Source organism: Lactuca virosa, chromosome 1 (genome assembly GCF_052849685.1).
Source record: "Lactuca virosa cultivar CGN04683 chromosome 1, Lactuca_virosa_CGN04683_v6, whole genome shotgun sequence".
Taxonomy (NCBI): Eukaryota; Viridiplantae; Streptophyta; class Magnoliopsida; order Asterales; family Asteraceae; genus Lactuca; species Lactuca virosa.
This window is the reverse complement of record NC_136426.1, coordinates 62574838-62646926: the sequence shown is the minus strand read 5'-3', so window position 1 is coordinate 62646926 and position 72089 is coordinate 62574838. Positions and strand designations below refer to the sequence as shown.

Sequence of the window (72089 nt, the reverse complement as noted above, 5' to 3'; positions counted from 1 at the left end):
AAACCCTATGAATATAAATAAACACTTTTATTTATCACCATACTGATTACTCCTATTCATTGTTTCGGTTTTATCAACTTTATACTTGAATTAAAAACACTAGTTGTCCCATGCTCCAAGCATGTACACTATGTTTTTCTTAAACAATAGCTTGCCATACACCAAGTATGCACTCTATGTTTGTCTATGATCCTTACTTTGTGAAATAAACCAATTGAACATAATTTCAATGATTCTAATTTCACACTCCCAAATCCTTATCGAAAAATGTGAGAATTTCAAATTCCTATCATTTATCGAAATCTATTTAGATTTTAAACTTATATGCACTGACCCTCCTGTAATGAATATGTACAAAGTCACAAAGACTTGTCAACAGTCATTATAAGGTATTCCAATGGAGATCAACTCCATGGAAACTAAGTCTCATATTCAAAGTACATTGCTTTGGACATGCTTCTTGCATTAAGTTTTCTAATCTTACACAGATAACTTCCACCTATGGAGACAACTCTATATTCTCATTTTGACTATCACTTCTGAATAAGAGATGCCTCTTTTCAGAATATGTCAATATGGTCCTTCCAAAATTAGCACTATACTTCCAACTGTCCCTGAGCAACCAATCTTTGGTAAACCTCAGATTGTCCTCGACAATTGCTTAATCATTTTAGTCATATCCAATTCTAGACCTTTTCCCTTCTTAATGCCTTTGGGCATTTGGAAAAATTTAGAAATGACAAATATTATAGCACATGCAATCGATCCTGTACCCAAAGCAAATGGTACATGTACTCAGAAATCAGTTGGACATCTAGAAATAAATACTTTATTGACTTTCTTACCAAAGTTCAGATTTCTGATACGAGATGCTTTGATAAAACTTTATCAAAATCATACACCTTTCCTTAGATAGGATGCATGTGTGTCTAAACAATTTCAGAACTATGAAAAGGGATGTCGTAATCATAGTCTCAATTGTTTAGACCTTTTGCCATCTGCTTCAAATCTACTTGGTGGAAGTGTTTCCTCACCATCATTTTCATGAATCGGAGAGAAACCTTATGACCCTTAGATTTTATGGTGTATGTGTTCTTATCCATGTGAATCGTCAAAACCATAGTCACAAGACAAGGATAATGACAAATCCAAACTCATATGGACTGAACTTATACAATCTTAACTTCTTGCCACCTGGCAGTACAGGGCCTGCCATTGCTTCCAAGTTGTTATGCAACCAATTGAGAACTTTCAGAACTCCTATGCAAAGCCAACTTTAACTGGAATGGGCACAGAATATGTCAACACGATAGGTTATAAACCTCAAGTCGTGTGCTAGTGAAGAACCTCAGGTTTTATTCTTGATTAGTTCTTAAAATTCTTTTTAGGATCTTTAAGACTCCCACTATCCTCTTGACATATAAGACTATCTTGCCAAATATTCAAGAGATAGTGCAGATTCTTTATCAAGACAAACACTTCACACAATTGGCCTTAGTTGGTCTTTGTTTTATCCAAAACATCACAACTTACCAATTTCAAATATACAAGAGTAGGACACTTTTACTCTTACATTTGACAAGTGTTTTAAACCTTTCTTTAAGATATATCACTCAAGTTACAATCTTGGAGTATGACTCTAAGAATTGTTTTGGAACGAAGTATGACTCATCTTCCTGATCTAACCATTTCAACAATTCATGACTCCTCTTCTTAGTCATAAGAATGCACTAAGATGACCTTTAGAGGACTAATTGTGATATGATTTCTAAATCATTAAGATGATCACAAACATGATACTAAAGTACTCTCCCATCTTTTCAGATTTGAGAAACTTTTATTTTTCTGCCTAATTTGATTCTTCCCATTCGTTCTGCCATACATTGAGACTTTTCCAATGTTTCAGAATTATACTTAAACTTGTAAGTATAACCATATTTACTAAACTTTAGTAAATCAAATAGTCTTAACGAGCTTTGTGGTGGACATGACCAGTGCACAAGAATGTGTACTCGATCCCTTTAGTCCTTCACTTGACTCACACATCCATGTGAACAAGTAATTAGTCTTGATTTTCCAATGCTAGAAAGTTATATTTCATCATACTATTCAACTTGCATGATTCCAAGTTTCGGTCCAATTGAAACTTGGGTGATGAGGAACTTTCCTGATTTGGTAAATTTAGACACTACCACAAATGAAAGAATCAAATCCATTTTCCAATATTGCTGTCAGTGGAATCATATAAGCAACAATTTTCCACAAATGCCATTGTAAGGATACTTCAAATAAATAAAATTAAACAATTTTCTTTTATTTTAAAACTTTGCGGAAAAACTTATCCGTACAATCCACATGGGAAATTGTTGTTATCTATTCCTTAGCAATATATCATAACTTCTTAAGCAACTGCTCAAAATTCTGATGCGATCGAAATCCACCTTAGCGATCAGAATCAGCATATACTTCCTTTAAGGTTTCTCTCTATTCTTTCATTCTTAAAACATTAACATGTGACCCAGTCACATCATGTAATGAGGATCTCAGAATAGAACTTAACAGAGTTAGATAATCGGCTCTACCTGATGTAGAGTCAAACTTATTGACTTTAACATCCTTAGGTAAATTTGGCAGCTTTGCAATCAACGCCCCTTCCTTTGGCAAAATAAACATATGGACCCTTTGGTAATGGGACTATCTCAGACTTAGCCTTTCTCTTTACCATTTGGTCAACCGGGTTGACTATGGTCAATCCCTTTCCATTGGGAAGAGAATGTTTTTTCTGGATTTCCAGTGTCACCATTGTCACTGTCCATAAAGTTTTTGGGAAGTTGATCTTCTAATCAAATTTGCTTTACTATCGTTCCAAATCATTGCTGATTCAGCAGCACCAAGCAAATAGATATGATCATTAAGGTTCATGTCATAGTCTGTTTCATAGTAGTCCCAAAGGAACTCAGTATGTGACTTAGAAAGTGATTGAACATCCAACTTTCTCAAGACTTTGACACCCAACTCTCCCGGCTTGTCAATATGTGACTTCATCTCTAAGATGTGATCACACATAAACCTTGCTTGCCATTAGGGCTTGAGTGACCTTGAACTTGTGGGTTAGGGAGAATAATTGGAGGAGGTGGAGGAAGAGAAGTATGACTTCCATGAGCCAAACTCGGGAAGTCATATTCATTAGGAAAGCTTGGTTTGGGAAGATCATTGTTGTCTAAACCAGACATCAACAATGGGAGAAATTCACGTAAAGTTGATTTAAGTCCTTAATATAACACCCAATATGATATATTAAGGCTAGGACCCAACAAACTATTTTATAACTTGGAAGAGGGATGTCGTAATCCAAGCTATAAAATATTTGAAGGTAGGTGAATGACGATTCACCAATTTCCACCAAGATAAACGAAATGTATTATTAGGTTTTAATTGGTTTTGAAACTCCTAGATTCTTTTGAGATTCATTGAACTTTTCAATGGCATGTTTCAATCTCGAGTGTGCCCTTCAGGTTTTGTGACTGGGATGCCGAGGATCACAAAACAAGGTGTGAAGTAACCATGCAAATATACTTGGTACCCTTAATATTTACCCCTCAATCGATGTGCCGGTTAACCACACACGCTCCAACGATACTATGATAAACATTAAGTTACCCTTTTTCTACCTTGTTAAGTCCATGTTAGTGTGCCGGTTAACCACACACGCTCCACTAACAACTTAAACAAAGTGCAAAGTGTAATTTCATGGATTAGCACCTTATTCACATTTTCCTAAGTAACTAAGATTGGGAATATATAAGTGTTTAGTTACTTAGTATTTATCATTATACTTATAATGAAGGGAGAATTATAGTCCTTGTCCTATCTGTTCGGCTAACGACCCTCCACCGGTCAAGGAAGCGGTGAGTGAGAGTGGACACCCATTAAACTGCCATTTTATAGGCAGTAACCTTATACCCCCCTTATAGACCGGCTTCGTGAATGAGGCCTACTAATGGTAAGACGACTTTCTCTTATACATATAATATATTAAACTTTTAATATTATAATAGTATAAGGGTGTATTTTAGACATTTAAAATACTTGGTGGTTTAATCTATTAATTAAACTAGACTTTTAATTTAATTAAACTCAAACCATATATTTATGGATTAATAATACTCTTTTAATTAAACGCTTTAATTAACTATTAATAAAGTCCATAAGAGTTAATTTGAACTATTCAACAAAACATCATAATTCCAATTATTAAACTCAAAATTAAAACCATTTAATTAATTGTTTAAGTTATGAACCCAAGAGTTTTAGAATTCAATTCTTTTTTCCATAAAAAACTTTTCTCAAATTCCAAAACTTGAGGGCAAGTTTTGTAATTCTTGAAAACCTTTGGATTCCATAACTTATGGAATTAATGGTGTTTTATGATGAAACTTTCCATGTTCCATAACTTAAGAACAAGTTATGGAATTCTTTAAAACATTAACACCAAATTTTGTAATTCCATAAAAACTTTGAATCAAATTTTTTTTTAAAAAAAAAACTTTCATATCCATAACTTATGGAAGTTTCAAAAACCCTTAAGATCACAACTTAAAAAAAAACTTTTGAGCTCCAAAATTTTATGACAAAATATGTAACTCCTTAAAACATTTAGATCAAACTTTTAAAACTAATAAAATAATCATATCATTTTATCTTTTACTAAATTTGACCGAATTCAACTCATATAACAAATGATTCAAATTTTACAAATAATTCGTTTTTCACAAAACAAGTAATTATCTTAAAATTTGACAAACGTCATGTTTTTTTTCCCTTTTTTTCAACTTGAAAATAAAACATTTGCATCAATATAACAGAAAACAACCCATGGCTCTGATACCACTGTTGGATTTTGAGCATTCTAACACTCCTATGGTGTACATGCAACCCTATAAACCTTGGATCTATGTTTTCTCTATTATACATGCAAATATTAATTCTTCAAAGGTTTCATCCTAACTAGCATATTATGAAGCACCTATAATACAAAGTTCTAGTTAGATGACATACCTTTTGATGTAGCTTGATGTCTTCAAGCTTTAAGAGCTTAGCCCCAATAGTGTGGAAGCCTCAAATGGAATCACAAATCACCAAAACACCTTGGAAGAACTTGAGAGAATATGTATGCACACTAAAATCGGCCCACTCTTATTTTCACACACTTGTGCCAATTTTGTGAGCCAAGGACCCCTTTATATATTATGGAGGATTAGGGTTACATCCATGTAAACCCTAATACCCATGACCTTTCATTTACATAGGATCCATAGGTTAAAAGCTCCATGGACCATCCATGAAAGCTTAGCCCAACCTAAATGAACTTGGCCCATTCCATATATATAAGAGTCCATATTTAATTAGTTCTTTTTGATCACTTAATTAATTCTAAATTAATTCTTGACCAATACTAATTAAATAATATGATTCCATATTAATATATTAGAACTTATAATATATTAATATAAATCATAAATATAATATTCTCAAAAGACTATCCATATAAATTGTGCCGGTGAAGTGCAACCCAAATGGACCATGCCGGGTCGGGTCAAGTACATACCAAATATAGTTATGGACTTAGACATTAATCCAACAAGTTCTTCATCGTATTCATCGACGATATACTTGTCTATTCCAGAAGCGAGGAAGATCACAAACAGCATTTGAGATTGGTGCTGGAAGCTCTGAGGACGGAGAAGCTTTACGCAAAGTTCTCCAAGTGCGAATTTTGGATTCGTAAAGTAACCTTCCTAGGTCACGTGGTAAGCGAGGAATGCATACACGTGGACCCTTCCAAAATCAAAGCAATAGAGAACTGGTCAGCACCGAAGACACCCACAAAAATCCGTCAATTCTTGGGTCTCGCTGGCTACTATTGCAGATTTATCCAGAATTTCTCCAGAATTGCCAAACCCTTAACCACTCTGACTCAGAAAGGCGTAACCTTCTGTTGGAGTGAGAAGCAAGACTCTGCGTTCCAGACTTTGAAACAGGCTCTATGCAGCGCACCTGTCCTATCTCTGCCCAAAGGGACGGAGGATTTCGTTGTTTACTGCGATGCATCCAATCAGGGTTTGGGCTGTGTGCTCATGCAACGAGGAAAAGTTATCGCTTATGCCTCGAGACAGCTGAAAGTACACGAAGTCAACTACACAACGCACGACCTGGAATTGGGAGCAATGGTCTTCGCATTGAAGATATGGAGACATTATCTCTATGGGACCAAATGCACTATCTTCACTGACCATAAAAGCCTACAGCACATCTTCGATCAGAAGGAGTTGAACATGCGACAACGGCGTTGGGTTGAGCTAATCAGCGATTACGAGTGCGAAATCCGCTACCATCCCGGCAAGGCCAATGTGGTGGCAGATGCCCTCAGCCGGAAAGAGTACTTCGGTCGTAGGGTGAAGGCACTAACTAGGACTATCCATTCCCACTTATCCGCGCAAATCAGAGTGGCTCAGCTGGAAGCCCTAAAACCAGAGAACGTCACGGATGAGGCATTGAGAGGAATGGATAAGAACCTAGAGATCAAGGGAGACGGAGTCTATTATTTCATGGACCGGATCTGGACCCCAAGGTTCGGTGGTTACAGAGAAGTCGTCATGAATGAAGCTCACAGGACCAGATACTCCGTTCATCCAGGTTCGGACAAGATGTACCTCGATCTCAAGAAGCTATATTGGTGGCCGAACATGAAAGCAGAGATCGCTACCTTCGTGGGCAAGTGCCTGACTTGCGCCAAGGTGAAGGTCGAATATCAGAAGCCCTCAGGTCTGCTCCAACAACCAGAAATTCCCGAATGGAAGTGGGAGAGGATTACCATGGACTTCATCACCAAATTACCCAAATCTCCGAGTGGGCACGACGACATCTGGGTGATAGTCGACCGGCTGACTAAATCCGCTCATTTCCTACTGATCAAGGAAACCTTCAAGATGGAAATACTTACACGAATCTACATCCAAGAGATAGTCCGACTGCACGGTGTGCCTGTGTCCATTATCTCCGATAGAGATAGCAGGTTCACTTCAAGATTCTGGCAGTCACTGCAGAAGGCTCTTGGAACTAAGCTGGACATGAGTACAGCTTATCATCCTCAGACAGACGGACAGAGTGAGAGAACTATCCATACCCTGGAAGACATGTTGAGAGCATGCGTTATCGATTTCGGAAAGTCGTGGGACACCCACTTGCCCTTGGTCGAGTTCTCCTACAACAACAGCTACCACACCAGTATTAAAGCTGCGCCATTTGAAGCCCTATATGGTCGAAAGTGCAGATCCCCTCTGTGCTGGGCTGAAGTAGGCGATACACAGCTTGCCAAAGGTGTTGGAGATAGTGTCTAAGTCCATAACTATATATGGTATGTACTTGACCCGACCCGGCATGGTCCATTTGGGTTGCACTTCACCCGAACAATTTACGGATAATCTTTTGAGAATAGTATAAGTTATGATTTATTAATATATTATAAGTTCTAATATATTAATATAAAATCATATTATTTAATTAGTGTTGATCTATAATTAATTTAGAATTAATTTAGAGATCAAAAGTATGACTAATTAAATATGGGCTCTTGTATTTATATAGTGTGGGCTAATGCTTATTTGGAATGGGCTAGGCTTGCATGGAAAGTCCATGGATACTCCATGGAGCTTTAACCCATGGATCTCATGGAAATGAAAATACATGGGTATTAGAGTTTACATGGATGTAACCCTAATCCACCACACTATATAAAGGAGGCTTTGGTTCTTGAAATCACACTAGTTATGGTGAGTAAAGTAAGAGGGCCGATTTCAAGAAAGGTGATTACTATTCTCTCAAGTTTCCAAGTTTGTGGTGATTTGTGACTTTCATTTGAGGCGTCCACATTATTGGTGCTAGGCTCTCAAACTCCAAGCAATCAACTACTACTACAAGGTAAGTAATTCTAGTAGTTTTATTTTATTCAAGTACCCCATGCCATGCTAGTTAGGATAAGAACCTTGGAAAAATAATTATTTGCATGTATCTTAGTCAAACATAGATCCAAGGTTTCTAGGGTTGCATGTACACCATAGGAGTGTTAGAATGCTCAAAACCTATCAGTGGTATCAAAGCCTGGTTTGTTTATTTGATACTTGATGCAAAAAAAAAAAAAAAAAAAAAAAAAAAAAAAAAACTTGAAGATTGAATTTTTGTTCAAAAGCTCGTATCAAAATTTCAAGTTTTGTATATGTACTTACGATTCTTGAAATTTTTGATATGAACATTTATAAACATATGAGTTTAGAAGATCATAGAAATTATGTGCTAATAATTGATTAGATTAATTCTTGATCTTTATGTGTTTTAATGGAGTCCATAACTAGTTCTTAAGTTATGGATAACCAAAAGTCACATTTATAAATAACCATTAAAAGAACACATAGGTTACAAAAAATGAAGAGTCTTCATTTTTAATAACCATTAACTCATAAGTTATGAGAAATGAAAAGTTTTGAAAGTTTACAAAACTTGCCCTCAAGTTTTGGAACATGTAAAGTCATATTAAAAACTTTAGTTCCAACCCCTAGAATTTTAAAAGTTAAAATTCAACCCTTATACTTTATAATATTATAAGTTTAATAATATTTATATATGTATAAGATCAAGTCGTCTTACCGCTAGTACGCCTCATTCACGAAGCCGGTCTATAAGGGGGGTATAAGGTTGTTGCCTATAAAATGGCAACTTAAGGGGTGTCCACTCTCACCCACCGCTTCCTTGATCGGTGGAGGGTCGTTAGCCGAACGGGTAGGACAAGGACTTATAAATTCTCATTAAAAGTATAATGATAATACTAAAGTAACTAAACTTTATTGAATTCCCAATCTTAGTTATTTTAGGAAAATGTGAATAAGGTGCTAATCCATGAAATTACACTTTACACTTTGTTTAAGTCGTTAGTGGAGCGTGTGTGGTTAACCGGCACACTAACTTGAAGTTAACAAGGTAGGTAAAGGGTGACTTAATGTTTATCATAGTATCGATGGAGCGTGTGTGGTTAACCGGCACATCGATTGAGGGGTAATACATTAAGGGTGTTGGATAAGATGTCTAAGTCCATAACTTATTTGGTATATACTTGACCCGACCCGGCATGGTCCATTTGGGTTGCACTTCACCCAAACTAGTTATGGATAATTTTATGAGAGTTGTATACTTACGATTTATTAATATATTAATATAAAGTCATGTTACTTAATTAGTTTTAATCTTGAATTAATTATGAATTAATTTAGTGATTAAAAGGAAGACTAATTAAATCATGGGCTATTATATTTATATAGTGTGGGCTAACACTCATTTGGGAATGGGATAAGCTTATATGGAAGTCCATGGATGATCCATGGAGCTTTTACCCATGGATCCTTGGAAGAGGAAAAGACATGGGTTATTAGGGTTTCATCCTAACCATGTACACTATATAAACAAGCTTATGTTGCATGATAAAACACTAATGTGTGTGTAAGTGTGGTGGCCAAAATCAAGAGTTAGTATACTCTCTCATACATTTTCCAAGTTTGTGGTGATTTGTGATTTCCATTTGAGGCATTCACATTATTGGTGCTTGGCTCTCAAACTCCAAGGAATCAACAATCAACAAAAGGTATGTAATTCATCTAGTTCTTTTATGGTTAAAAGTACCCCATGCCATGCTAGATAGGTTATAAACCTTGGAAAATAATATTTTGCATGTATCTTAGACAAACATAGATCCAAGGTTTAATAGGGTTGCATGTACACTTAGGAAGTGTTAGAATGCTCAAAACCCAACAGTGGTATCAGAGACTAGGCTTGTTTGTTTGATACTTGATGCAAAATAGTGATAAAAGGTCGATTTTTTGCTGTCTGACTGATGAACTCGCCAAGTCCATGGGGGGACTCGCCGAGTTCATGTGTAAACTCATCCTACTCGCCGAGTAGGTTCGTGCACTCGGCGAGTAGGAGCCTCAGAATGCAGATTTTCGACTTTTGCTGCTGGAAATGGACTAGAAACATTACCCTAAACTGTTTTGGTGTTTTAAAACTTGTTTTAGTTGGTGTAATGGTTGTTCTAATCCATTTACAATAGCTTATATCAAAATTTCATGCTTTGTATGTGTTCATATAATTCTTGAAACTTTGATGACTATGTTCATGTTCTTATGAATTTAGAAGATGATAGGAATTATTTGCTGAATTGTTTAGGATTAATTCTTGATCATTTATGTGTTTTAATGGAGTCCATAATTTGTCATCAAGTTATGGATATCCAAAGGTCACTTCTTTTAAACACACACTTAAAACACATAAGTTACATGGAAATGAAGAGTCTTCATTTTTATGAACCTTTAATTCATAAGTTATGAAATGAAAAGTTTTGAATAGTTTCAAAACTTGTCCTCAAGTTTTGGAATTTGTAAAGTTACACACACTTTAATATACTTTAATTCCAAACCCTTAGAGTTTTAAAAGTTAAAATTCAACCCTTATACTATTTATAACATTAATGGTTAATTATTATATATATGTATAAGATCAAAGTCGCCTTACCGCTAGTACGCCTCATTCACGAAGCCAGTATATAAGGTGGGTATAAGGTTGTTGCCTATAAAATGGCAACTTAATGGGTGTCCACTCTCACCCACCGCTTGCTTGACTGGTGGAGGGTCGTTAGCCGAACGGGTAGGACAAGGACTTATAAATTCTCATTAAAAGTATGATGAATATTATAAAGTAACTAAACCTTTTATAAATTCCTAATCTTAGTTACTTTAGGAAAATATGAATATGGTGCTAACCCATGAAATTCACACTTTGTACCTTACCAAGTCGTTGGTGGAGCGTGTGTGGTTAACCGGCACACTAACTTGGACTAGTAAGGATCACGAAGGGTGACTTAATGTTTATCATAGATCGGTGGAGCGTGTGTGGTTAACCGGAACATTGATTAGGTGATAATATTAAGGGTACCAAGTGAATTTGCATGGTTATTCACACCTTGTTTTGTGATCCTCGGCATCCCAGTCACAAAACTTGAAGGGCACAATCGAGATTGAAACATGCCATTGAAAAGTTCAATGAATCTCAAAGGAATCTAGGAATTTCAAAACCAATTAAACCTAATAATTCATTTCGTTTTCATGGTGGAAATTGGTGAATCGTCATTCACCTACCTTCAAATATATTATAGCTTAGATTACGGCATCCCTCTTCTAAGTTATAATATATTGTGTTGGATCCTAGCCTTAATATTACATTTGGGTGTATTATTAAGGATTCGATATATCTAATCTAAACTTGTTTTCTTCTTTTCAGATGTCTTCCAACAACAAAGCTTCGGGCTCTAACCCTACTGGCTCCTTTTCCCTCATGAACCTTTGTGGGAGGGTCATCTTTGATGGTTCAACTTCATGGATTGGATCCGGAACATCAGGATGGTTACTCGTTACGAGGACAAGGAATATGTCCTCGATAAGGAGCTAAAGGAGCTTGATGAGTCCACTGCTACTCCTGAGGAGGTCGCTGAGTATCAGGCACATGAAAGAGATGCCACCAAGGTGGCATGCATCATGATGGCCACCATGACAGCTGAACTCCAAAAGTCCTATGAAGACTATTACCCTTTTGAGATGCATCAGGATCTGATGGAAAGGTACCATTAGAGTGCTCGTCAAGAGCGGTATGAAATAATCTCCTCCATGATCACTACCCGTATGAAGGATAGCGAACCAATCACGAGCCACATGCAGAAAATGCAAAGGTATGTGGACCGTCTAATGAAACTGAATGTGAACTTCCCTGAGGAGTTGGCAATTGATATCATTTTGCACTCCTTGCCATCGTGTTATGATCAATTTCGTATGACATACCACATGAACAAGGAGGAAGTCACACTCAGTAAGCTTCAAGGACTTCTGAAGACTGCCGAAAGTGGTCTTAAAAGTAAGTCGGTTGCTACTCCTACTCCTACTACTACCCCTGTTTTGGCTATCGGGCAAGGCAAAGGGAAGAAGAGGAAGCACCCTTCGAAGGGTACCAAGGGAAAGTCCCTTGAAGGCTCCTCATCTGGAACCAAAGGTGGTTCTATCACTCCTTCTGCCATCCCTAAGGATGCTGAATGCTTCTACTGTCAAAATAAGGGGCACTGGAAGCGAAACTGCCCAAAGTACCTGCAGGATGTCAAGGATGGGAAAGTGAAACCATCCCATGCAGGTATTTACACTATATTGTCTAATAACTCACCATATTCTAATTCTTGGGTTCTTGATACAGGTTGTGGTATTCACATCTGTTGTGACTTGCAGGGCCTAAGAAGAAGTGAGGATGTGGAGCACGGAAAGATAAACTTAATCATGGGGAACAAGAAGGTTGCACCTGTTACCAAGATTGGAGTTTATATTTTGTTGCTAGATAGTGGGTTAAAGTTAGATTTGAATAAATGTGTGTACTCGTCTGAAATGGCGAGGAATATTATTTCCTTTCATGCTTTGTACAAACAAGGTTTTACCTTTTCTTTTGATAATGAAGTTGGTAGTATTAATGCTTTCTTTAATAATGTTCTTTATTTTAAAGCATTACCTTGTGATGGTGTGTATGAAGCTGTATCGGTTGTAGATAATTTAGGAAATAATGTATTATGTATTGATTCTTCTACTAGCTTGGATAAAGCATCTTTGTGGCATTGTCGTCTTGGACATGTAAGAAAGAAACGCATAGGCCAGCTCCAAAAGGATGGAGTCTTGGAGTCGTTCGACCTCAAGTCGGATGATAGTTGTGAGTCTTGTCTACTTGGAAAAATGACAAAATCACCCTTCACTGGTACTTGTGCAAGGGGTGAGGGTTTGTTGGACCTTATACATACTGATGTATGTGGACCATTCAAAACCGCCACAAGGGATGCTAATCGCTATTATGTGACTTTTATTGATGATTTTAGTAGATATGGTTATGTCTACTTAATCAAACATAAGTCAGAAACTTTTGAAAGGTTTAAAGAGTTTAAACAGGAAGTAGAAAATCAATTGGGCAGGAAAATTAAGATGCTTCGATCCGATCGAGGTGGTGAGTATCTTAGTACTGAGTTCCTCGACTATCTTAAGGAGTGTGGGATTGTCTCACAATCGACACCTCCCAGGACACCACAGCTGAATGGTGTAGCTGAGAGGCGCAATCGAACTTTGTTGGACATGGTTCGCTCTATGATGAGTCGAGCTTCGCTACCAATCTCTTTTTGGGGGTATGCCTTAGAGACTGCCACCCACATCCTTAATCTAGTCCCTACAAAGAAGGTTGCCAAAACACCTCATGAGATGTGGACTGGGAAAGTTCCCAATTTGGACCACATCAAGATTTGGGGTTGCGAGGCTTTCGTGAGGCGCGAGACTCATGACAAGCTCGAACCTCGAAGTGAAAGGTGTATTTTCATCGGCTACCCACAAAAATACTTTGGTTACCTCTTCTACAGACCCAGTGAGAATGTGGTCTTTGTGGCTAGGAGAGGGGTCTTTCGAGAGAGAGAATTTATAAGCCAAGGAGACAGTGGGAGGCAAATTGACCTTGAAGAAATTCAAGACTCGATTGGTGAAGGAACCTCAGGCACTAGCAATCAACTTGAGGAGGAAATTCCTGTTGATCCAGCTGACGAGTCTATACTTCCGAGGCGTTCCACAAGGGTTAGGAACACACCTGAGTTTTATTATGGATTTCATATTACTACGGAAGGTGATACATTTATCAGTGACAGTACACTGGTAAATCTGGATGAACCTAACAGTGTTAAGGAAGCCATGGCAGGCCTAGAGTCTGCTAAATGGAAGGAGGCTATGGACAGCGAGATACAGTCCATGTATGACAATCAAGTTTGGAACTTGGTTGACAATGTACCAGGCCGTAAGACAGTCGGGTGCAAATGGATCTTCAAGAAGAAGACCGACATGGATGGGAAGGTGCACACTTATAAGGCTCGACTGGTTGCGAAGGGGTTTACTCAGACTCAGGGAATTGATTATGATGAAACCTTTTCACCAGTAGCAAAGATTAAGTCTATTAGGGTTATGCTAGCCATTGATGCATTTCATGATTATGAAATATGGCAAATGGATGTCAAAACCGCTTTCCTTAACGGAAAGTTGGCTGAGGATGATTACATGAATCAGCCAGAAGGTTTTGTCAGTGCAGAGTACCCCAATAGAGTGTGCAAGCTTGAGAAATCCATTTATGGATTGAAACAAGCATCTCGAAGTTGGAATCTTTGTTTCGATGAGAAGGTCAAAGAGTTTGGTTTATCAAGAAGTGAAGATGAGTCATGCGTGTATGTCAGAGCTAGTGGGAGTATGGTTAGTTTTTTTGGTACTGTATGTGGATGACATAATACTCATAGGAAATGACATCCCAACCTTGCAGGAGGTTAAGTCCTGGCTTGGGAAGTGCTTTGCTATGAAGGACCTTGGAGAAGCTACCTATATCCTAGGGATAAGGATATTAAGAGAAAGGAGTAAAAGACTAATTGGACTTAGTCAGAGTATCTACTTGGATAAGGTGTTGAAAAGGTTCAACATGCAGAATTCCAAGAAAGGAGAATTACCGATCCAAAGCAATGCCAAACTGAGCAAGGCTCAGAGCCCGAGTACAGAAGATGAGATAGCTGAGATGAGTCGATTACCTTATGCTTCCGCTGTTGGTTCGATCATGTATGCTATGACTTGTACTCGTCCTGATGTGGCCTTCGCTTTGAGCATGGTCAGCAGATATCAGGGGAACCCTGGCAAGGCTCATTGGACTGCGGTAAAGAATATTCTCAAGTACCTGCGGAGGACTAAGGATTGGATCCTTACCCTTGGTGGGAGTGATGACTTGAGAGTAGTAGGGTATAGTGATGCTAGCTTTCAGACTGATAGGGATAACTTTCGCTCTCAGTCGGGCTGGGTCTTTACCTTAAATGGAGGGGCAATCACTTGGAAGAGTTCCAAATAGGAGACTGTAGCTGATTCGACTTGTGAATCAGCGTACATAGCAGCGAGTGAAGCGGCAAAGGAGGCGATATGGCTGAGGAACTTCATCGGAGACCTTGGAGTTGTACCAGCTATTAAGGAGCCTATGGAGATTTTCTGTGACAGCAATAGTGCGGTTGCCTTAGCCAAGGAACCAAGAGATCATGGCAGATCCCGACACATTGACAGAAAATATCACTTCATAAGACACAAGATAGAAGAGGGACTCCTCGTGGCAAAGAGGGTATCGTCAGATGAGAACCCTGCGGATCCCCTTACGAAGGGACTGACGAGGGTGAAGCATTTGCAGCATGCGAGGCGCATCGGGCTGAGGGACGATATTAGTTTTATAGATTAGATAACCTTTTCCTGAAACTTGTAAAATGTAATCGACGTTTGATGATGAATAAAATTTGTGATTTATTTATGAGTAAAGTGTTGCTATCATTGTCAATTATTTACTATTGTTTCAGTTTTGCATGTTTTGACTTCCAGAATAATTAATTTATTCAAACTCTCCACAGTCGGTCATATGTCGGAAGTAGGTATGAATCAAGACTGTCATGAATTGGGATTGTAGATGACTAAAGGTGTTTAGCCATAGCAATGGTTGCTACAACATTCATGAGTACTCATAAGTTATGAGTATTGGAATAAACCCACGCTCACTTGTATCACTTCATGGAATTTATCTCAAGTGATCGTGAGACGGTAATATCATATAAGTCTTCAAACCTAGAGATATGAGTTGTTACCTATGAGTTGGTTGTGCATTGATTGCACGTAAACGCATCAGTAACTTGATGTTATAAAACGTGCATTTGTGTACAATTCAATAAGTAGTAGAACAAGCATATGAGTCGAAGTTTATCTGTTCCTTCTAGAAATAGAAGCGATATCTGGGCCCTTCGATGATTTTGTGTTGACCCATGTACCGGGCCCGGTCAGAACTAAATTGATGTGTTCAGTTAAGTTCTTTGTCAAACAAATCGGAAATCGAGAAACAACTGCTAGACAATAAGTAAGACATTGTTCCATGTATTTGTCCGGCTGATATCATGAGAGCAGAGGATTATATGATCACTTATCTAAAATGGCGCTTCATAGTTCACAAGAGTTTTCGAGAGCTACGATTGCCGGTTGGTTCCTGAAGTAATATAGGCAAATACAGTTATTAGACTTATCCAAGTGGGAGTCTGTTGGATAAGATGTCTAAGTCCATAACTTATTTGGTATATACTTGACCCGACCCGGCATGGTCCATTTGGGTTGCACTTCACCCAAACTAGTTATGGATAATTTTATGAGAGTTGTATACTTACGATTTATTAATATATTATAAGTTATAATATATTAATATAAAGTCATGTTACTTAATTAGTTTTAATCTTGAATTAATTATGAATTAATTTAGTGATTAAAAGGAAGACTAATTAAATCATGGGCTATTATATTTATATAGTGTGGGCTAACACTCATTTGGGAATGGGCTAAGCTTATATGGAAGTCCATGGATGATCCATGGAGCTTTTACCCATGGATCCTTGGAAGAGGAAAAGACATGGGTTATTAGGGTTTCACCCTAACCATGTACACTATATAAACAAGCTTATGTTGCATGAAAAAACACTAATGTGTGTGTAAGTGTGGTGGCCAAAATCAAGAGTTAGTATACTCTCTCATACATTTTCCAAGTTTGTGGTGATTTGTGATTTCCATTTGAGGCATTCACATTATTGGTGCTTGGCTCTCAAACTCCAAGGAATCAACAATCAACAAAAGGTATGTAATTCATCTAGTTCTTTTATGGTTAAAAGTACCCCATGCCATGCTAGATAGGTTATAAACCTTGGAAAATAATATTTTGCATGTATCTTAGACAAACATAGATCCAAGGTTTAATAGGGTTGCATGTACACTTAGGAAGTGTTAGAATGCTCAAAACCCAACAAAGGGTACCAAGTAATTTGCATGGTTACTTCACACCTTGTTTTGTGATCCTCGGCATCCCAGTCACAAAACTTGAAGGGCACACTCGAGATTGAAACATGCCATTGAAGAAAGTTCAATGAATCTCAAAGAATCTAGGAGTTTCTAAACCAATTAAAACCTAATTAAATATTTCGTTTTTCATGGTGGAAATTGGTGAATCGTCATTCACCTACCTTCAAATATCTTATAGCCTAGATTACGGCATCCCTCTTCTAAGTTATAAAATATTGTGTTGGGTCCTAGCCTTAATATTACATTTGGGTGTTTTGTTAAGGACTATCTCTATATCTAATCTAATCTATTCCCTCTTCTTTTCAGATGTCTTCCAATAACAATGCTTCTGGCTCAAACCCTACTAGCTCCTTCTCTCTCATGAATCTTTGAGGGAGAGTCATCTTTGATGGGTCCAACTTTACAGATTGGATCAGAAACATCAAGATGGTCACTCGGTATGAGAACAAAGAATATGTTCTCGACAAGGAGCTGAAGGTACCCAAGCCAACTGCTACTCCTGAAGAGCTTGTTGAATATGAGGTACATGAAAGAGATGCTACAAAAGTGGCATGCATCATGATGGCCACCATGACAGCCGAGCTCCAAAAGTCCTATGAGGACTATTATCCTTTTGAGATGCACCAGGACTTGATGGACCGCTACCATCAAAGTGCTCGTCAAGAGCGATATGAAATAATCTCCTCCATGATAACAACCCGAATGAAGGATGGTGAACCCATCACGGGCCACATGCAGAAAATGCAAAGGTATGTGGACCGTTTACTGAAGCTGAATGTGAACTTCCCTAAGGAGTTAGAAATAGACATCATTTTGCACTCCTTGCCATCGTGTTATGATCAATTCCGCATGACATATCACATGAACAAGGAAGAAGTCACCCTCAGCAAACTTCAAGGACTCTTGAAGACCGCCGAAAGTGGTCTAAAGGGTAAGTCGGTTGTTACTACTCCTACTCCTACTCCAACTGCGGCCAATGTCTTGGCAATCGGGCATGGCAAAGGGAAGAAGAGAAAGAACCCTTCTAAGGGTACCAAGGGTAAGACCCTTGAAGGCTCCTCTTCAAGCAAAACCAAAAAAGGTTTTATCACTCCTTCTGCTAACCCTAATGAGGCTGAATGCTTCTATTGCCATGAAAAGTTGCACTGGAAGCGAAACTGCCCAAAGTACCAGCAAGATTTGAAGGATGGGAAAGTAAAACCCAACCATGCAGGTATATACACTATATTGTCTAATAACTCACCTCATTCTAAGTCTTGGGTCCTTGATACAGGTTGTGGTATTCACATATGTTGTGATTTGCAGGGACTAAAAAGAAGTGAGAATGTGGAGCAGTGAAAGATAAACTTGATCATGGGAAACAGGAAAGCTTCACCTGTCACCATCATAGGAGTTTATTCCTTAGTGCTAAATAGTGGGTTTACATTAGATTTGAATAAATGTTATTATTCGCCAGAAATGGCAAGAAATGTTATTTCCTTTCATGCATTGTATAAACAAGGTTTTACCTTTTATTTTGATAATAATAATGGTAGTATTGATGCTTTCTTTAATAATGTTCTTTATTTTAAAGCATTACCTTGTGATGGCGTGTATGAAACTGTATCTGTTGTAGATAATCTAGGAAATAATGTATTGTGTATTAACTCTTCGACTAGCTTAGATAAAGCATCCTTATAGCATTGTCGTCTTGGACATATAAGCAAGAAACGCATAGGCCAACTCCAAAAGGATGGAGTCTTGGAGTCATTTGACCTAAAGTCAGATGATAGTTGTGAATCTTGTTTGCTTGGTAAAATGACAAAGTCACCTTTTACTGGCACTTGTGCTAGGGGTGAAGGTTTGTTGGACCTCATACACACGGATGTGTGTGGACCCTTCAGAACCGCCACAAGAGATGCTAATCGGTTCTATGTAACTTTTACTGATGATTTTAGTAGATATGGATATGTCTACCTAATCAAGCATAAGTCAGAAACCTTTGAGAAATTCAAAGAGTTTAAGCAAGAAGTGGAGAATCAGTTGGGCAGGAACATTAAGATGCTTCGATCCGATCGTGGTGGTGAGTATCTTAGTACTGAGTTCCTTGACCATCTTAAGGAATGTGGGATTGTCTCACAACTGACACCTCCTAGGACACCACAGTTGAATGGTGTAGCTGAGAGGCGCAATCGGACCTTGTTGGACATGGTTCGTTCCATGATGAGTCGAGCTTCACTACCAATCTCATTTTGGGGGTATGCCTTAGAGACTGCCGCCCATATCCTTAATCTAGCCCCTACAAAGAAGGTTGCCAAAACACCTTACGAGTTGTGGACTGGAAAAGTTCCCAATCTAGACCACATCAAGATTTGGGGTTGCGAGGCTTTCGTGAGACGCGAGACTCACGATAAGCTCGAACCCCGAAGCGAAAGGTGTATTTTCATCGGCTACCCATAGAAATCCTTTGGTTACATCTTCTACAGACCCAGTGATAATGTGGTCTTTGTAGCAAGAAGAAGATTCTTTCGAGAGAGAGAATTAATGAGCCAAGGAGACAGTGGGAGGCAAATTGACCTTGAGGAAATTCAAGAGTCAAGTGGTGAAGGAACCTCAAACCCTAGCCCTCAACCTGAGGGGGAAACTCCTGTTGAGCCGACTGAAGAATCTATACCTCTGAGGCGTTCCACCAGAGTTAGGAATGCACCTGAGCATTATTATGGTTTTCATATTACTGCAGAAGGTGAGACACTTATCAGTGATAACACACTGGTAAATCTGGATGAGCCTAACAGCTACACGGAAGCCATGGCAGGCCCTGAGGCTGCTAAATGGAAAGAGGCTATGGATAGCGAGATACAGTCCATGTATGACAATCAAGTTTGGAACTTGGTTGACAATGTACCTGATCGTAAGATAGTTGGGTGCAAATGGATCTTCAAGAAGAAGACCGACATGGATGGTAATGTACACACTTATAAGGCACGACTGGTTGCAAATGGTTATTCTCAAACTCCGGGAGTTGATTATGATGAGACCTTTTCACCAGTGGCCAAGATTAAGTCTATTAGGGTTCTGTTAGCCATTGCTGCATTTCATGATTATGAAATATGGCAAATGGATTTCAAAACCGCTTTCCTTAATGGAAAGTTGGCTGAAGATGTTTACATGGTTCAGCTAGAGGGTTTTGTCAATACAAAGTACCCCAGTAGAGTGTGTAAGCTCGAGAAATCCATTTATGGATTAAAACAGGCACCTCGCAGATGGAATCTTTGCTTTGATGAGAAAGTCAAAGAATTTGGCTTTTCAAGGAGTGAAGATGAATCTTGTGTCTATATCAAGGCTAGTGGGAGTATAGTCAGCTTTTTGGTACTGTATGTGGATGGCATACTACTCATAGGAAATGACATCCCAACCCTGCAGGAAGTAAAGTCCTGGCTTGGGAAGTGTTTCGCTATGAAGGACCTTGGAGAAGCTACCTATATCCTAGGGATAAGGATTTTGAGAAACAAGAGTAAAAGACTAATTGGACTTAGTCAAAGCACCTATGTGGACAAAATGTTGAAAAGGTTCAACATGCATAACTCCAAGAAAGGAGAGTTACCCATCCAGAGTTACGCCAGATTGAGTAAGACACAAAGCCCTAGTACTGAGGCTGAGATAGCAGAAATGAGTCGAATACCTTATGCTTCAGCTGTAGGATCGATCATGTATGCTATGACGTGTACTCGACCTGATGTAGCCTTTGCTTTGAGCATGGTTAGCAGGTATCAAGGGAACCCTGGCAAGGCACACTGGACTGCGGTAAAGAATATCCTCAAGTACCTGCGGAGGACTAAGGACTGGGTCCTTACCCTCGGTGGCAGTGAGGACTTGAGAGTTGTAGGGTACAGTGATGCTAGCTTTCAGACTGACAGGGATAATTTCCGCTCTCAGTCGGGCTGGGTCTTTACTCTAAACGGAGGGGAAATTACTTGGAAAAGTTCCAAGCAGGAGACAGTGGCTGATTCTACTTGTGAATCAGAGTATATAGCAGCAAGCGAGGCAGCAAAGGAGGCTATATGGCTAAAGAACTTCATCGGAGACCTTGGAGTTGTACCAGCTATAAAGGAGCCAATGGAGATTTTCTATGACAGCAATAGTGCGGTTGCCTTAGCCAAGGAACCAAGAGATCATGGGAGATCCAGACACATTGACAAAAAATATCACTTCATCAGACATCGAATAGAAGAAGGAATCCTCGTGGCAAAGAGGGTATCATCGGATGAGAACCCAGCAGATCCCCTCACGAAGGGACTGACTCGGGCTAAGCATCTCCAGCATGCTCGGAGCATAGGGCTGAAGGATGATATTAGTTTTAGTAGTTAGATAATCTTGAAATTTGTAAAATGTAATTGACATTTGATGATAAATAAAAGCTGTTATTTATGAGTAAAGTGTTGTTATCTCTTGTCAATCGTTTACTATTATTTCTTTTTGCATGTTTTGACTTCCAGAATAATTATGTTATGGTTTATATCATATTATTCAAACTCTCCACAGTCGGTCATATGTTGGAAGTAGATATGAATCAAGACTGTCATGGGTTGGCTTGTAGAGGTCTAAGATGTTAGACAAAGCGGGGCTACAGCACTCATGAGTGCTCATAAGTTCTGAGTATTGGATTCAACCCACGCCCACTTGTATCACTTCATGGAATTTTTCTCGAGTGATCGTGAGACGGTAATATCATATAAGTCTTCAAACCTAGAGATATCTGGGCCCCTCGATGATTTTGTTTTGACCTATGTAACGGGCCCAGTCAGAACTACATTGATGTGTTCAGTTAAGTTCTTTGTCAAACAAATCGGAAATCGGGAAACAAATGTTGGACAATAAGCAAGACCATGTTCCATGTATTTGTCCGGCTAATATCTAGAACAGAGGATTATATGATCACTTATCTAAAATGGTGCTTCATAGTTCAACAGAGTTTTAAGAGCTACGATTGTTGATCGGTTCCTGAAGTCATACTTGCAACTATAGTTATTAGAGTTATCCAAGTGGGAGACTGTTGGAGATAGTGTCTAAGTCCATAACTATATTTGGTATGTACTTGACCCGACCCGGCATGGTCCATTTGGGTTGCACTTCACCCGAACAATTTACGGATAATCTTTTGAGAATAGTATAAGTTATGATTTATTAATATATTATAAGTTCTAATATATTAATATAAAATCATATTATTTAATTAGTGTTGATCTATAATTAATTTAGAATTAATTTAGAGATCAAAAGTATGACTAATTAAATATGGGCTCTTGTATTTATATAGTGTGGGCTAATGCTTATTTGGAATGGGCTAGGCTTGCATGGAAAGTCCATGGATACTCCATGGAGCTTTAACCCATGGATCTCATGGAAATGAAAAGACATGGGTATTAGGGTTTACATGGATGTAACCCTAATCCACCACACTATATAAAGGAGGCTTTGGTTCTTGAAATCACACTAGTTGTGGTGAGTAAAGTAAGAGGGCCGATTTCAAGAAAGGTGATTACTATTCTCTCAAGTTTCCAAGTTTGTGGTGATTTGTGACTTCCATTTGAGGCGTCCACATTATTGCTGCTAGGCTCTCAAACTCCAAGCAATCAACTACTACTACAAGGTAAGTAATTCTAGTAGTTTTATTTGATTCAAGTACCCCATGTCATGCTAGTTAGGATAAGAACCTTGGAAAAATAATTATTTGCATGTATCTTAGTCAAACATAGATCCAAGGTTTCTAGGGTTGCATGTACACCATAGGAGTGTTAGAATGCTCAAAACCCATCAAAAGGACAAGTCCCCGACAACACTCTCACAGGCCCAGAAATCATTCGCGAAACCACGGAAAAGATCGTACAAATCCGAGAACGACTGAAGGCCTCGCGAGACAGACAAAAGAGCTATGCTGATATACGACGAAAACCCTTGGAATTCCAGGTGGGAGACCGTGTCCTGTTGAAAGTCTCGCCCTGGAAAGGCATGATACGCTTCGGAAAGCATGGAAAGCTGAATCCAAGATACATAGGACCGTTCGAGATCCTCGCCAGGATCGGTCCCGTAGCTTACAAACTCCGTTTACCTCAAGAGCTTAGTAGCATTCATCCCGTCTTCCACGTCTCGAACCTTAAGAAGTGCTTATCCGACGAGACTCTTGCTATTCCTCTTGATGAGATCGAAATCAACGAGAATCTGAACTTTGTGGAAGAACCAGTCGAAATCATGGATAGAGAGATCAAACGAACAATGCAAAGTCGCATCCCGATAGTGAAGGTTCGCTGGAATGCCAAGCGAGGACCTGAATTCACTTGGGAGCGCGAAGATCAGATGAAACATAAGTATCCGCATCTCTTTCCCTAAATTCATTAATTGTATTCTATATTCGAATTTCGGGACGAAATTCCCTCTAACGGGGGGATGATGTGACAACCCGAAATTCTAACGTGTACATTCTTCATTTTCATCAAAGTTAGCCTCGTTTCGCTATTTTGTAATGAAGTTTTGAGTCTATATGAGTGCTTGAGACTTGGTATGACCTCGATATGAGTCTTAGGAAGGGTGAGAATGTGTGTAGCATCACTAAAACGGGCTAAACACACCTGGCAAGGTGTGTGCGGCCGCACACCCGAGTGTGCGGCCAGCCAGCCGCACACAGCCGACCGCACACCCACCTTCCAGCCGCACACTCCCCCTTATATATATAAGGAGACCCCCCTTCACTCATTTCTTTCCTTTGGCTGCACTCTACTTTCTCTCACTACTTTCTCTCTCTAAAGACTTCATCCAAGAACACTCAAAAGGGCCTAAAAAACGTGAACTACTCCAACATTCAACTTGTTATAGTGGTAAGACACCTGAATCCAAGCCTAAAACTCATAGTGTTCTTCGTGTTCTTCATCCTTTGAAGGTGTACGGCCGCACACCTTCATAAGGTGGCCGCACACCTTCATAAGGTGGCCGCACACACTTAAAAACATCTCCAAAGTGAAGAGTTTGGCCTCCATTTGCTAGTTAGACTTGGTATTAGCACTAGAACACCTCAAAATCGACATTTCGGGCACAAATGAGGAGTGTACGGTCGCACACTCCTGTGTACGGCCGCACACACCCTATGTACGGCCGCACACTCCTGTGTGCAACCGCACACATAGTCTGGCCGCACACCCTGGCCGCACACACATACTGATGGCCGCACACTTCCTTTATTCGGCCATTTATGGCTCCGACACTTAGTTCCAAGCATTTCCAAGTCTCTAGGGTGGTTTCCGATCGTGTTTTATCTTGAAATGCCTTAATCTAATACGTATAATCATTATTATATGTTAATAGGATCCACTCGTGTACAAAAAATCAGTTGACACTCAGTGCTCGAAACCGATCGTACATCCGAATCCTACGTCAAACTGAGAGTTCATACCCCTACGCTTTTATAAGTTTTATAACGATTTCAGGGGGGGAATACAAGCCAAACATAAAGGTTTTTCGTAACTTAAAAACTGATGCAATTTCAATGGTTTTATGCTAAAACATTTAGATACTTTATCCCTTTTGTAAAATGCGGAGCATAAGGGACGTTTTCTAAACAAAATTGCATAGTTTTCCGAATGGTACATGAACATAACTTATCAATCAAACTATAATAGGTATAGTTTGGAGAATTTCATTTCCGGTTTTTAGAATCAAACTCTATGCAAGTCAAATATATAAACTATGACTGATGTAGTTTATCCATACGAATAACGAGTGTATCTTACCAGATAATTATTTGTATAATTATTATGCTCCACATTGTTTATCAACGATTTCGAATTTGAGAACAACTGAACTACACGTAAACTAGTTAATACAGGATTATGAGATTAATCTTCGTTTTGCCCCTCGGGGTACCAATAAATCTTTTCCGGAAGTATAACCAGAGTCTCCTGGAGGGTGAGCATGAAATTTGTGAATAGATCTATTCGGGACTGATAATCCCACACCTGCACTGTTAGCTACAGTGGGGCGGGCACGCCCGGGGTGACAGATTTTGTAATCGTACGACGTCTGAAGAAGCGTCAAGAAGGTCTCGGGTCATATTAGCATGGTTATCCGACTCATAATATGTAAAACTAACCTTGTTTACGGGACTATTTCCTCAATGGTTTTATTTTATAAAACTACCTATCTACTTACTGGAGGGTATTCCAGCGATCTAACTCATGGTCTTATTTGAATAATAAAACTACTTACTGGTGGTAACCAGGGTTTTTAAACGAAACAAGTCCTACTTACTGGTGGTAACCAGGGTTTTCAAATGAAATATACTTTTCATTCAGAACTCAACTAACATGTTAGAAAATATCGAATTTTCTTGGGAAGCATGCCTACATATTTCAGAACTCAATAACGACTGTTTTCGATACGAAACGATATTTACTTATAACAAAAAGGAATAAATTTTACAAATTCAGTGACTAATTTCCAATACAAAAACATGCTTATGAACTCACCAGCTTTATGCTGATACGTTTTCAAAACCGCTTGTATTCTCAGGACAACGATAGACAGGTACCTTCGCTCACTTTTGGAGAAGACGGAGCATTCTGAAGTCCAGTCTTTATCTTTTGTGTTTTAAATACAATGATATGTACTAACTATATTTTTCAAAGAGATGTAAATATTCATATTGCAATATAATGGTTGTGTTTACTTTGATCACTATGATACGATTGTTGTGATACTACGCATGACGTCCTCCGCCCCGGAACGTTTCCGCCTTCGGTTCCGGGGTGTGACAGTGTTGTTTCCCGATTTCCGATTTATGACGACTGACAACAACCTACAATTGAACACATCAACTTAGTCCCGGCTTGGCCAAGCGCTTAGAGTGTCATCACTAAATCATCGAGGGGCCCACAGATATCACTTTTATCCCACTTTGGGTAAAAGGAACGGATAAACTTCGACTCAATGTTCGCTTGTACTTACTCACCGAATCACACACAACAATACGTTTTATAACACCAAGTTACTGGTGCGTTTACATATTATCAATGTGTAACCGACTCGCAAGATACAACTCACATATCTCAGTTTCAAGAATATAAGATATTATCGTCTCACCAATCACTCGTGATAAAATCCATGAAGCGATCCAAGTGAGTGTGGGTTTAATCCAATACTCTAATCTTATAGTAGCACTCATGAACCCTGTAGCAAACTTTTTGCTATGTCTAAAACACTTTAGACAATCTACAGTCAGATTCATGACAGTCTTCTTTCATTCCTACTTCCAAAGAATGAGCGACTGTGGAGGATTTGAATAATCTTATTATTCGGGAAGTCAAAACATGCAAAGTGAAACACAAGAATAATAATAATCCTATATGGCCTCAAACCTTTGAGTATAAATAAAACATTTTATTTAATCACCATATTGATTACTCATTATTTGTTGTTTCGGGTAATCAACTTCTTACTTGAATTATAACTACAATTGTCACATGCTCTTAGCATGCACAATATGTTTACCTATGGTCCTTACTTTGTGAAATAGTATAATTGAATAACTTTTTCAATCACACTCATTTCAAAATTCCTAATCCATTAGTGTGAGAATACAAAATTCTCTCCACTACTAGAATATGTTAGATTCTAACATTTTATGCAACGGTCATTTCGTAATGTCACGACACAAAAGTCACCAAGACTCGGCCAATGAAATTACAAAATGCTCTATTGGAGATTGTTACAAGACAATTCCATAGTCATGAAGTCTCATATTCAAAGTACATTCCTTTGAACATCCTTCTTGCATAAAAGTTTCTAATCTAGACATTGATTCTCGATATCCAACTCCCAATATGGAAACATTTCCATATTTGTCATATGACAACTCATTCTAAATAGAATCTTATCTATTCATAATAATGTCAATATGTTCTATCCATGACTATACTTCTAACTGTCCACAAGCGACCAATCCTTGGCGAACCTTAGATTGTCCTTGACAGTTGTTTAATTATTTTAGTCAAATCCGATTCTATTCCCTTTTTCCCTCTAAATGCCCTAGGCATTTGGAAAATTTTAGAACGGTCGAATATTACAGCATATGTAATCGATCCTATACCCGAAGCGTATGGGATCCAATTCATAATGAAAAACGTGATACTTTACCAGTTTCTTACTATAATATCGTCATAATATTTCTATTTGCCATGTTCTCAAAATTCGAACTATGAAGAGGGATGTCGTAATCATAATTGAACTTTGAAAATGCAAATAATAAATATACCCTTGACTAAATTCAATTAAAATTTCTCGATCTAAGCTTTTAGATTGGAAACGAAGTATAACATTCTCTCCCTTAATTATAGCAAAAAACAACTTTTCAACCCCTACAACTTTGCAAAGTGAAACTTTTGTTTTTCTATAATTAATATTGCCAACTTGCAATACTTAAATAATAATCATGCTCCCACTAACATGATGATTATATCCATTCCAGCATAACATTTATGCTCCCACTAGCTTTGACACGTATTCAGAAATCAGCTAAACTTTTAGAAAAACAATACTTATTGACTTCCAAAGTTCATCTTTTCTAACACGATATGCTTCGATAAGTCTTTATTTAAGCGGGATAGCTACAGTAAAGTCCTAATATTTTGGAGAAAGTTTTAAAAAAGTCCTAAATTTTTTTTTGAATAAAAAGGCCCAGAAAACCGGATAAACCCTTCAATTTAGTCCCTTTTAACCTTTTCAGCAGGTCACCCATGCCACATGGCGTGTCAACTGGACATATGCTGATGTGGGGTGCTGACATGGCATGCCACGTCAGCAAGTTAATCTTCAATATGAAAAAGTTAATTTTTTTTTGGAAAAGGCGGTAGTGGCATTCGAACCCACACCCTTAAACACACAAACCAACCACCTTTCCACTAGGCTAGAAGACAACCTATGCATTTACTTCTCAAAGTTGATATATAATGTATAAAAGTATAAGCCTTTAATACATTTATTATTATTATTATTATTATTATTATTATTATATTTAAAAACGTAAAAACTTTTAAAATTTTGCAAAAATATATATTAAATATATAAACTTTTTTTTATTTATTAAATATATAAACTTAATTTTAATATTTTGCAAAAATATATTATTATTATTATTTTGCAAAAATATATTATTATTATTATTATTATTATTATTATTATTATTATTATTAAAAACATAAATAATTTTAATATTTTGTAAAAATATATATTAAATATATAAACTTAATTTTAATATTTTGCAAAAATATATATTAAAAAAATACGTAAAAAATATAAAAACAAATATGTAAAAAATTATGTTTATATATTTAAAATACATAAAGTACTATTTAAATATACTTAAAATATATATAATATTTAAAATACATAATTAAGTAAAAAATATATTTATACATTTAAAATACATAAAATATGTAAAAAAATATATAAAAATACTTAAAAAAAAATACATAAATTTGTAAAACAGTATATAAAAACGTAAAAAATAAGTTTATATATTTAATATATATTTTTACAAAATATTAAAATTATTTACGTTTTTAATAATAATAATAATAATAATAATAATAATAATAATAATAATAATAATAAATGTATTTAAGGCTTATGCTTTTAATACATTATATATCAACTTTGAGGAGGGAATAAATAAAATGCTTTCTAGCCTAATGGAAAGCTGGATGGTTTGTGTTTGAGAGGTTGTGGGTTCGATTCCCACCGCCTCCTTTTTCTCGAAAAATCAAAGTCTTATGCTTTTAATACGTTATATACCAAATTTGAGGATAAAATGCATAAACTGTGTTTTAGCCTGGTGGAAAGGTGGGTTGTTTATTTGTGAGAGGTTGTGGGTTCGAATCCCATTAGCATATTTTCCTTAAAAAATCCGATTTTTTCATATTCAAGATCAACTTATGCCACGTCAGCACCCCACATCAGCATATGTGCAGTTGGCATGCCATGTGGCATGGATGACCTGCTTAAAAGGTCAAAAGGGACTAAATTCAAGGAATTATCCGGTTTTCTGGGCTTTTCTATTCAAAAAAAAATTTGGGACTTTTTTAAAACTTTCTCCAAAATATTACGACTTTACTGTAGTTATCCCTTATTTAAGCTTCTCAAACTTATACACCTTCCCTTAGATAGCTCACATGTGTGTCTAAACTATTTTAGAACTTATATTACTAAGTCCAAATGTTCGGACCAATTGCCAAATCTCACAATTCGGACTATGAAGAGGGATGTCGTAAGCACAATCGAATTTGAGAATGCAATCTACACATTTGCTATCTTCTTAAAATCTTTCTTATGAAAGCGTTTCCTCACAATCATTTTCATGAAGGAGAGAAACCTTATGACACTTAGATTTTTATAGTGTATGTGTTCCTATCCATATGAATTGCCATAACCATAATCGAAAGATAATGTTTGTGACATATTCAAACTCTTATGGACAGAACTTGTTCACTCTTAATTTCTTGCCATCAAGGGTCCTACCATTGCTTCTAAGTTATTTAGCAGCTCACCTATGCCATTCAATGTACTTTCATTGAACAAGGTGTTTGCCTTTATGAAACCTATTGAGAAATCACAGAACTCATATGCATAATCAACTCAACTAGATTGGCACAGAAACAAGAATACGTCAACACGATAGGTTACAAACCTCAAGTCGTGTGCTAGTGATTAATAATAGGTTTACTCTTGATTTGTTCTTGAAACTTTTCAAGATCTTTAGACTCCCACTGACCTCTTGACATATAAGATTCTCTTGTCAAGAAACCATTTCTTGACAAACAAATATTCAAGAGTTAGTGCGGATTCTTATCAAGACAAACACTACACACAATTGGTGTTAGTTGGTCTTTGTCTTATCCAAGACATCACAATTTACCAATTTCAACCGTGCAAGAGTAAGAAAAACAATCTTCTATTTCACATTTGATGAGTGTGTTAGAACTTCTTAAGATGTGTCACTCAATTCACAATCTTAGAGTACGATTCTAAGACTTGATTTTGGAACGAAGTATGACTCGTTCTTTTGATTTAACCATTTCAACAATTTCCGATTCCTCTTCTTAGCCATACTTGTGCACTAAGATGTCCTTAGAGGATCAATTGTGATATGGTTCTTAATCATTAAGACGATCATAAAACACGATACAAAAGTACTCTCCCTTCTTCTTAGATTGGAGAAACTTTTATCTTTCTGCCTAATTGATTCTTCTTATTCGTTCTGCCATGCATTGAAACTTTTCAATGATTCAGAATTACACTTAATCTTGTAAGTATAACCACATTTACTAGACTTTTAGTAAATTATGACGAATAGTCTTATAGTTATTTGTGGTGGACTTGACTAGTGCACAACATTGTGTTATAGTCCTTTAGCCCTTCACTTGACTCACATACTTGTGTGATCAAGGAATTGGTCTTAATTTCCTAAGTACTAAGATTTCCATACATCACACAATACAAGTTGTATGATTCCAAGTTTCTATCCAATTGAAACTTGGGCGATGAGAATCTTTCCTTACTTAGAGAAATTTGACACTTCCATAAATAACATAACTAAGAATTGCATCCATTTATAGAAATACACAAACATCAATTTTTCACAACGATTTCATTGCAAGGATATATACCCAAAAAAAATTATTTTATTCATAAAGTAGCGGAAAACACGTCCTTACAATGCAAAATCAACTGAAAAACTATGTAATAAAATATTCCTAACTCTATCATAACTTCCTAAGCTCAAAATCTGATCTTCGAATCCATGCGATCGTGATCCATTTCTTCGTGATAAGACTCATCTTGCTCTTCCATCAAGCTTCCTCTCTTTTCTTTGATCCTGCAAAACATTCAAATGTAATCTTATCACATTATGTATTAAGAATCAATAAATAGGAACTTAATGGAGTTAGATAGTGGAATTTACCTGAAGTAGAGCCATACTTCTTGACTCTCCCATCTCTTAGATTCTTCAGGTCCTCTGGGCAGCTTCGTAGCCAACGCCCCTTCTCTTGGAAACAGAAACAGGTGGCTTCTCCTAGAGCGACCACGGAAGCATGGTTGGTTGAATTACCAGACAAATATGCTCCATTACTTTGCCAAATCATTTCTGATTCAGCAACAATAAGCATGTAAGTTAGGTCAATGAGGGTCGCGTCAAGATCCATCATATAATACTCTCTTATGAACTTATCATATGATTTAGGGAGTGACTGAAGAACCCAGTCTACAACCAACTTATTTGGAAAAGATGCACCCAACATTGTCAACCTATCGATGTGTGATTTCATCCCTAGGACGTGAGCACACACGGGCTTTCCATCTTCATGTTTCATCGCCAACAGGGCTTGAGTGAGCTTGAACTTTTCAAGGCTTTGAACTTGTGGGTTAGGGAGAACAATAGGAGAAGGTGGAGGAAGTGAAGCATGATTTCTTGTTCCTCGATCGAATCGTGGAATATCATCTTCATATGGAAGGCTTGTTCCACGGGATTTGGGAAGACCAGAGTTGTCATACTTTGTCATCTATAGAATAGGAGAAAATTCAAGTTAGTTGATTGATTGAGTCCTTAATAAAACACCCAAATGAGATATTAAGGCTAGGACCCAACACAACACTCTACAACTTGGGAGAGGGATGTCGTAACCCAAATTGCAGAACATTTGAAGGTAAGTGAATGACGATTCACTAATTTTTCCACCATGAAAAACGAAAGAGATTAAGTTTTAAATGTATTGAAAACTCCTAGATCCTTTGAGATTCATTGAACTTTTCAATGACATGTTTAAATCTCGATATGCCCCTCGATTTGTGACTGGGATGCCGAGGATCACAGAACAGGGTGTGAATAACCATGCAAACTTACACGGTGCCCCCAATGTTACAGTCACCTATTCGATGTGCCGGTTAACCACACACGCTCCACCGAACTATGAAAAACATCGAGTCACCCTTTGCTACCTTTGCTTAGAACCCATTTAGTATAACGTCTTCGCAAGGGTACAAAGTGTAATTTCATGGAATTGCATCAAATTCACTTTTGCCTAAAGTAACTAAGATTGGAAATTTTGTAAAATACATTTAGTTACTTCATTATACTTTTAATGGAAAGGGTTTTGCCCTATCCTACCCGTTCGGCTAACGACCCTCCACCAATCAAGGAAGCGGTGGGTGAGAGTGGACACCCATTAAACGACCATTTTATAGGCCATAACCTTATACCCCCCTTATAGATCGGCTTCGTGAATGAGGCCTACTAACGGTAAGACTAGCATTTTAAGTTATACATATATAATATTAGACTTTTAATGTTATATATAGTATGAGGTGTATTTTACACTTTTAAAATACTAGGTGGTTTAAACTATTAATAAATTATACCTATAATTCAATTAATCTTAAACCTTTTAATTCATGGATTTATTAATTCTCTTTTAATTACACTTGTAATTAACTTAATAAAACCATAAGGGTGTAATTTGAACTTTTCAAAACTAGGGTTTTAGAATTTAAAATTTCAAAACTAAACCTTTTAATCAAACAATTTAAATTCCAAAACTTGAGGACAAGTTTTGAAACTTTTCAAAACAATTAGTTTCAATTATTCAAATTTCAAAAACACTAGGGTTTTTAATCATATTTAAAATTTTCGAAAATTAAAACCTTTTAATTTTAAAATCTTAAATAATAAAACATTGATTTAATAATTATCCAAAACAAAACAATTAATTTGAATTATTAAATCTTGGAGGATTATCTATTAAATTAAACAATTAATTTAACCTAATCCCTTTATCCCCTAAAATTCGAAAATTTGGGATGGGATAATCCAAAAAATCCTTAATTACCATATTTAAACAATTAAGAGATAATTACAAGATATGGCATTATCCAAATCCCTAAAATTTAGGATCTTATCTTGGGGAAGGAGGCAATTTCGAAATCCTAGGGTTGGATAACCCTAGAATTCGAAATCTTGGAGGCTAAGGAAAGGATTTGGGAAACCCTAACCAAATTTCGAAATTTAGGGTTTATGAACCCTAATTTCGAAAATCATGCCTTTAGGGTTTATTGGCTATAAACCCTAATATATCAAATTCATACTTTTGTATAGAATCTAATTGAAAACAAAAACCAATGGCTCTGATACCACTGATGGGTTTTATACAAACAATCCTAAGTGTGCATGCAATCCTAGAGTTGGATCTATGTTTTCACTATTAGTTATACAACTTTATGAACACAAAAAGAAACCTGGCATGCTACTATTATTTTCGAAATCCACATAGAAGAATAGAATACATACCTTTTGTTGTTATATAGTAATAACAACTAGTTCCTTGAATCTCCTTAGCTTTGAAAGCAAGTACCACAAGTGTAGTACCTCTAATGGCTCACAAACACACCTTGAGTGAGAGGATGAATATGAGAGAGAGGAGGAAAGGTACTAAGCTCCAAAATTCGGCCCTAGTAGGGTTTTTTCCCAAGGGTTGGTCGAATTCTAGTGCCTTAGGGTGCTATTTATACTTGAGGCTAGCTAGGGTTTCAAGGTGGAAACCCTAATCCCTTAGCTTAGGGCCTAAGCCAGTCCATGGACTCCTTTCCTTAAGCCCTTGGACGAAAACTCCTAGATCCTTCTAGGATTTTCGTTCAAGCCTTAATAAAGGTGATCCAATAGCCCAAAGTCTCAACTATCAAATAATTACAAAACAGCCCCTGTACTTTTAATTAATTCCTTTAATCCCGAAATTAATTCCTAATTAATTTCTGATTAAATACTAATTAATAATATGATTCCAAATTAATATATTATTCATATAATATATTATCAAATCATATTTATACCCCAATTTATTATTCTTAACAATAAACCAGCCTCTCTCCTCAACAGTCATCCTGTCTAGTCATCAGTGTGAAGGCAACCCAAAAGGACCATGCTCACAATCGGATCAAGTACATACCAAAATAGTTGTGGACTTAGACACTAATCCAACAGTAATCACTAACTCACTAGTTTGTATTAGTTATTTAATTATTATTGTGACGTATAGGGTGCTCTACCACCTAACGCGCCTCGTGAGTGGTTTCCTGTGTTTTCTGATTTCAGCTGTGGGGATTTGTTGTCTCTGGACTTTCTTATGGTTTCCTATTCACTGTAGATCATGCTTCGAGTTCTACCACTGATCTCCACCACTTTCTGATGGAAGATTTGACTCCTCAAGTGATTCCTTCCAGGAATCCTCTTTAGTTCCTCCTTGATTCCTCTGTTGGTGGTTGTAGTGAAGTGGCTATTTCTATCTAGGTTGTTCGCGCAAGAATGGGAATGTCAAAGGAATCTTATGAGATTAAGTACATTTCTTCTGAAGTTATTAATGATCCAAACTGGGTCCTCCTATAGTCAAGCAGTGCATGCAAGCTGTATATAACCAAGATCAAATAGACCTTCGAATAGGTGATCCTACTCCAAAACCACAACCAAACAAGGAACAGGTAATAGAGCGAAGATCACCAATTCTAAGTCTATAAGATCCTAGTTATATATAACCCTGGAAGCATGCACTTCGTAACTATAGACCTGCTAGTAAAGGTCTTTTAGCTTTCATATAAGTTTGTTATAGTGCCTAAAATACTCCTATAGTATTTTATCTTTATGTTTGTTCTAGAGATCCTTTGTATATAGAGTTAGGTAAGTTTTATACTTGTTGCAACACCACCATCACTCCCAAACACATGTTGGTCGTATCTCAAATAAATATAGTTGATCAGGTTATATTTATTCCGGATATGATTACATAACTGCTTAGGTTTGACTGTAGTGTCCAACATCTAAATACTTTTGTTTGTTTTGTTCTTATTTGATCTTATTGTAATACTTGTTCTTAATATGTATGCTTGTTAGTATACTTCTCGTAAAATACTTATATTTTAAAAGTATACTTTTAGTCAGAGCACTTCGGCCCCATTGTATTTATAGTTGTATATCTTTTACTGGTTGATATACTTAGTTCACTATAAACAATGCTCTGATACCAATATGTCACACCCTCAAACTAGGACGGCGGAAACGTTCGGGGGCGGATGCCATCATGTATAGTATCACAACAATTGAATAATAGTAATCCAAGCAACAACAACCATTGTATTAATAGTATAACGTTTACATTGTTTTCGAATCATAAACAGCTGACTCCAAAAGTAAATAACAAGTAAAGACTTGAAGCTACTAAGCTCCATCTTCTTGAACCCCGAGCGTGTACCTGTCTACTAGTGCCCTGAGAATACAAGTGGGTTTTGAAAGAGTATCAGCATTAAGTTGGTGAGTTCATAAGCATTTTGTTTTAGAAAACTATTATGTGTTCTTTTGAAAAGTGCGCTGTGTTTCTCCATAAAATCTTATATTTTCTTATGTAATGAATGTTAAGTAAAAACAAATGGTTCTTACTAGTTCCTCCTACGAGTACTTAGTGTATACAAATCGTATACAATCCATATCGTAGAAACAATCGATTGTGTGGTTCTGCCTAAAGCCCACAACCAAACAAGGAACAGGAAATGAGGCGGAGTCACACATCCCACTGCAAGTCGGATCTTCAAGTATATAACCCTAAAGTATTCACTAGATACTTACAGATTCAACTGTATTGGTCCTTTGATATCTGTTGATACTGTTCCTCAAGAAAATCCAATATTTTCTTATGAAAAGCTTGATTAAACCCATTCCTTCTATAACTACTTAGTTCATACGAGTTATAGAAATCAAGATCGAACAGACAGTCGATTGGGTGATTCTGCCCTAAACCCACAACCAAACAAGGAACAGGGAATGAATCGGAAGTCACACATTCCACTGCATGTCAGAGGTTAATTTCGTATCACCCTGATGTATATACTAAGAAATCCCCTAGTTATTAACCCTGATGACTGATTGTTAAGTACATTATTTCGTGAACGAGTCGTTGTTTCCCCAGTGAGTTCTTATAACCATACTATGGATGATAAACATTACGACGTACTTCGAACGTCGTGAACTGAATGACATTTGTCACCCTAGGTTGACTGTAGCTAATAGTCAGGGTGCGGGATTGTCACTCCCGTATAGATCTATACACAAACTCACGCTCTCCCTCCAGGAGACTCTGGTTACAAGGGGTAGACTTCCTAGAAGACTTGTCTCACATTGTAGTTCTCTCAACGACTCCACGAATAATACTATGAAAACCCCTTTTTGTTTTATATATGAATCCTTATAAAAATAATACCTCTTATTCCAAAGTTCATAAGTTTGTTTCCTTGTTTGAAAATTGTACTTGTAACGTTTGTATCTTAACATGTTTTGGAAAACTGATTTCAAGTCTAGTAATAACGATGTTTATTATATTTAGTAGTTCTACGTTCGATGCTTGCTAATGATACGAAAATATAATAAACCAAATTATATTTTTAAAAACAAGATTTCTTGTGCTTTTACTTGTATCCCCCCCCCTAAAACATTAAAAAGCTTGTAAAATATGGGGGTATGAACTCACCGTTGGTTGCGTGTGCGTGCCGGACCACGATACTGGATATGATGACCCTCGAGTTTGTTGTACGCGGCACGTAACGGAATCCTAATAATAATTAAATACATCTTTGTATCTAAATTAGCGATTTTGTTAGATAAAAGTGTTAAAAAACACTTGCTTTCGGTTAAGGAATGTTACCGGGACTTGATTAAATCGGGAAAAGCGGGTTTTCAGCCACGAATCACGGTGAGAGGGAGCTTGCGGCCGTGAAGGGGGTTTACGGCCGTGAACTTTTTGCGGCCGTGAACAGCCCCTTGAAGGGTTTACGGCGGTAAACGGTGTTCTTGAAGGAATTATGAATCTTTGAAGGGTTTACGGCCGTGAACGGTTTGGGCCCTTGAAGGTTTGAAGATTTGAAGGGTGTACGGCCGTAAACTCAAGAACAAGTATGCTGGATTGGATAAAAACGCGTTTTAGATGCCTCACAACAACACCCAAATGTGTTTCTTGATGATTTTCGGAAAAAAAGAGGTATTTTGGTGTTTACGGTTGAGAGGTTAGAGAGAGAATGGGAGAGTTTTTGGCCATAAAAGTTCAAATGAAGGTGGGAGTACCGTATTTATAGGCTGGGTGTATGGTAGGTGGTGGGGGCGACCTGCCACCAGCCGTAAACGGGTGTACGGCCGTAAACAGGTTTACGGCCGTAAACATCACTCAGGCCGAAAACTTTTGATTTTTCAAAGAAAATTCGGGTTTTTCACGTGATTTTTGTTCCGACTCGTATATAAAATTCAATTATATAACTAAATGATTTTCCAAACCAAAGGAATTTGACGGAACTCAATAAAATTCAAATTTTTATTGACGGAATCGGACTAATATTGACGGAAAAAGATTCGGGTTGTCACAACAATTAACATAAAGATCATGAAATTAGGGAACACATAATTAATTAAATATATTTGAATTATAAACAATTTGATCTAGTAATTTCTTGTCAATGGTCATGACAATCAATCAAAGCATAACATGGATAACTAATACTCTCTAATAGAGTCAAAGTCAACAATTATTATTAACTAATCCTAGGATTTGATCAAATCTCTAGTCCTAATAGTTTAATGGTTATAAACTAATTAAGATTCAAGTTAATATAATTAGATTGGTCCTCTTAACTACACATAACTCAACAGAAGGCAATAAAAATCATAACTTTAACATGAAAGGTAAAGCGATCAATGTATTAACCAAACTCACATAATCCTACTAACAAAATCAAAACATATTAACGAGGGTTCATCTATATCTATCGAAAGTAAGGTTTTTACACCATATTCAGTAACTAAAGCAAAAAAACATCACCAAAAGATTGTTAGACTCGATCATCAAGCAAACCAAAGTGAAATCTCAATGCAAATAACGCTTGAATCTTTAAATCCTTCCTCCAATCAAATCTCTAGCTTCAAAATCAACCCCTAAAAGGGTTTTTGGACGTCAAAAACGATGTAAAACTTGCAGGTATAGGATACTAAAGATTGTACCATGATTAAGGTTAAAATGATCGTGCTTTTATATATTCTACGTCGCCACGACGTGGTAAAGGTCTCACCACGTCGTAGTGGTGGGTTTCCTTATTGCACACGATCACGTGAACCGACACATGGATTCTTTCAGGATTTTTGATTCACCACGTCGTGGTAATTCCCTTTCCAAGACGTGGGAACTAGAAATTTACATTGGGCACGAACACAAAAGTCATCCTAAATTTTTTATAGTTTTCAGAACATCTTGAATCTCCTTAATCGAAGTTACAAGTCATTAGATATGTCCAAACTACTGAAGAGATGTCAATTTGTCCAGTAACATCATTTTTTCTATTACATTGTCTTTTTCAGCTCTGTCCTCCTCTTTTTGCTCCCCAACTCCGATTTTAACTACAATTTAACATTTCAAAGCATAATAAGTATCATATTTCTTAAAATATAACATTTTAATCAAATATATTAAGAAAATGGGCTAAAATATATAGTAAAATAAGGTCATATCAATATGATGGAATATATGGTATACTGAGGAACTCACTAAGTTTTATGCTTAAAGTTGTGGATAAAATGTTTTGTAGGTGGTTCGTGAGAAGAGCTCGACAGGATTGTACACACGCATCAAAGATAATGATTTCCATTGTCCTGTAATTTAACTCTGATAACATTATTGTTTCAAACAAATGAATGTCACATATTGTTTTTAAGTTAAAGGTTTTAATTGGTTAACTTGTTTTCAAATGAAAAATCTCTTTGTAATTTTTAGGGCGTTACAAAAAACCTGGAAAATAACGTTTAAAACAGAAGAGGAATGTGCCATCCCGACACTAATTTTGGTTAAATATTTCCGCAACAGTTCTGATATTACGAATCCCACTGTGGTCACGTATTTGAAACATCGTGGTGAGACCTTCAGTCACAATGCTTTTCTAGGACATTATCGTTACCACGACGTGGTCACTACATTGCCATGACATGGTGAAGTTCATTGCCAATTTTGGTATTCTTTGCACAACATGCCTAATCCGTTTTCTTGATACATTTTTTGGCACTCTTCGTAGCAGTCTAGAGTCCAGTTGTCCAGCTAGTATTCGAGATGTCAACGCGAAACCACAATAATCTTTTCGATCTCGCCACTACTACCTCATGTGAGTCTGTTCTCTTTTCTCCCTTTTTAGCTTTAACGTGCTTTTATTTGTTTTATGCATACAATATGGGCATTATATGAAATAAGTATAGGGTAGGGGGTCGAAAAAGGATAACAAGCATGCTTGATTATATATATATATATATATATATATATATATATATATATATATATATATATATATATATATATATATATATATATATATATATATATATATATGCTAGATTGATAAAAAAATTGAAAATAGAGACTTGAAAAATGGTCTAAAGTAGAAGATCTAAAAAATTTAAAATTTTTGGTTTGATATTATTGTGTTAGAGTGTTGTGTGAGATAACTTGATGTGAATTCTAAGTTTTACATCCTGTACTAAAATATATCCAAGAAAATATGTGTAGTCATTTCACACTAGACTAATATTTTTAACCAATAAAGTTTTAGGTTAAGTTTCCAAGCTTAAGCATATGTTTTTCTTTCCGTTTTTTAGTTGAGAGAAAAAAAACAAGTTATGAAAAAAAGAAAAAAGAAATAAAAAAAATTGAAAAGAAAAAACAAATGAAAAAAAATGAAAAGAAAAAAAAGAGAAAATTTTGCTAGTGTTGTGTGAGATAACTTGATGCGAATTTTAAGATTTAATCGAGCTAATATGTTATAATATATTTGTGGCTTCCCACTTCTAGTGAAATCATGAGACAAAAATGCAAACTTGTGTAGTTTGAGGGATATAAAAAGTTTTGCATCGTATACCGAAATATATCCAGGAAAATATATGTAGTCATTGCATAGTAGGCTAATTTCTTTAACGAATAAAGTTTAAGATTAAGTTTCCAAGCTTAAGCATATGCTTTTCTTTTTTATTTTTAGTTTAGAGAAAAAAAGTGAGTTATGAAAAAAAGAGAACAAAAAATTGAAAAGATAAAAAGAAAAAAAAAGAGAGAAAAAGATGAAAAGAAGAAAAAAAATTGTCAAAAGTTGTCGAGAGAATAAGAGCTTGCCAAAGTATGCATATCATGAGAAGTGAAGAAATAAGACAAATTGCCAAAAACCAAAGGCTTAGTAAGTCAAGTTGTATTTTTATTTCTAGGTTATTTTCGTATGTATGCTTGGAAATTTAATATAAATACATTGAGGTTAAGAAAAATTTTCGAGGATGTATTCAAAGGGATATATGTCACACCCCCAGCTGGCGGCGGAAACACCGGGTGGTGTAACGTCATTCCTTGTATCATAGTTATCAAATATATATTGAACAGTACAAAAGAATTATTATAAACTACGTACCTTTATTGATAATAGAAGGTTATATTATTCCATCTTATCAAGTTCCTGAAAACACATGCGTTTTGAAAATACGTCAACATAAAGTTGGTGAGTTCACAGGTTTTGACTATGAGTAAAAATAATACTCTTTCCGAGTTCAAAAAGTATAGAATATAGTTCGAAAATATTATTCTGACTCATACTTGTTTCTATATAGTATATATAGATCCTAGGTATAATGGTTTACTTAGTAGTATACCTATAAGTTTCATATACTATGCATATAGGTGTTTGTATTTCCATACAAACAAAGGTTGCTACGTATAAATCTTATTTCAATTCTATACGAGTAAAAACCGCTACATATAACTCTATTTGAATTCTATACGAGTAAAAACTGCTACGTATAAATCTATTTCAATTCTATACGAGTATGTAGTATAGGTATAGTTGTCTACTTAATGACTAAGTAGTATAACTACAAGTTCCTTGTACTTAGAGTATAAGTGTTTGGGAAACTTATACTTAACATTCATACTTGTATATCGACAAAGTATAATGCTTCTAAAGTTGTGCTACCATGAGTCTGTAACCGCAGTTATATGACTTAGTTTCAAACTTCTGGTTATTGTTACAGGGATCATACCTTGTAGTAGTTTCTGCACGCTTCATCGACGTCGGAAGGTAGTAAATTAGGCAAGTTCGTCACCCCCAAACCGTTGGGTTGTAGCTAGCAACCACATGTGGGTTTGTCAACCCGCATAGATCTATAGTCCACCGCAAAACCAATTGGGTTGTAGCCAACAACCATGGATGGGGCGTTAACCCACATAGATCTATACACAACTTCCTCGCTCACATGAGGTTAGCGGTTACAGGTCAGACGATTTTCCCTAAGATTTCCAATCTTAGTTGATGAATAAGGTAGCTCATGTAGACTTGTCGAGTTCCGTTAGTTCTAGTAGTAAAAACATATTCGTTGCTAAAACCCTAACTTATTTAGACTATACTTTAAGCATTACTCCTAGTATTTATAATACTTACGCAGTATAACAGCTATAATTTGAGTTAAAACCAGGTTTTATCTTGACATAAAACCAACAATAGTAACATACTTAACAAGTATATATAGAACTCCTGAATATACCTTGAGGGTTATATTAATAACATAACAGGTTTTATCTTGACATAAAACTAACAATAGCAACATACTTAGTAATTAGTATATAGAACTTCCGAGTATAACTCCGGAACTATATCGCACACAACATATATATATAGAACTACCAAGTATAACTCAGGGTCTACATTAGTATAATATCATGCTAATAGGTTTATGATAGTTGTATGTTTTCGAAATATCATATTCAAAACAACTATATCCCGGTTAATATAACTATCTATGTTGATACAAATATACTATCATATAGACATAATATTAACTTAAATACAATATTTAGCATGCGTTTTCCCCCAAAAACATTAGAAAGTGGGGCCGTGAAACTCACCCTAGTAGCGTGATTTTATGGAATCTAACTAGAAACGGTCAGCAGCTCGTCGTTGTTAGGCTCAGGAAGGGAAACAACCTTCAGAAAACGAGAGAGAAAGAAAGTAGAAGGTGTAATGAGAGAAGAGGCTAGACTTGCTATTTATAGGCTGATTTCGGCTCTCTCACGTCGTGATAATCAAGACTCACGTCGTGAACCATGAAAAGAGTCATCCCGTAGCCTTAACGCGTGTTTTCTAGCCTCGATTAGTGTCTTGCAGCGTCCTCACGTCATGAGAAATCCTTGCTCACGTCGCGATCTTTTGGTTTATCGTTCCGTTGACTTCTAGCTTTGAAATGTGGCGTTTTGACTCCTCACGTCGTGAGTTCAATCAGATTAGGGTTTCTGATAGCTGTATCTTCAGATGGTCGTAACTTTTCCATATGAACTCCGTTTTTGACGTTCTTTATATCCACGCGTAGGTATTTACGAGTACTACAACTCTCTTTTAGACTCCAATAGCTAAATCTAAGTCTATTTTAAATTTATCTTATTATAGAGATTTATAGTGTTAGGTTTTATCATAACTTCTTCACGCGAAGTCAGATTTAGACGTTCTCTATATTTTTGGAATCGTATGGACGTATACTTTGAGTTGTATCATAAACTATGTATGAAAGTTCATACTTGTATTAGAATTTATAGTAAGTTTATCACATTACTAGTTTAACAAAACCACATTACATGATTGGCATAATCACATGTGATTGTTATTGGCCTATTTTGACTGGTGTTACAATACAGAAATGAATGTTATTCAAAATGAATGATGAACATGTATGTGGAATGTGAGTATTTAGAGCCTGTGTAGTATTTATGATTTTAGACACAAATATATACATTGAGGTAAAACGTAATTGGTAAATTTAATTTTGGGTTATTCTATGTGATATTGGTGGACAAGGTTTTGATGTGATGTATTAAAATTATAAAGAAATAAATTTTGCTTGAGGACAATCAAAAGAAAGTGTGAGGTATTTTAATATTGTTATATATAGTCATATATTCTACGCAATATATTTATGTTATTAGCTGCATTTAGTGATTGTTTTACTATAAATAATATTTAATATGTTCATTTTTCGTTTTTGTAGTGACAAAGATATTCTCAAGGAAAAAAGGAGCTAAAATGCTAGGCTGGAAGCTAAGGACTGGAAGCAATCATTGAAGAGAATTATACGTACAAAACATACTTGTCACGTCGTGGTAAAATACATGCCACAACGTGGTGAGTGTCAAATCGTAGAAGCTTCTCGGATGATTTGCATGGTAACTTCGAGGCTACGTGAAAGACTCAACACCACGACATTGTAAACCATATGCCACGACGTGGTGGTGTAATTTTAGCAACCTTATAAATACGACTATTGGTCAGATTTTGAGAGAAGGCTGTGATTTTTTACGACCAAAGATGACCAAAAACCTCTTAGAAACCCTAAGAAGGCCAATGATCAATTGAAGAGCAAGAATTGAAGAGATCGAGATACGAAGAACACGATAATCATTCAGTTTACTTACCTAAACATGTTTAGTGAAGTTTATGTCGTTTTTAGCTGTTTTTTTTGTTCTTGTTATAGGCTAATAACCTCAGACTTTTGTTTAGCATAGATGATCCTTGATACTATGTGTTGATTTCGATATTATTGGATTATTTTGCTTGGTTTTTACTTGTGTTTGATAAATCGATTACGTAGCATATTAAAATTTTGATTTAAAAAAGTTAACAGACAAAATGTTAATGTTAACATTTTTGGATAAAAATTACACAAGATATCTAAAATTGGATCATTTTTGCACCATAAAATATTTTTGGATCAAAACCATATAATTTAACTTTATAATTTTGTCAAAATTAAAAAACAAAGTTTATTGCATTTTTATATAATAAACTAGTTTATAACCCGTGGGAACCACAGTTACAAAATCAATTAAACTTTGTAAGTAAAAACTTAAAATTATTAATTATTTATTTTAAATAAATTATTAATTAAGATATACTTTTTTAGTTATATATAAAATTATAATCGTTGATTCAAATAAATACGTAAGATTATATCATCTTATAATTTGTATAAATTTTATTTATTATAATTTGTATAAATTTTATTTTATTTTTTATTCTAATGTTATTAATTTAATGTAATTAAAATAAGAAATTTAAATTTTGAAATTTGAAATTTGAAATGAGAATTAATAGATTGACAAGTAAGATGATATTAATTACAAGAACCAAAATAATGACAAACTAGAGGGGTTACCCGCGCGTTGCGCGGGGCAGAATGTGTTTGTTTTCTGAGACAAATAAGGAAGTATGTTGCATAAATTGGTATCCAAATTAAAGTATGTTGCTATTCTGTGTAATTTGCCATCAATCGGATGATGGAAATGTAAGCTGAAATTGATTACTTAATTGGTCCTTGTGGAAGAATTATTTTATATAATGGTCACTTTTGAAAAAAAGATTATAGAGTTGGTTCCTATGATAAAAAAACATTACCAAAATGGTCCGTTTGTAGAAAAATATTACAAAAATGGTCTGTTTACATAAAAATATTACAGAAGTAGTCCATGTACACAAAAATATCACACAAATGACAACTGTGGTAGAGAAACATAACCGAATTTCTCTCTGTGGCATAAAAACATAACAAAATGGTCTTTGCTGCAGAAAATGTTTACATAATTGGTCCTTTTGTAGAAAAACATTACAAAATTGGTCCATGTATTGGAAAAGATTACAGAACTATATTTTTATATCTTGCACTTAGCTCATTATTGGACTAAATGTAATAAATAGGTATGGTACCTGCACACTTAACATATTTAAAGATTAGAGTTGGTACTTACAGGAAGTAATCACAATTAAGGGGATACTTGTAGTCTGTAGATTGGGGGATTGAGGTCTATGTTCAAGAGCATGCAAGACCGATAGAAATAAAATTAAGAAAATGAACCAGCATGACATGGTTGTTGAAGCTAATTCCATAAAATTAAGAAAATTAAGAAAAGCTTATATTTACAGAAGATGATGTTTAAGGATTGTCTACTTTTCTTTATATAATATTAGACATAGCTTATGGTAAGGGGTTGCAATAATACAAACCTTCCCAGCAAAGCATCAGGGAAATGTATGAGCATGAAAAGCTCATCCAAGTTGTTCTGAAAGCCATCTTCAATTCAGATTAAATATATATAAAAAAAAAAGTAAAGTACATTATACACTTAAACACTATAACAAACCTGGAGAGGGGTTCCGGTTAATAATGTACGATGTTTGGTGTCAAACTGTTTCAATGTAAAAAACAACTTTGAGTCTTTGTTCCTGAGACGCTTCAATTTTGTTTCCACCTTCAGCTTCAGCAACAGTAGCAGATCCATGAACTGCTTCTGCATCGACAAAATAAATAGTTTTATAAACTATACAGGAAATAAGCATACATTCATGGGAAGCAACTGGATATAGGCAGTTTTCTTTATGCTAACATTAGCTACAATCAAGGTGGGTAACCTGAAAAAAAAAAGTCGAAGTTTTTCACAGCTCATCTTCACAACATTTGAAGTGGCTGCACCACACAACATCAAAATACATTCACCTTTTGCTCAGAGTTCTTGCGTTTCTTCCTTGATTCTTTTTTAATAGTTGCCTCATAAGCTTCTTCTTCCATGTCTGTATTTGTACTTTCTTTAGATTCCAAAGAATCAAATACAGATGAAATCCCATCAAATAGCATGTTGACATCATCATCATCTCCCCCTACAAAGCAGAGCAACATAACTGTAAACCCTAACCTTTGAAATAAACATGTGAAGCGTGGTAGGCCTGCGTCGGGGGAGCATAGGGAGGAAAGGGAGCCCGGACGGTGGAAGAGCCAGGGGAGGCCGGGTCATTTGACGGAAATCGACGACCCCACGTTTATTTGAGGGTAGGGAAGTAAGCAATCCGTGTAAATAGAAGACACATAAGGAGATATCCCAAATCAGTGAAGAGGCACATTGAGAGAAGACGTACACAGTTGGAGAAATACGGAAAGACAGATGTTGTGGCAGATAAGCAATATTACGGGTGGCGGACGCCGGTTCCGGTAGAGATGAATTTAGGGTTCCCGGAGACTGCAGAGAGCGAGTTGACAAAAGGATAATCTGGAAGAATCGAGATGAGGCGGTGGGTTATTCCGGATGAGGTGGGGGCGGTTACCATGGTTGAGGAGAACGGGAAAGAAGCAGAGTCGACATAAGGAAAAAGGATGAGTGGATTATTTGTTCTCTATCAGAATCAGAAGCAGATAATCTGGTAAAGGCGGTGGTTTGGACTTTGGAGGAGCGTAAGAAGTTTAGAAGGAAGCAGAAGGTAGAAGTTGACCATCTAAACCCAGTTTAAACTTAAAACCATAGGCGGTGGAGAGAGGCAGTGAGAGATATGGATGGCGGTGGAAGATAGAAGAAATATCGGTAAAAAGATAAGGAATACAGCTGAAATCCTTCCTGCAATTAATTGTTGCAACTATCAACCATCAGGTCGATTCAATTAGTGATTATAATTTATGAATAATTTTAAAAAATTTAGAATGCTTTTGGACTCCTTTATGGTCTTTACCTCATTTATCCTCTGTCATGTCCATACCGGTCGCAACTCCTTTATGGTCTTTACTTTTGGACTTTGGAGCATAAAAGAATTGACCAATTTCTGCTTGGGCGAACTGAACCAAATAGCAACATATACATGTACAGTCAGCTTTTATAAGAACAAAACCAATATTCCATTTAAAAATTAAGATAAAATTTTAAAATATGAAGATCAAGAAGTGAAAGTAATCGAATGTACCTTGCTATTTCTTTCAATATGATGATGATACTTTTATCACACCACTCTATCCAAATAAAATACATTTACCTGCAAGGATGATGCCAAATGTTATTAACAATTCAATATGTAAAAGCAGAAAAAAATCAAAATCAACATATTGTAAACATGCCTAGTGTTTTTACGCGGGTTCTAAAGCTTTTAAGTCAGATTCCAATCAGAAAAGGGCCTTCCTGTTTTTACTCACCCACCATCTATTTTTTTCTCATATTTTTTTCCTGATTTTTTCTCTTGTTCCCAGCTTTTAGTTCCTACCATGGGAAACATGGATTGTGAGCTTCATGAAAAACTTCATCAGGTTCACATCATGCTGCAAGCTTGAATGAAATAGTAAAAAAAGTAAGAATTCTATTAATGGATAGAATCACTTATAATTTTTTCTTTACAAAGATACCGTGAAAGAAGCTTACTTGCTCACAGTCGTGCCATAACTGTGAATTCATCAACTTCCTTGCACCTGGTTTTATCCACAGAAAAAATGAGTAACAATCTTGACTTTTAACAAATTGATGATTGTTTGTGCTAACCTGTTGATTTATCAATCAAAATGAATTTCAAAACCCATAAGATGAATTTCATGAATGTCATTGTTTAATTGAAATCAAATGAAAACAAAGAATCGGTTATGGATAGAACACATACCCGAAATTGTGTTCAACATAATTAAACTTCAATAAAACCCTAAATCGAAGGAACTGTCGATCTTCTATGAAAAGAAACCTGAGAAAGTAAAAACCGTACCCAAAATAATAATATATATAAATTCAATTACCTTAAGTGAATTAATTGAATACTCACATTAATGAGATATAGTTGCAATCATCTGTGGCTGAGAATTTAATCTTCACAGGAAGTGAATCTTACCAATAATAAAGACAAAGAAACAGGAAACAATGAAGTCGAATTCCATAATTTTCAGAAAAGAAAAATGAAAACGGATAAAGAAATTACCTTGAATTAGGGTTCGTTAAGACGTTCACCATCTACGTCTATTCATCTTTGCGTCATCTAACACCACGAAGTGGAGAAGAAGAAGGACCGATGAACTAACCGGTTGTGGCGAGCCTCCATCCAACCCTTACTGTTGCTGATTTTGTTTTCTTCTTCTTCGATTGAACATCACAGAACCACCACGGGACCAACAGTTTTTCCCTCCTCCCCTTCGCGATCCGCTACCGGAGCAGCCCCTTTCTTCCATCACAGTTGACGACAGCTCCTGCTGAAGCGTTCGTCCTTCTTCTCCGATCAAGCTAAGAGCCGGTGGAGATTTCCCAATCCAGCCCGTTATCTATTTCCATTCGTGTTTCTCTTTTTCCCTCTCTCCACCAGACGAAGACTACACCACAAAGGGGCCACCGGGGGTCAACTACTCCCCTACTCAACAGATTTGTCACCATCGAACCATCCTCCCCACCTCCCTGATCTGTTGCGTTCGTGCTCCTCATCGGTGTGCGAATAGAGGATCTGCTAAGAGAAACCCTGTAGAAGGATGGAGATGAAGAAGCGGTGGGAGATAAAAGGAAGACGGTGGAGTGGAGTCGGAAACAGAAGATATCTGATAAGAGAGGCGGTGGGATTGAATCAGTACCTTCGTTTACACAAATCTACGGTAGGAGCTGGTGGAGGCCGACGATTCTGAGGAGAAGAAGAGAGCTTGGAGCAGGTGGAGGGCAGGAAACGCCCAAGATTTCTTGTGCGTAGACAATACGGTAGAAAGGAGGGGGTATGAGGCGGTGGGTTTCTGTGGATAGTAGACTATACCGGAGGAATAGAGAGAGTTCTGGAAGGACGGAAGATATTTCTGAGAGGCCGCCTGAAGCGGTAACCATGGTAGCGTTAAAATAACCCACGAACTAACTTGAGGGACCGATTTTGACAAAATAAGGGAACGAATACTGTTACAATCTTTCATAAACTTAATATATATATATATATATATATATATATATATATATATATATATATATATATATATATATATATATATATATATATATATATATATATATATGATAAAAGACTACTCTTTTATTAGCAACTCTTTTATTAGTATTGTGAGATTTCGTTGGTAAGTTATACTTTAAGTTTCACAAATAATGGTAACACTTGTTTTTTTACCGCACCCTTGACCCCACCAAAACCGGCTTCCCCATTCCCATTTCCCTTTCCCGTTAAACCCCTCCGTTTATCCTCCAGACCTCCCCTGCCACACACCCCTCTAAATCAAGGGCCGGGACCTGTACCATCGCCGTCGTCGGTGAGTAGTGGTGAAAATGATTATTTCGTTAGGGAAGACGAAGAGTAAGGGAGGTGAAAGGTTAAAGTGGGGGAAGGGCCTACTTATCAGGTTAGGGTTATTGAAATTTCAAATTCACTGAAGCCCGTTTCAATGTCGGCTACTGTGATCTCTAGCAAATGCTCTCACTTTTCTGTTTACCAGAAATTGAGGTGTTTTGTTTTTGTAAGTAGTTGCAAAAAAAAAAAAAAAGACCAATTATATTCTATGTGAATGGGGACTTAAGTTTGTTGAAAAGTCATCAAATGTCGTGTCACGAATGTTTGGGAGTGTATCATACTCCAAAAGGGTCAAGTTGAAGGAGTGGGCGACAATGGAGTAGATGGAATAGCGTTTTGTGTTGAATTTTTACCATTGACTTGATGACTTATGTGTGGTAATTGACCAATTAACTTGAGGACGCGGAAAATTATGCAATTGATATTCATTTCATCACTTATCAAATGTTTTCCAAGCAAAGCTAGCTAACCAAGCCAAAGATCTATCTGGAAGTTTAATATTGTGATTGTCTCTACAAAACCACCATTAGCTACTAAAATGGAGTTTTCGGGTTTGAATAAGCATAAGTCAAGGTTACGTTGGTTGTTGATGTTGATGATGATACATATTCTTATGGTCGGGCAAACACAAGGTGCTTGTATAGAAGAGGAGAGAAAGGCACTACTCCAAATCAAAGCCTCCCATATGAAGTCGTATGATTCCAATGTTGACCATTTTCTCCCTACCTGGGTTGATTATGGTAGTAGAACCTCGGGGTATGATGGTGGTAACTGTTGTGATTGGGAGAGGGTCAAATGCAACACAACCACCGGGCATGTAACAGAGCTTTCATTTTACAATTTAAGATGGGTGATAGACGATAATATGGAGTTCGGGAACAAGTCGTGGCCATTGAATGTCTCCTTTTTTCTTCATTTTAAAGAGTTGACAAGTCTCAATTTGTCACATGATTTTCTTGATAAAGTGACTATGAAGATAGGTACAACATGATTAATTGCTTCAGTATTTCTTTCACATGGTTCCAAATTCATATTTTTTGAGCAAACATTTGAGTAAGTTGACTCTATTTGAGTTAATAAACACAACATCCAACTAATTTATGCACTCAAAGAGGCTTGTAATTAGGTAACTTAATAGTTGGATAATATATTTCTATATATAAAAGACTAAACACAAGATTTCATGGTACTTCAGATCCTGCAATTCATGCTACAACTTTTTAGTATTTACCAATGTTGCTCAAAAAGTTGTCCTTTCAATATCAAAAGGCTAGGTTGCTTGTGTTAAAGAATTCTATGTTTTGCAGGACTTGAAAGGTTGTCAAGTTTGAAGAAGTTGAAGGTACTAGACCTTAGTGGGAATCACGATATCGATAACGACATCATTCCATCATTGAAGACACTCACTTCACTCAAAATCTTGGATCTTAGCGACACTAGCTTGAATGGAAACTTCCCTATCAGTGGCACGTTTTCGTCTTTTCATGTCTTCTTTTAAGTTATCTTGCACAAATGCCTGTTTGGAAGATACTTACACCCAGCTTTTACATGAATTGCAGAATTTGCAGCTTTAAAGAACTTGGAGGTGTTGGATCTAAGCTACTGTTACTTTAATGGTACCTTTGAGATTCAAGGTAATGAATAACATCATCAAAATCATCATGCCAATATAGTCACCTTGGATTCATACACAAATCCCCCTTTTGCAACTTTACAATACCATATATAGAAGAATGACTCTTTCATGTGTTGAAATTTAAAGTATTACCTTTTCTTTTCTTTGGACAAAGAAAAATTGCAACGAAGACTTAATTATCTGGAGATAGTACTACTACAATACAGTGATACATTACAATCAAGTCACTTGGTTAGATATAATAGTAATTATTTTAACTTTTAAGGGAGGCACAACAATATTAAAAACATGGATATATGTATATATATATATATATATATATATATATATATATATATATATATATATATACACACACACACACGCACACACACACACACACTTGTATATGTTCTCCTAAACAGCTTTGTCATTCTATCAAACTAGAGCGTATAAATCTGACTGCTTAAATTCCTAAATGTAGGTTTTGAGACGGGTTCCATATTGACGAAGTTAAAAATTTTAAATCTTGGGCACAACAGATTTGATGAAAGCGTCATAACATCTCTAAGTATCCTTTCATCACTTACAAACTTGGATCTTAGCAACAATCCAATGTCAGGACCATTTCCAGCTCAAGGTACGTGCTATGACTTGACTATATATAGTTCTTCCTAAAGTTGTTGGAGTATCATTTTTAGATCATATGAACTTAATTAATTTTATCTTGTTTCCAATTTAGTGTGATGCATGAGAACCTATATTTATAGAGTGTTTGTGGATGCTGTCATGTCAGCTTCACTCATTGAGGAGTACAAGTGTTTGCAATTGCATCAGCTAGTTAACAATGAGACACAATAGGTGAAATTTAGGATGAAATTTTTCTTTAGTTTTCCAAAAAACTTGGGGGTGTGTTCGGTTTTGGATATTTTCTTTAGTTTTCCCGATATTTTTCTAAGAAAAGTGAAAATTTAATGCATTTGGGATGAAATTTTTTCCAAGAAAATATAATTTTTTGTTTTAAAAAATTACAAGTTAACTGTTAACTTGAAGAACTCAATTATTGTCTTCCACACCCTTCCATTTCCAAAAGTTTTTTCAAATATAACCACACCCACCCAACCCATCCCCACCTACACCTACCCACACCTCATACCCATCTACACCCAACCCCCCACCCCAACACACATACAGGCACACACACATGACACACCCACCCAACCCCACATATACCCACCCACAATCATCCACACCCACCCGTACTCAACAATATAAAACTACAGACAACAAAAATTGAAGAACTGTGTCTATATATTACTAATATAAATATAATTACATCCAAATTAAATTAAGAAAAAACACCAAAAAAATCAAACACGTTAAATTAGAAAAAGAACTAAATCACCTATAAATACTCTTCTTACCTGTTTCTTCCCATGAGAGAGTTCATAGCTGAACTACAAAAGTGATTCAACACAAAGTATTTATGTTAAATTTTCCCCAAGATCAGTTGGGGCGTTCAACTTGGATACAATTTAACACAAGCGTAGATGTCAACTTGTTATTACCTGTATTAAAAAATTACCTATAAAAGGCTGTAATCCAGTCCTGATGCTCACCCCTACATACAACATATATAATCAATATTATCTTGTTTTTGGTTTAATGTGATTCATGAGGACTTATATGTATATTTTAGATAGTGTTTGTGGGATACTGTCATGTCTATGTGCGGACTTCACTCATTGAGGATTATAAGTGTTTCATTTGCAATTAACTTAATTAACAATGAGTTGCAACAGGGAAAATTGAGGCCACCTCGTTATAATGATAGATAAAGACTAATGAGCATGCATAATACATGATATATATGTTTTTCTTTTCTGTGACTAACCTGGAGGAGCCTGATTTACTTTTTATCCAGTAGATTAGTGACACACCAAATAACCAAGGTAAACGAAGATTTAACTTCTCATAGCCATGGTAACTTGTGAATAGTGATAATGTTCTTGAAAGCTAATGAATCATAAATTCCTCCATTGTAACAAACTTACAAGACCACGATTTCTCTATTAATTCCCTTTCTTTTTACAGCTTGTAAGAGCTTATCGAGATTGAAAAGGTTGGAGAATATAAATCTTTCCTATCACAATTTCAACAAGAGCATCATATCATGCCTAAGTACCCTTCCATCTCTCAAGATTCTTGATCTTTCATATTCAACTTCATTGGGAAGTTCTTTTCCTTTCCAAGGCATGTCTATCTCAAGATACTAATTTTCACCTTCATTTTCATTTATAATTTTCCATTTTTCTTTTTGTTAATTGTCTGACATGTCTCTTTTTTTTTTTAATTCAGAATTTCATGATTTGCCTGATTTGGAAGTCCTCCTCTTGAGAGATAATGATTTCAGTGGAACACTACCAATAGAGGGTAGTGTTTTTCTTCCTTCCCTTAATTTACGAATTAGTTATAATTGGTTGAACTTATTGAGTTTCTACCATCAATAATATATGACTTGCAACAAATTCTTCTGTGTTTTTGTTTAGTAGCCTACATATGTAACCCTCTTTGCTGTCATCCAGCTTTTGCATCTTTCCGCCATCTGGAGGTCTTAGATTTGAATGGCAACAATTTTGTTGGGAGCATTCCATCAGCAATACATGCATTATCTTCCCTAAGAGCTCTCTCACTCGCCAACAATTATCATGGCTCATTACCGGATCATGGTAAAGCATGCAAAATTAAGTGTCTGGATTATCACTATTGCCCTTAAATTTTGTAGTGTTAGAACAAATGTACAAATGCAATGTTCTTATAGTATGACCATAAGCAGTGCAAGTCTTTATATTTCCTGTAGGGTGAGCACATTCTTTCGCTTTTTCCAGGTTTCAGTGAGTTGAAGAACCTCCATGAACTGGATCTTAGTCACAACAGGCTTCATGGAACTCTGCCTCAATGTTTGAACAATCTGTCATCTCTTAAGATGTTGGATATTTCTTCAAATCAATTATCAGGGATATTTGTGGCATCGCTCATTGCTAATCTCACATCTCTCGAGTACATTGATATCAGTCATAACAATTTTGAAGGTGTGTTCTCGTTCAGCTCCTTCTCCAACCATTCAAAGCTTGAGGTAATTCTGTTTTCAAGCGACAGTGAGGAATTTGTGGTCGAAACAGAAGAGCCTACAGATTGGATCCCAATGTTCCAGTTGCAAATTCTTGAGCTATCTAATTGCAATATGAACATGCCTAAAGGACAAGTTGTACCTGGGTTTCTACTTCACCAGCACAAGTTACGGGAACTACACTTGCCTCACAATTCCTTGGAGGGACACTTTCCAAGTTGGTTTTTTAAAAATAATACGAATCTGGATGTTCTTAACCTAAGGAACAACTCCTTTGGCAGTATGCCGCTGTATAGAAATGCTAATATGAAGTGGTTGGATATGTCTGGAAATCACATAATAGGTAATCTTTCCGAGCATATACCAAAGTTCTTTCCTAACATAATTCATTTGAATTTGTCCATGAATGGTTTAACCGGTGCTATCCCATCCTCAATTAGTGAACTGAGTAAACTATCGATGCTGGATTTATCTGGCAATAAGTTATCAGGAGAAGTACCAAAGGGAATGCTCACAAATATATCTGGATTGCAGGTATTAAAACTATCAGAGAACAACTTGCACGGCCAGGTACTTTCAGGAAATTTAAGCTGGGGTAATTACCTCCGAGGGCTTTACCTAGACAGCAACCATTTCACAGGGAAAATTGGAACTGTTAGCCAGGGAAATCTGGAAACTCTGATTTCTATGGATATTAGCAATAACCTTTTTACAGGTGTGATCCCTGATTGGATAACCAACATCAGGGGATTGACTGAACTTGTGGTGAGAAATAATAGTTTCAAAGGCAGGTTTCCTTGTGGAATAGCACAATTCTCTGTTCTTGATATCTCACAAAATTATTTCTCTGGGCCCATCCCATCCTGCTTATTAAATTTTCAAATTTCAAATATGCAGCATCTTCATTTGGGTTCCAACAGATTTACTGGATCGGTACCTAATTTCTTTCGTAGTTTGACTATTATTTTGACTTTAGACATCAGCAACAATGATTTGTCAGGCAGGATTCCTAAATTTCTTGGCAAACTATCCACTTTAAGGATTCTTCTTTTGAGAAAAAATAACTTTAGTGGTTCTATTCCAAAGCAGTTGTGCAAATTACGTGATGTGAGTTTGTTAGATCTATCGAATAACCATCTTTCTGGTTCAATACCTAGCTGCCTTCAAAACATTACCGGGGGGCATGACCTTGCTTTCATAAAAAGAGGCGGATGGGGATTTGGATTTTCCATTGAATCCTCTTACCATTATGAGAGTACTAATTTTGGGTTTCGTCCGTCGATCCCCACTAGTGAAACAGTGGAAACACAAGACGAAGTTGAGTTCACAACAAAAACGCTCTTTCTCCACTACAAGGGTGACATCCTTGATTACATGACAGGATTGGATCTATCTTGTAACAAACTCACAGGTGAGATTCCAGGAGAACTAGGGTTGCTGAGCCAGATTCGGGCTTTGAACCTGTCTCACAATCAGCTGACTGGACCAATCCCAGTGAACTTCTCAAATCTTGCGAATATTGAGAGCTTGGACCTTTCTTCAAATGGATTGACCAGCATAATTCCATCAGAACTGATTCAGCTGACTTTTCTAGAAGTTCTTAATGTTTCTCACAACAATCTATCGGGTAGACTCCCAGAAATGAAAGCACAGTTTGGGACCTTTACAAAGGCTAGCTATGAAGGCAATCCACTTCTTTGCGGACCACCGCTGGAGAATAAATGCACGATAGAGCCACAGGTAACCGATCCATCTCTTAAAGAAGAGAGCTCTGAGAAATGGTATGATATTGATATGGTGTGTTTCTATGGAAGTTCTAGTTCAACATGTGTTGTGTTCTTGTTGGGATTTGTCGGGCTTCTTTACATCAATCCTTACTGGCGCAGAAGGTGGCTAGACATGGTTGGAGGATGTATGTATATATGCTATTACTTCCTTTATGATTCGGTAAGGAAGCCTTGTATGATCTTCCATAACTAAGTCCCATTGAAGAAGATGTGATGAAATAAACACGAGCATGCTTTTCATATCTATTTATATTTTTCTGCTTTGATATATGTATAATGATGCACAAGAAGACCCTAATGAGTATTGAAAGTGTTATTTTCCCAGGAAAATGTGACATTGCATTCACATTACAATATATACAAATTACAATACATATTGGGCTACAAGGGTTACATCGACTAACTAGACTATACAAAGTAATGGGCTATATAAAATACATACACTAATCTCGTACAAAATGAATGTCAGTCTCTATATGGTTCATGTGTTGGTGTTGTACGATTCGATAATTAAACTGCACTAACATTATCGTAGTATGTAATGGTTGCTTTGTTGAGATGTGAGTGAAGTTCTCAAAGAAGATTTTAGTTGGGGCAAACTGAAAGGAGTTTAGTCAGACAACAACCATTTCACAGGGAAAATTCGAATTAAGAGTAGTGAGGAAAAGCTTGAATATTTAAGCCTTCTTGATATTAGCAATAACTTCTTTATAGGTTTCGTCATCCCTCCCTGGTTGGATAAGCAACATCAGTTGGTTGAGTTGGTTGTCTGAATTTGTGAGAAATAACAGTTTTGAAGGCCGGTTTCCTTGTGGAGCAACTTCATGGACATAGGTAACAACTTGTAATTTAACAAAGGTTTTGATTATGAACTTGTCGGGTGGGATTCATAAATTTTTTGGTGATCTATCTTATTTAAGGATTCTTCTTTTAAGGAAAATGTTTCTATTCCCAGACAGCTTTGCCAGTTACGTAATGTTGAGTTTCTTAGACTCCAAATACAATGTTTAATGTACTGAAAAGTAGTACAACGCAAACATGATCAATCCATAGAGACACAAGGTTAATGTCTATACCTCTTTGTGTAATCCATGGACTATTCTAGACAGTCTAGTGAAACGCTAGCAGGATCGCAACCTCTAGGTGTTTATGAACGATGTGTTCACCCAGTACACTTCATCCTCCTCATGGTTGCCTTACTGACATATATTGCTGAGAAATCTCCTAAGCAATATTATCTTCCCGATGATGATCCTTAGGATAGGTCCCTTAAATTAGATATTTTAGGGACAAAAAGTGAGGATAATGAGAACGGGTAATCGGGTTGAATGATTTGATGAAATTAAAGAACTTAATTATTGTAGGTTGAAAACCTTATGTGTTCACCAGACTCCCAAGCCTGACCCACTCAGTTTCTTGTATTACATGTAGTGGCAAAAGAGCACAGGTGTGATGATCATATGAGAGATCTATTGATTATAGGCCATTAGAATAATATATGTTTGTAAGGTCTGTACTATTTATGTTTATGCTTATGTATTGTATTGCCGATGACATCCCAATATTTTTAATATAATTAAAATACATTTCTTCGGAAATTCTTTGATAAAATCTTTATCATATTTTTTAGAACAAATTCCGCAACATTATTCTTCAAATGATACTTTGATTTTTAAATAAAGTATAAACAAATCGGTCTTCCCTGGCCGTGAAATTGGGGATGTCACAGTTGGTATCAGAGCATTAGTTTAAGAGAACTAGGAATTTGTAGGATTTCTAGACTTAAACTTAGAATGCTAAGCGATGATTGTGTGATGAGTGTCTGCTATGCATAGACACGAGCACTAGCTTATTTTAGGAACGATGCCTAAATTGCTTTTATGTGTTACATGATTGATGATACTGTTAGGGTGTAAAGTCACGCTTGGATGTATTTGTGCTTTACCCACTTGTATTGTGTAATGAGTTGTCTTTCCTATAAATAGGAAGTGAGTGACACTTATTTATGTAATGAACACTGTAAGAGCATTAGTTTAGAGAGAGAAATTGCAAGGCCCATTTGTACTCTTTCTATCAATACTAATGAAAGCTAAATCCATATTTATTTATTTCATGTGTTCTTGATTTTGTATGATGATTCACTAGATCTTTTCTAATTCCGCACATGCCATCATAATCAACAACACTACAATTGGTATCATAGCGGGTGTTCTTGATTTGATCAAGAATTGATCCATGGTGACATTCTTGATTTGGTGATTCTTCATTGTGTTTTGATCTTCGTGTTATTGAGAGTTTGGATTCTAGAAATCGAATTCATCATTGATTTTATTCATAATTCGATTTTCTTCACTAAAATTCAAGTGATTTTTGCTTTCTCTCTCTAGAAAACTCATTCAAAATCACTTTCTCTCTCTAGAAATTTTCAAGTTCTTATGATCATGGTGGATTTGCCATATGATTCTTGGATTGTGATCGTTGAAGATATCAAATACAAAGTCAATGAAGATCAATTTTATGGGTTGGTGTTAAACAAATTGATTTCATGGGGTAATATGGTTTCTTATGGAGATTTGAAGGATAATAATGGAAGCTTGATTTTTCAACCACTTTGTAAGATTGTATGGTTGAATAAAATTGCCTTGTCCATATTAGTCCGTAGTAGAAATCACAAGGAAGGAGAAGAAAGAGATTTGTTTAATAAGAAATACATTTCTCTAATTGAAAATCCAAATGATCTTCGTGCTCTTAAGTTTGTTGAAGTTCAAGACTATGGAGTTCAATGTGATGTTCTTGATGTTATTGAAGTTCATGACAAGAAGATTCAAGTTGATTCTTATGAAGATGCAAAAGTTTTTTGCTCGATTGGAGTTCAAACCGATGATATTTTGTGTTCTTGTGATTCGTTTGAAGGAATGATTCCTTATCGGAAGTCGGCGATCCAAGAAATTCACAAGTATCAAACTCCAAAAGATTTGATTCAAACTCATAAAGTTGAAGTTGTGGGAAGTGGTTTTGTTCATGAAATCAAGTCTTCAAGATGCAAAAAGATGAGAAAGAAAAAAAAAAAAAGATTAAACGGAAGAACAAGCGGGTTTATTCACAAAAATCGTCAAATGTTGTTGTGAATCCGAAATCCGTGAAGCAAATTTGGGTTCCAAAGCAACAATCTCCAAATGTTGTATTGAATTTGAAGTCAAAACCCAAAAGTGTTGGTGGTTCTTATGAAGATGTTCTTGGATCGTTGAAGAACACGAAGAACGATTTGTACATCACGCATAGTGGGTGGTATAATGTTCAAATTGGAGATTTTCTCATTCCAACAAAAGAACCAAGATCTTCTAAATTTGTTTCGTTCGTTGCAAATGGAACTCGATTCGTCAAAAAGGTATCTCAAATTCTCAAATGGATTCCAAAACGTCCATGATTTTAATTCAAATGTTGCATTTTTCATTTTTGATCGATTTGCCTCATTGGATCAAATCCGTTTCAACCCCATTGCTTGATCCAATTATTTTTGTTTTGATAAAATCACAAAATCAAAATTATTTTCTATCATCTCAATTTTAATGGTTCATTATAAGACCATTAAGTCGAATACATGTTGTTGTTCATCCGATTTATCATCAAGCCCAACTTTTGTCCGATACTGTTCATCTTTTTATTTTGAGCCCAAATCATATATTCAACTGTTTGAAATCGGGATGAATGTTGATAACCGGAACGAAGGCCGACTCACGAGTGGTATCAAATTGAATTTGAAGAATGAGCCTCTTGATTTCGGCTAAGGTGTTCTATCCAAGTTGAGTTGATGATTTGGAGTTGGATTCAAATTGATTGCCTATGTTTTTTATTCTCTATTTCAGTCGATTTCTAAGAGTCAAACACTGAAAGTCAAACTTAACTTTTGATTGAAACTTTGTGATTGAATCGATAGTGAAATCAAAACTTGTTTTTCTTTGGAGTCGATTCAAGAGGATTCGTTCTTGATGTTTTAAGAGTAATCGGATTTAATACTTGATCTGCTTTAGGAACGAAGGTTAGATTTCGATGTCTAATGGTTACTCGATTTTGACACAGAACGAAGGTTAAATTTCGATGTCTAATGGTTACTCGATTTTGACTAGTTAATGAATATTGGTTGAAATTGAGTCACGTATTGGATTTCGAATGTTGGTCTCTAGCATCTGGGTACTTAATTTCGATCGATGTTGTTTACATCAAGAACATATGTTGGGATTCAAAGAGTTCGACTGATTTTTAAAATCAATCTTGGTTAGTTGTTTGGAATCGAATGTTTGTGATGTTGGAGTCAAAACTGACTTCGACTAATGAAGCATTAGAAGTGGACGGTGTTTACAAGAAGTAGAATGGATGAATGTTTACTTGATTTTGAAGTCAAACTCGAGATGGATGTTGTCGATCGACGGATTCAAAATGGGAGCATAGATAGTTTGGTTTGATACTTATGAAATGGAAAACGAAATGGGTTTATTTGAGTAGCGATGATCGATAGTTGGGTACGACCTGAGACTAATAAATCGATGGTTTGATATTGAGTCGCTGTTGATGAAAAACGAAGTTGCTGTTGATTTTGATTTGGTTGATTGTTTATGGTAAGCCAAGTCAGTGATATTGCATTTGATTTTGTGGTTGCTTGGATGTGGATAGTCGAAGATTTCGATGGTCGACGATTGATGACCACCAGTTGAAGAAATTCGATTTGGGGAAAAAGGGGTTGATGTTATTGATAACGAAGGTTTGGATGATTTTGATTTCGATGTATTTAGAATCGATGGATTGATTTTGAGGAAAGAATTTGGTGATGTTGAGTTGATGTTGACGCAAAGCGAGGTTTTCTTAAAGTCGATGGAACAAGCTTGCTAATGAAGTCTTGTATTCTTGATAGCGGAGGGCAGGATTTTTTCTGTTGATGTCAATGATTTTGGAAGATCTGTAATAACGAAATGTCGATTAAGTGTCGGAATGATTAAGAGGATACTGTTCACGGTTAAGGCTCGACATGCTTCGTTTTCGATATTCCGTTGATCAAGGAAAAATTTCGTTATCAATGGTGTCGACATTTCTGACTGAAAGTAACGAAGATTTTTTTGTCAATGTTTCGAAGGTTTTGGTGTCGACATTCTTTGGAACAAATGAATTGGGGAAGAAACCAACTAAGTTTCAAAATTGGTCCTTAAACTTTCGAAAGATTGACAGTTTGCACCCACTTTCGAAATAAGGACTAAAACTTTCGAATGTTTGAAGAAGTGTGCAGAAGTTTCGAAAGTAGCAACTGAAGTATCGAAATTTTGGCAGTTTATACCAAATTTTGAAAATGGGCTCATAAAAGCTGAGAAATTCAAGAATGTTTATTTCTGGTCCCTGCAGTTGGTGCGAACTTACACTTTACGCCCAGTTTCGCAAATGGGTTTTTCTTCTTGTCAGTTGGGCAAGTCTTCTAAACTTTCAGTGCATAAATCTACATTTAATAGTAATAAAATCTTGGATTTAGTATATTGTGATGTTTGGGGTCCTTCCCCCACAGTCTCTTTTGATGTTCATCGATTTTTTCTTTTATGTGTTGATCATTACACTTGGTACATGTGGTTTTACCCACTTGCACATAAGTCTGATGTTTACTCTACTTTTAAAAATTTCACTACCATGGTTGAACGACAATTCAATACCAAACTCAAAAGTGTACAAACCGATTGGGGAGGGGAATTTCGCCTTCTCACTTCTTTCTTCACAAACCTTGGCATTATTCACCGACGCTCTTGTCCCCACACCAGTGAACAAAATGGAATTGTTGAGCGTCGTCATCGTCATGTTGTGGAAACAGGACTTGCTCTTCTTGCCCAATCTTATCTTCCTCAACGTTTTTGGCACTTTGCTTTTGAAACTGCCGTTTATCTCATAAACCGTCTTCCTTCTAGAATCTCATCAAACAAATCTCCCTTTCAACTTGTCTATAACCGCAAACCGGACTATTCTTTTCTTCGTGTTTTCGGAGGCCAATGTTTTCCTTATCTTCGACCTTATAACCATCATAAAATTGATTTTCGCTCCACACCTTGTGTTTTTATTGGCTATAGCCCTATCCACCATGGTTATCGCTGCTTTGATCCTACAACCGAAAGAATATACATAGCCCGACATGTCCGGTTCAATGAACATGTCTTTCCTTTTCATGCTTCACCGCCACAACCAACCACCCCTTCTCAAAACCCTTATACATCTATCTTTCCTACACCGCCCCCAATCGAGGTCACTGATCCCGTTTTCACAAATCACTCCACCTCTACCAACACTACCTCACATTCATCTTCTTCTTACTCACCTCCTCCGCCCTCACCTCTTCCTCCTCCTCGACCTCGACCTCCTCATCTTCGTCAAAATCCCACTCGCACCTCTCGCTTCGATCCTTCTGTCTACATTTCAACCCGTGCTCCTTCCTCTCAAGTTGAACCCACTTCATTTACCGTTGCCCATAAATCTCCAGAGTGGCGTCTTGCCATGGATGAGGAGTTTCAAGCGCTTCAAAAGAATGCCACATGGTCTTTAGTTCCTTATGTTAAAAATACTAATCTTATTGATTGTAAGTGGGTGTACAGGTTAAAGAAGGATCCGCTGGGCAATGTTACTCGTCATAAAGCACGCCTAGTCGCCAAAGGATTTAATCAACAACCGGGTGTTGACTATCATGAAACATTCAGTCCTGTGATAAAATTAACCACCATTCGGATAATTTTGTCTCCTGCGGTGACTAATAGTTGGGTTATGCGCCAATTGGATGTGAAAAACGCGTTTTTACATGGTGATTTACAAGAAACTGTGTACATGAGACAACCTCCTGGCTTCATTGACTCAACCAAACTGAATCATGTTTGTCTTCTTCATAAATCTCTCTATAGGCTCAAGCAAGCTCCACGAGCGTGGTTTACCCGGTTGTCCACGACCCTAACTCAACTTGGTTTTTCAGGATCCAAAACCGATCCTTCGCTTTTCATTCTCAACTCTGGTGGACCTATCGTTTATGTTCTTGTTTATGTAGACGATATTATTATTACCGGTGACAACCCGACAGCCATTGATCGCGTTATACATCGTCTCAGCTCCACGTTTGCCATTAAAGATCTGGGTCCACTTTATTATTTCTTGGGTATTGAGGTTGTTCCTGACAAGAAGAATATTGTGCTATCTCAACGAAAATATGTCCTCGAGATACTTCAGCGTTCCGGCCTCTCTGATTGCAAACCAGCCTGCTCTCCGATGAGTCCCTCTCAACTCTTACATATTGATGATAACCCACCTCTTTCGGATCCTACAATATATCGACAAACTGTTGGCGCTTTGCAGTATGCTACTTTATCACGCCCGGATAATGCTTTTGCTGTGAATCGAGTTTGTCAGTTCATGCATGCACCAACATAAAACCATTGGTCTGCTGTTAAACGCATTTTGCGTTACTTAAAAGGCATAACCAATCTCGGTCTCTTGATTCGTCAACAATCCAGCAAACAACTACAGGCCTTCACAGATGCTCTTTGGAACGATTCTGCGTCCTCACTAGTTTAGGCTTACTCTGATTCTGACTGGGCTGGTTGTCCAGTCGACAGACGATCCACAGGGGGATTTGCCATCTATTTGGGATCTAATATTGTCTCCTGGACTGCTCGTAAACAAAAGACAGTTTCAAGGTCTTCAACTGAATCTGAGTACAAAGCCCTTGCTGATACCGTTGCGGAACTAATTTGGTTAAAATCCCTCTTGCATGAACTTGGCATATCGATTCCATCTCCTCCTACTCTTTGGTGTGACAATATAGGAGCCACATACCTATCAACCAATCTTGTGTTTCATGCTCGTACCAAACATGTCGAAGTAGATTTCCACTTTGTTCGTGAACAGGTAGCAAGAGGTCAACTACATGTCAAGTTCATATCTACGAATGATCAGATCGTAGATGTCTTTACAAAGCCTTTATCTACTCAGGGATTTCAGTTTTTACGATCCAAGTTGCAGAGTCGTTCCCCGCCCTCAATTTGCGGGGGAATGTTAGACTATGTAGTTATATTTATAATAAGTATAGGGTATTCAAATGTAAATATTAAACTATTTATATAGAGTTCGTATGTAATTGTTTTCAGCAAATCATAATACACAAATCATAATACACGGTCTGATTCTGACCATAACATGAAATTGCTTCATAACTTTCTGAAAATCTTCTTATAACACTCCAATCTATGATTGAACAGTTCCCATGTCATTTTGAACTGATGGTATCCTACATTGTTAGTGATTAGCGTTAGACTAATAACCATTAGGCCGCGTTTGGTGAGAAGAACTCAATGGGACTGGACTGGACCAATTTTTTTAGAAGGCTTTTGGCACAACTGGGAGAAGAACAAAGTGAAGATTTGACCAAGTCCAATGGGCTAATTGAGGAAATTTTAGTCCCATCTTATCGAACCCACTTTGAACACCCCCCCCCCCCTCTCGTCCCTGTCTTCACCCTCTAACCACTGCCACACACCCGTCTAAATCGAGAGCCGAGCCCCTGTACAATCGCCGTCGTCGGTGAGTGGCGGTGAAAATGATGATTTTTTTAGGGAAGACGAGGAGGAAGCGAGGTGAAAGGTTAAGGTGGGGGAAGGGCCTACTCATCATGTTAGGGTTATTGCAATTTCAAATTCACTGAAGCAGGTTTCAATGTCGGCTACTGTGATCTCTAGCAATGGCTCTCAATTGGCTGTTTACCAGAAATTTATAGAATCGATCGGTGGAAATGGCAAGGTGGTCATTACCACTGACCAGTAAACAAAGGTATGATATCTCGATTTTGTTTTGTTTTAGTTAATAAATATTTCGATTTTGTAAGTAATTGCAAAAAAATTTAATAGACCGATTATGTTCTATGTGAATGGAGACTTTGGAACTTTGTTGAAAAGTCAGCAAATGTCGGATGTCATAAATGTTTAGTTAAAGGAGATTTATGCAACTAATATTCATACATATTCATTTCATCACTTATCAAATGTTTTCCAAGCAAAGCTAAGCAAACCAAACCTAACAGGAAGTTTAATATTGTGAGTGTCTCTACAAAGCCACCATTTGCTACTAAGATGGAATGTTGGGCTTGTAGTAAGCATAAATCATTGCTATATTCGTTGTTGATGTTGATGATGATACATATTCTTATTATGGAGCAAACACAAGGTGCTTGTATAGAAGAGGAGAGAAAAGCACTACTTGAAATCAAAGCCTCCCATATGAAGTCATATGATTCCGAAATGGACAATTTTCTCCCTACCTGGGTTGATTATGACAACAGTACCACTGGGGATGGTGGCAGCAACTGCTGTGATTGGGAGAGGATCAACTGCAGCACAACAACGGGGCATGTGACAGACCTCTCTTTTTACTATTTGAGAGGGATGATAGGTGATAATATGGAGTTTGGGAGCAAGCTGTGGCCATTGAATGTTTCCTTGTTTCTTCATTTTAAAGAGTTGACAAGTCTCAATTTGTCACAGAATTTTCTTGATAAAGAATTTATGAAGACAGGTACAACACGATTAATTCCTTTAATTAGTATTTCTTTCACCTTGTTCCAACATCATATTTTTTTGAGCAAAACATTTAAGTAAGCCGACTCTATTTAAATTCATGAACACAACATCCAACTAATTTATGCACTCAAAGACGCTTCTTAGGTAACTTAGTAGTTGGATAATATTTTTCTATATATAAAAGACCAAACACAAGACTTTATGTATACTTCAGATCCTGCAATTCATGCTACAACTTTTTAGTATTTAGCAATTGTGCTCAAAAAGTTGCCTTTTCAATATCAAAAGACTAGAATGCCCATGTTAAAGAATTCTCTTTTTGCAGGACTTGAAAGGTTGTCGGGTTTGAAGAAGTTGGAGGTTTTGGACCTCAGTTTCAATGATGATATTGATAACGACATCCTTCCATCATTGAGGACACTCACTTCACTCAAAGTCTTGGATCTTAGCCACACTAAATTGAATGGGAACTTCTCTATCAGTGGCACGTTTCCGTCTTTTATTGCTTTTTTAAGTTGTCATGCACAAATGCCTGTTTTAAAGATTCTTGCGCCCTTATCAAATGATTTGCAGAATTTGCTGCTTTAGAGAACTTAGAGATGTTGGATCTACACTATTGTAGCTTCAATGGTACCTTGGAGATTCAAGGTAATCAATATCATCATAAAACCATCATGCCAATATAGTCTCCTTGGATTCATACACAAATCCCCCTTTTGCGACATTACAAGACCATAGCATAATGAGTCTGAATCATGTCTTGAAATTTTAAAGCATTACTTTCTTTTCTTTGAAGAAAGAAAACCTTAATTATCTGTGGTAGAGATACTACTACTACTACTACTACTGCAATACACTACAATCAAGTCGCTTGGTCAGATATAACAATAATTCTTTTAAGGGAAGCATTACAATATTAAAAAAATGGATATAAATATGTATACTTGTATACTCCTAAACAGCTTTGTCGCTGTATCAAACTAGCTAGAGCTTATAAATTCTATTGCTTCAATTCCTAAATGTAGGTTCTGAGAGGGTTTCCGTATTGAGGAAGTTGAAAACTTTAAATCTTGCGGGCAACTGGTTTGATGAAAGCATCATAACATCTTTAAATGCCCTTTCATCGCTTACAAGCTTGGATCTTAGCAGAAATCGAATGTCGGGACAATTTCCAGCTCAAGGTACCTGCTATGACTGTATATACTTCTTTCCAAAGTTGTTTGAGTATATCATTAATTGATTTTATCTTGTTTCCAGTTTAGTGTGATGCATGGGAACATATATTTATAGAGTGTTTGTGGATGTTGTCATGTCTATGTGTGATCTTCACTCATTGAGGTGTACAAGTGTTTCAGTTGCATTAGTTTAGTTAACAGAGACACAATAGGTGAAACTGAGGCGGGCTTTTGTTTATGTTTCAAACTAGTGGCACCGATATGAAAGTTCTTGCAGAAAGAGCAACAAAGTCCAAGAAACTCAGTATACATGTCTTAATGTATATGGGATTGTAGTTATTATTTATTATCTAACAGATGACAAAATCATTATCCTGTGGGTCAAAGAGATCATCCACTCAAGGGCCAGGGGCTGTCTACATCTTACTTCTTACCTTCCATTTACCCCATTCATATGAGACGTGGGTATTGATAGATATAAAATAATTTTTCATAGTCATGTTTAAGATCATATTTATGGTATATTGATTTCACTAACTCTATTATCTATTAAATGTGCATTTAAAAATACTTAACCGGATGTTGACTAAACATATTTAATGCACAAGTTGATGATAAAATCATTCCTGTATCTTATACAATGTTTTTTTATAGTTACTTTTATAGCCTTTTCAGTTTTATATGCTTTATGAAATTATAAAATAAAATATATTGTTTTATGTTTATGATGTCAAATAGGCATTTACTTTTTATAACTTGGCTAAAGTAGGGGCAACATCAGGGCCGAGTACTTGGAACCGGTCTGGACCCAAACTGATCTCATGGAGGATTGGACCGGTTCCAAATATTTTGACCTGATTGGAGTTAATTTGGGGGTTGTTAGTCTAATAACATGTTACTTTGGGGCTGATATTTAAATGTAAAATGTTTATGTAAACTTGTAATGGCTGTAGTCATAGGTCTAACTAGATACAATTAGTAAAAAAGGTGCTTCAGAGTTGGAGGTATTAGACCCCACTTGGCTCTGTCATTGAAGACACTCACTTCAGTCAAAATCTTGGATGTCAGTAACAGTAGCTTGAATGGATAATTCCCTAGTTTAGTTAACAAATGCCTGTTTTAAAGATACTTGCACACTTTTCAAATGAATTGCAGAATTTGCTGCTTTAGAGAACTTGGAGATGTTGGATCTAAGTGATTGTGGCTTCAATGGTACCTTTGATATTCAAGGTAATCAATGTCATTTTAAACCCATCATGCCAATATAATCACCTTGGATTCATACACATATCCCCCTTTTGCAACATCACAAGACCATGACAGAAGAACTCTAACATGTGTTGAAGTTTGAAATATGACCTTTTTCTTTTCTTGGGAGAGAAAATTTTCAAGTACAACTTAATTCTTGTAATGTAAGCATAACAATATTAAAAATGGATACAAATATATACTGGTATATGTTTTCCTAAACAGATTTGTTGTTGTATCAAACTAGAGCTTATAAATTAGATTGCTTGAATTCCTAAATGTAGGTTCTGAGAGGGTTTTCATATTGAGGAAGTTGAAAACTTTAAATCTTTGGCGCGGCAGATTTAATGAAAGCATCATAAGATCTTTAAATACCCTTTCATCACTTACAAGCTTGGATCTTAGCGGCAATCCAATGTCAGGACCATTTCCAGCTCAAGGTACCGGCATTTCAAAATATTACACTCTAAATAAGGCTAAATAGTTATAATGATGTAGAAACACTAATGAACAAAAAATGCTCCAAAACTAACTTCAAAATGTACATCTGAAAATAGCTAGCATGCATAATACATGATATATGTTTTTCTTTCGTATGACAGAATTATCACTTCTCATTAACCTGGAGGAGCTGGATTTAAGCTATACTTGGCTTGATGGCACACCCAATATCCAAGTTAAATGAATAAATAGCTTCTTTTAGGCCTGGTGCTTGTGAATAGTTCAAAAGATAATGTTGTTTATCATAATTCTTCCATAATTACAAACTTTATAAGATGTTGGTTTCTCCAAGGATTCTCTTTTTTCTACGGCATGTAAGAGCTTTCCCCAGCCATGGTACTTGTGAATGGTGATAAAATTCTTGAATGCTAATGAAGCCTAAAATGATTACAAACTTTACAAGACCATTCATAGTTTCTCTAAGAATTGCATTCCTTTTTACAGCTTGTAAGAGCTTATCGGGATTGAAAAGGCTGAAGAGTATAAAACTTTCTGGTAACAAGTTCAACAAGAGCATCATATCGTGCCTAAGTGTCCTCCCATCCCTCAAGATTCTTCATCTTTCAGTTTCTTTTTCATGGGGAAGTTCCTTTCCCGTCCAAGGCATGTTCATCCTAAAAGAGTTATCAATAAACAAATTAAATACATATATTATTTATTAATTTCCATTTTTGCTAATTTTTTTATCAAACTGATTGACACGTCTCTCTCTATCTAATTCAGAATTCCTTAATTTGTCTGATTTGGAAGTCCTCCTCTTGAGCGGTAATTATTTCAATGGAACGATACCAATGGAAGGTAAGGTTCTTTTGTCGTTATTTAATTAACATAATTATTATTGCAATCATACGTGACTTGTAATACATATGTAACCCTCTTTTAATTTGATGTCATCCAGCTTTTGCATCTTTCCACCGTTTGGAGGTCTTAGATTTGAGTCGAAACAGTTTTGTTGGCAGCATCCCGTCAGCAATACAGGCATTAGCTTCCCTAAGAGCTCTCTCATTTTCTGAAAATAATCTTGATGGCTCATTATCAGATCATGGTAAGTTATCTAAAGCATGATTCCCGTTGCATTGTTGTTTTGTAACCTTACTTTTCCTCGATGGTTAATCTTTTTGAAGCCGTATGAACATACAAATGCAAGCCATATCATATATTTCTTGAAGGTTAATCTTTTGTAACTTAAGTTTCATGGCTTAGGCAGAACATTTTTTTTGTCGTTTGACAGGGTTGTGTGAGTTGAAGAACCTCCATGAGTTGGATCTGAGCAACAACATGCTCCATGGAACTCTGCCTGATTGTTTGAAAAATCTGTCATCTCTTAGGTTTTTGGATATTTCTTCAAATCGATTCACGGGAATACTTCCGTCATCACTCATTGTTAATCTTACATCTCTCGAGTACATTGATTTTAGTCATAACGTATTTGAAGGTTCATTCTCCTTCAGCTCCTTCTCCAATCATATAAAGCTTCAATTCGTTCGATTCAGAAGCGACAATGACAAGTTTGAGGTGGAAACAGAAGAGCCTATAGGTTGGATTCCAATGTTTCAGTTGGAAATTCTTGAGCTATCTAACTGTAATATGAAAATGCCTAAAGGACGTGTTATTCCTGGGTTTCTACTTCACCAGCACAAGTTACGATAACTAGACATGTCACAGAACTCCTTGGAGGGACACTTCCCAAATTGGTTGGTTAAAAACAACACGTATCTGGAACGTCTTGTTCTAAGGAACAACTTGTTTGTCGGCATGCCTTTGTATAGGAATGCTAATATGAGGTGGTTGGATATGTCTGGAAATGGAATGATAGGTACTATTCCCGATGATTTACCAAAGTTCTTTCCCAACATAAAGTATTTGAATTTGTCCATGAATAGTTTAAGTGGTGTTATCCCTTCCTCTGTTGGTGAATTGAGTGAATTATGGATATTGGGTCTATCTGATAATGAGTTATCTGGAGAAGTACCAAAGGGGTTGTTTACAAACATATCTGGGTTGTTTTTCTTAAAACTGTCAAAGAACAAGTTGCACGGCCAGGTACTCTCAGGAAACTTAACCTGGGGCAGCCTCTATTTGGTTTACTTAGATAGCAACCATTTCACAGGGGAAATTGGAATTAAGAGCAGCAAGGAAAAGCACAACTCTCTGATTACTCTGGATATTAGCAATAACTTGTTTACAGGCATCATCCCTGATTGGATAGGCAACATGAGTAGCTTGTCTGAATTTGTGGTGAGAAATAATAGTTTTGAAGGCAGGTTTCCTTGTGGAGCATCTCCATTTTCATTTCTTGATATTTCACAAAATTCTTTCTCCGGACCCATCCCGTCCTGTTTGAATTTGCAAAATATGAAGCATCTTCTTTTGGGTTCCAACAAATTCATTGGATCAATACCCAAATCCTTTCGTAATTTGACTCAGGTTTTGACTTTGGACATTGGCAACAACTACTTGTCAGGCAGGATTCCGGAATTTCTTGGTGAATTATCCAATTTAAGGATTCTTCTTTTAAGAAAAAATAACTTGAGTGGTTCCATTCCAATGCAGTTGTGTCAATTAAGTAATGTTAGTTTGATAGACTTATCCGGTAACTCACTTTCTGGTTCAGTACCTAGCTGCCTTCAAAATATTACCGGCCCAACTCACCTTGCTTTCCTAAAAGGTATCCTAATGACGTATTTACTTGGTTCCTCTTACAGCTATGGGGGTAATTGTTAGGAATCGGACCGGGTACACGCAGCGGAAACACTATCACACACAATCACACGAAGGAAATAAAGCAAGAAGGAACACAAGGATTTTACGTGGTTCGGATTCGGTGTAAATCCTACGTCCACGGGCGCAACTAGATTTTATATTAACTCACTATAAGATTACAAATGGTAATATCACTCGGCACAAATCCAAAGAGTTACATCGCACATATATATACTGAGAGAGGAGCCGTTTTGTTTGACCAGCCACCATTTGAATTTTCTTCCATTCACATGTTACGGCCGAAACAAAATTGCACATGGATTCCATTAAACAATTAATACTTTTGCCGTCCACTCACCGTCCAATAAACAAATATTAAACGATTCAATTGTTTAATTTGTCAAGTTACATTTATGGCCCTTGAACTCTTAGGAACTTGTCAATTTGATCATGACTCCATAAATCTTAACAATCTCCCACTTGGAGACTTGAACAAATTAGTCTTTCTTCGCCATCCAACTCTCAATTACTCCAGAAATCTTAAAAAAAACAACCAAGTCCTTCAAGCTTCCAGTTCCAAAGAACAAGCTAAAACTTAGTCTGATTTCTCTAGTTGCAGCCGCCCCTCATCATCAATTTCTAGAAGGGCCAGTTGAAGCTCCCACTAGCTCCAACTCAGCCGTGGCTAATCCCGCCACCAACTCATCATCTGTCTCAACCGGTTTGGACACTCCACCAGATCCAGAGATACACCGAGGACCACTAACACTCTCCAAACTTTGCAAACTTCCAACAAGAGAGAATTTTCCAGTCTTAGTCTTCAAAACCCAACGACTCTTTGTAACTGTACCCGAAACACGTCCCGTGCTCCCACTGTCACAGAATCCCCTGAATGGTTTAGACTTTCGAACTCGTTCAGCTAACATCTCTTTGGCTCTAGAATTCATGTTTGCAAAATGAACTCTCTTAGCCGTAGATTTAGCGAACCAGATTTTGTCTTGCTTAACAGGGACGGTCATACTTCCCTCAGCAGGTACCTCAACCATATATAATGACCCACACTTCAAACCTTGAGCAATCA

General features: G+C 36.6%; 1 protein-coding gene, 1 long non-coding RNA gene and 1 pseudogene across 3 annotated transcripts in view; 2 read left to right on the top strand and 1 right to left on the bottom strand.

Annotated features, from left to right (window-relative positions):
- Positions 1-45203: 45203 nt before the first annotated feature.
- Positions 45204-46454, bottom strand: LOC145104892 (uncharacterized). Its single transcript, XR_013707188.1, has 3 exons — positions 45624-46454; positions 45356-45502; positions 45204-45274 (listed from the first exon to the last, which is right to left on the bottom strand). It is a non-coding gene; the product is annotated as an uncharacterized LOC145104892 (long non-coding RNA).
- Positions 46455-49171: 2717 nt separating this feature from the next.
- Positions 49172-56121, top strand: LOC145138142 (receptor-like protein 14). Its single transcript, XM_079072303.1, has 8 exons — positions 49172-50251; positions 50579-50737; positions 50831-50905; positions 51371-51526; positions 52981-53139; positions 53245-53319; positions 53472-53615; positions 53775-56121. Exons 1-8 carry the CDS (start codon positions 49810-49812, stop codon positions 55994-55996), a joined length of 3432 nt encoding a protein of 1143 aa, XP_078928429.1. The 5' UTR covers positions 49172-49809; the 3' UTR covers positions 55997-56121.
- Positions 56122-64934: 8813 nt separating this feature from the next.
- The window catches only part of LOC145114344 (cuscuta receptor 1-like), a 9627-nt pseudogene continuing 2472 nt past the window's right edge, over positions 64935-72089 (top strand). The window contains exons 1-11 of the transcript XR_013710969.1: positions 64935-65376; positions 65707-65865; positions 65955-66029; positions 66407-66562; positions 67712-67786; positions 68089-68244; positions 68407-68480; positions 68683-68908; positions 69029-69103; positions 69204-69350; positions 69537-71068. The product of XR_013710969.1 is annotated as a cuscuta receptor 1-like (transcript). The remainder of the gene's footprint in view (positions 65377-65706; positions 65866-65954; positions 66030-66406; positions 66563-67711; positions 67787-68088; positions 68245-68406; positions 68481-68682; positions 68909-69028; positions 69104-69203; positions 69351-69536; positions 71069-72089) is intronic.

Bases quoted from the DNA above. Each gene is read 5' to 3' on its own strand.
- LOC145138142 (XM_079072303.1), top strand. From the start codon at position 49,810: ATGGAGTTTTCGGGTTTGAATAAGCATAAGTCAAGGTTACGTTGGTTG. The intron at 53,140-53,244 runs GCATGTCTATCT...TTTTTAATTCAG, and splicing joins AAGTTCTTTTCCTTTCCAAG to AATTTCATGATTTGCCTGAT. The intron at 53,616-53,774 runs GTAAAGCATGCA...CGCTTTTTCCAG, and splicing joins TGGCTCATTACCGGATCATG to GTTTCAGTGAGTTGAAGAAC.